General features: G+C 37.6%; 1 protein-coding gene across 2 annotated transcripts; it reads left to right on the top strand.

The window, feature by feature from the left end:
• The first annotated feature begins 26,512 nt into the window (after positions 1-26,512).
• LOC128867802 (uncharacterized) lies at positions 26,513-52,477 on the top strand. Of its 2 annotated transcripts, none has more exons than XM_054109310.1 (5): positions 26,513-26,532; positions 49,143-49,350; positions 50,750-50,936; positions 51,039-51,155; positions 51,244-52,477. In XM_054109310.1, exons 2-5 carry the CDS (start codon positions 49,182-49,184, stop codon positions 52,184-52,186), a joined length of 1,416 nt encoding a protein of 471 aa, XP_053965285.1. In that variant the 5' UTR covers positions 26,513-26,532; positions 49,143-49,181; the 3' UTR covers positions 52,187-52,477. The 2 variants fall into 2 exon arrangements, with proteins under 2 accessions (XP_053965285.1, XP_053965284.1); XM_054109309.1 differs by lacking the exon at positions 26,513-26,532 and adding an exon at positions 47,712-47,911.
• Positions 52,478-72,089: the final 19,612 nt, after the last annotated feature.

A 72,089-nucleotide genomic window follows, 5' to 3' on the forward strand; every position in this document is an offset into this window, starting at 1 on the left:
AAAGCCACGATGTCGGACTGTAGTTTTATATTGAAGTCTGAAAGCTTTGCATTTACGAGCTCATATACTTTTTCAGCGGGACATGATTCCTGAATGCGAACCAGGCCAAGGTTGTCAGATTATCCATCGTCATAATATATATGGATGTTCATGTAACGTCGGTTTCGCACGCTTGGCCACTCGTCGATGCTCAAGCTGAACTTACGCTGTGCAGATTTAAAATTTTCAATTTTGATCTTCAAATCGCTTTTTATTTTCGTGCAGTACTTCATAACCAAACCCAGAACAGCTTTGGACACTTTGGAAGATGAAATCCTAAGCGGCTGATACTATTACGAATGAACTCACTTTTTGTTATCGCGTTTATTGGAATTCCATCTTTTGCAGCCAATTTTGTAACAATTTGTTCAAGCGATTCAGGCGAGGAAGAAGTATTGAAAAAGTTGTGAAGAGTTCGGGTCTTCTTGGCTGGTGGCTGTTCTTTTGGAGCCTCATGTTCCCTTCGCTTCATGTTGTGTATCCTCTCCATGTGACGGTGAAGTCCAGATGTTGACGATGACTTGCATTTAATGATTTTATTGCATTTCAAACATGTTGCTTCGTCGTCAAATCACTTGAAAAGCTGCCACACTTGGTCGTATTCGTATTCTGAACTCATGATTTTTAATGCTAAAAATTCAAAATTTGTTTTAAATTTTGTTTTTTAAATGAAGTAACTAACCGGTACTCACAGTCAACGATACGTCGATTCAAAACTTAAAAATAAGTAATATTTGGACCACAAAATATTTTATTATACGGTGTATAATTTATACTTAATCAGGTACCACAAAATGAAATGCACCCGCTCACTACAAAAAATAAATTTACAAACGTCGTCTGTGCAGTTGAAATTGCTTGACTATTTTCAAAGCATTCCTAATTGCTTAACTGCTGCTACATATAAGAAACACATAAAACTAAACTTCATTAGCTTGATGTTACAGTGCTTTCCCTCGACATAGCATAGCAACGCATCTAGCATTTACTCTGTAGTCACCCTAAAACAAAAAAAAAACAAACAAATGGAACAGTTATACTGTTGTGGCTTTTCGCATAGCAATTGAAACTATGGTGTGAATTGTATGTGATTCTGCGAAACAGTATGTAGTGTGCGATTCTTTGTAACATAATGGCCGTTACAGTTTGGTGTTTCCAGGTATTAATCATATGTATGTGTATTCTTTTACTTTTGAAAGAATTGTTTTTTCTCTTAATATTTGACCGCAAAAATTAAAAAAAAAAAATGGATTTCTCGAGAAATCTTGAAACATTCTCGAGATTCGGGATTTCCCGAAATGCTAAAAATTTCAAATCTCGAGATTCGGGATGGGAAAATATCGAGAATTTCTCGAGAATTCCCGTCGGGAAATTCCCGAAACCCAACTCTATCAACAACTTGTTCAGTTGCTTCAAATCGTTTCGACGACGGTATATCGCTCACACTCACTCGGCTCTCCATTGGCATAGCCAATGTGCCATGTTTCACCACTAGTAGTGCGCTTCCTCCGGAACCCTGGGTGTCAGTTCCGGTCATTGGGGAATGTGGGGTTCGGGCCTGCACATCCGATGCCCGAGCCGTCGATTCCTCTTACTGATATGTTATGAAGCGACCATCTTGGCTCCTTGGCACCACAAGATCTACTCAGATTTCTTCGAAGATCCAAGTATAGTACAGTGGGCTTAATTAATGTCTGAGTACGTAGAAATATTTCCCACTCAAAAACAGAGAGAAATTTCCGCAAACCCACAAAACGACGAATACTTTTACGCATTACAAATAAATGGAAAATCAGTCTCATAAAAACAAGCCATGTAGATCTGTGTTACTGGGTTTCAACAAAAATCACCTTTTACGTAGTATAGGGTTTTGCCAAATTTGAATTACGATAAGAACTTTTTTTTCTGCTTACTGGATCAACAATATCTAATATACTATAGTCTTCGAATATTTGTGTCTTACTTTTTGCGCTCGTTTTTATTTGTATTACATAGCTAAAATCTTCCCAAATTAGTTATGCCAACAGCATCATACCAATATGAGCAAAAGAACAATGAGCCACAGAGAAATAAAACGAAAAATATGTATCAACGAGTCTGTAAGTAGCTTAGGCCATAACAGTGACGCTTATCCCCTAATGGTAAACATCCATTATCACCAGCAGAAACTATTACTATGTTGCATGCAATGAATGTTAATAAATGCTGAAAATAGCAGGAATTTTGTTTTGGAAGAAAACTGAATGCGCACAAACGTAAAAGATGTGTAAATGAAAGTGTATGTATGTATGTGTAAAATTATTTTCGATTCTAAAGTAAGTTAATATTATATATTTAACGAGATAAACCTAGAAATGATTTCAATATACAGAAAGTCCTGAAGGCGACATGTGACGTAGGAAATAAAATATTTCATTGGAAATTAATTAAAATGCCTACCCTTTCAATTGAAATGTCCATACTCTTTCAAAAGTTACAAGAAGGGATCCCTTATTACGTTTTTTTTTGTTCCAGCAAAAAAATTAAAATGAGAAAATTATTTCCGAGCATGTCAATGCATTTCCACAAGTTTCCTGTCATTCACAGAGGCACACAAATGCAAATTTATTAAAACTAGATTAGTATGTTTGTTAAAACTTAATACGTTTGTATTTGTATGCATATGAAATCCGCCAAAGTCTTTTTGCAGCAAACCACTTGAAATGCAGGTGCTTTATTTACACTTACTTAACTTTGTGTACGCCTCCAATAACCCTACCCTGTTTAGCAAACTCCATGTTCAACTGCTGTCTTGGCCTCCCTTCAATTCCCTCACGTTACACACACATATGCTTATACGTAACTTTGCCCTTTCAACTTTAGTTCAGTTTGCCTTTTTTTTTTGTGTAATGCCACATGAAAATAATAATTCCATTGCCAGTAAATTTAATTGAAACTGCAACTAACTGCTTTCACTCCCCCGCCCATCCCAGCATGCTCCCTGCCAATTTCTAAGTATTTGCGTTGGTGGGCATTTAAAGCTGTATCCTTGATGCATTCGAGCGTGCAGATTATGCGTCTGTCAAGAGCACAACTGGTAGTAAGTAAGCAACAGAGCGGATATAGAAATTTCGTTATATAGTAGTATGCACTTATGTATATGTGTATGTATTTCTCCTGCAATCGGCAAATGAGTGTTTAACTGCACACTCGCACATATACCAGGTGGTTCAAAAACAATTTTCCATGTTAAAAGAACTAAGGTGAACAAAACTGAGTGCAACTCAATCTTCATAGATCTTGTGAGATAAAAAAGCAAAGCGAATAATAGTGGTGGTGAACATTCCCATGGCAGCCGGTTCTACGTTACCGGAATGACTCGGGTTTTTCCCAACCGAAGGCTGCCGCCCCAGTAAACTAGCCCTGTCTAGTGAACCACTTATCATCAACCACCTTTTCACATGCCCCATCAAACCTAACACCTCCCTCCCAACTTGTCGCAACAGCACGTTTCCTGGTCTACCGTTAAATGAGGTAGACGAAAACGACTGGTACTACATCGCACTGACAGGGTTTAGTAAGCTGCTACAAAAAAAAAAATAGTGGTGGTGAACGAGGAAAAAACGAAGCGCCTCCTATCATCAAATAAACAGTCGGCGCACTCGCATATCAGCACCGACGTCACTGTTGACAGTTATGATCTCGAGGTTGTAAGAGATTTCGTTTATCTAGGAACTAGGATTAACACCGATAATAAAGTCAACCTTGAAATCTAACGTAGAATGTCTCTTGCCAACAAGTGCTACTTTGGACTAATTAGGCAGTTTAGTAGTAAAGTGCTCTCTCGACACTTTATAAGGCGCTCATCATGCCCGTCCTAACATATGGTGCAGAAGCTTGCAGATTCTGTTGACGAGTATCGTAAGCGATGGAACAATGAGCTATATAAACGCTACGACGAGATTGGCATAGTGCAACAAATTAAGATACAGCGGTGTCGTTGGCTAGGTCATGTCGTCCACATGGATACAAACGCTCCGGCTCTGAAAGTATTCGATGCGGTACCAGCTGGTGGTAGCAGAGAAAGTGGAAGGCCTTCTCTGCATTGGAAAGATCAGGTGGAGAAGGATTTGGCTTCACTTGGTGTGCCCAACTGGAATTGGTTACCACGAGAAAGAAACGACTGCCACCCTTTGTGCAACACGGCCAAAATCGCTTAAGCGGTTATCACACCAATGAGGAAGAAGAAGGAATGTTAATTTGTGTGAATAACATTATAGTGAATAACATTATAGTTCATTATCTAGCAAACCCATATAATTCCTATTTTAAAATTAGAAAAATTTCAGAAACATTTCAAAAACATTTTAACACAGTTCCACGGTTTTTAATTAAGACTTCTATTACTCAAAATATATAAAATTATTTTGTAAATACGAAGGATTTTGAAATTAAGAAATGAGTAAATGTAATAGCTTTAATGTTGTTGTTGTTGTTGTAGCAGTAATAGAAGCCCCTCAGTGTAGAGTATATCACCGGTCATCTTCGTCAGGCTCATTTAAGGGCAGGCCCAGGAAACAAAGGTTGGGTCCAGAGGGAGAGGGGTGTTAGATGAGTGGGTTTTAAAGGGCATGTGAAAAGGTGGTTATGTCGTGCGGAGTGCCTTCACATGCCGGACATATGTTTTGTATTTCGGGGTCAATTCTGGATTGGTAGGAGTTTAACCTGCTACAGTATCCAGAACATAATTATGCCAGTGTTACGCGGATCTCACGCGGAAGCTGGAGCTCTTCATCTGCAATGGGAGGTGGTTGGACTCTGATTACGCCATTCACTGGACGGGATCTTATGAAGGTGGTAACAGTCTCCTGGTGAATGTCGTTTAATGTCTGTCTAAACACTGTCTAGTCCAGTAGGTGTATGTTTGCTTTGTCCTGGATCTCGTTGGCGTAGTGTAGTAGGTATATCCTGGCGTTCCTTGGAGGCGGCTCTGGCTCAAGCAGGTATCTGCAAGGGTGAAACCTACGGTAGCACCCTAACAGAAAATGATGCTTGCTGAGCAGTTTGTTATGCTCCTTAACAGGTAGCATATTGGCCTCGTTACGAAGGTCATCAGGGACATCGGGAGGCAGCCCGTAGCTATCCGAATGGCAGTGTTTTGGCGTGTCTGGAATTTTATCCACGGCGTGTCACTGGTTCCAGGCGACCAGACAGGTGCAGCATAGTTTAGAACCGGACGGCCAATTGCTTAAATGTCGATAGCAATAATTCTTTGGATTTGCCACAAGAGCTGCCGGCAAGCGATTTGAGGACCTGTGTCGAGCTTCTGCAAATTGACCACTACCCTGGTGCTGAATGTTTAAACCAATAGTTGTCCCCTACGATCATGTGACAGGCTTGAATACGCACCTATGTCAGGGTGATATCGTGCCGGCAGCAGGTGACGCGGGTAAGTAAATATTATATTGTATATTTCGAGCTCGGCATCGCCTGATCGGACAGCTATACCTTGATATTCTAAGGTGCTGTCCCTGCGGTCGATTCCTTCGTCAATAAGACGATACTGCACCGTGTGGTGGACTATGCACGCTAGGCCATCACCAGTGTCTCGCTCGCAATCATGTCTGTACACATAATAGCCATTCCTGGTGTTCAGGGAGGTCCTAACGTGCAGCTTGGTTTCTTGGACCGCAGCTATTCGGATACTGTGTCGGCTCATAAAGTCAACTATCTCGTCGATCTTACACGTGAGTCCGTTGCAGTTGTATTGCACAAGCTTAAAGCTTCTAGGTAAGGCTGTTGTAATACGGGGTGTGAGGGACGCGTGTGGTTGCCTAGGTTGGGCCTGCTGTGCATTCCGCTGTTGTTGTTGCGGCCTGATGGTGGTAGGCCACGGGGGGCGGTTGCGGGTGCAGAGCTCTGCAGCAGGGGGCAACGTAGTCAGTTGTCCACTCACGGGTGGTGCGCAGGCCGGAACATCTCCGAAAGTGACACCAGCCATTGCAAAAATTGCATTTGACTGATGCCAGGTTCCGAGATATTTTGGTCTGATACACGGAGCAGACTGTACGGGGGATCAAGAGCTGCTGGTTTGCCCCCGCACTGGGGTTGGAGCTGGAGAGAAGAGGATCGGGTTTGTTGGGGGAGTTGTGTTGCTCCGATAGGCTCCATTCCGTGGAGGAATGGGTTGTGGTGGCGGTTGAAGGTGCCGGCCCATCAACAGCCGTTGAGGCAACAGACGCCTGCTGACGGGAGGAACACGTGGTCACATACCGTGTGGACCACTCCCTATGAGACTTAATGCCTGAACAGGTGTTAAGGTGGCTCCACCCGTTGCACTTGTTCCACCTAACCGAGATGGAGTCTGCCGTTCGGAGTCGGCTTGAAACTGGAACAACATCAAGACTCGCACCGCAAATAGAAGGAGGAGCTCGGCCAAACACCCAAAAAGGGTGTGCGTGCCAATTATATATACGGGGTTGCCCATATTCGACAGACCCATGTGTTCTTTTTTAAATCAAAGAACAACACAATTTTTTTGATGTTGACGATAATAATCATTTTACTTGGTTCAAGTAGATTTGTTGACATCACTTTTTGAATATGATATCTCTCAAATGGCCGCCTTGAGCATGTACGGTGTATTGACTTTTTGACAGTGACTTTTTCGTCGTAAAGAGGTACCTCTTGAATTGCGTGAGGATTTTCACCGGCGTAAATACGGCAATTTTGCTTGTTTACCGTCCCATTCAATAAGAAATGAACCTCAACGGACATATTGTTTTTGTTCTTCTTCTTCTTCTTTTGTCTTCTTTTGTTGAATGTAAATTTCAACAATTTGGGAGCGCTCGCGTGGCGTGTACTCTTCCATGGTAAAAATCTGCTTGGACTGACGCTTCCAACGCGGTATGTCATTAAGCGATCTGACGTCTCTGTCAAAAGATACAGGGTTGCCAGATGGGTCCGTCGAATATGGGCAACCCTGTATATATATACAATGGTAAGGCAAGTATAGGCATGGTGGAAAAGGAACAATTCATTTCATATTATAATTTCATCCCACATCAGGAAGTTTTGCTCTCAAGAAAAAAGCCTAACTCTCAGAATCTTTCATGTTCTGCAAGTCAGCTTGAGAAATATAATTTGGATATCGGTTGGTAATACTTTGCAACAAAGCCATATTTTTAATTAAAAATTTCGTTTTCATAAAACTTATTTTTTAAGTTAAAAGTCTAATTTTTATTTGTTAGCAGAACTCTTTGTAAAAAGCCAAAATAATTTTTAGTTCATTCCTTTAATTCAAATAGAAAGTTTGATATCCGCAATTTAATCTTCAACACCCTGACATATGGAATAGGAATATATTTTCGACATGTAAGAGCAATCTGGTCGGGAATAACATTCAACATTTTGTCGAGCATCCTGAAAATCTTTAAATAACTCAAATACGCGTTCACATGATAAACATTCATTGTCACACACTTCTTTCACTAAAGAATAGATTTCAAAAATTTGATGTGAAAGTTCTCAACAACTTTACTAAAATGGCGTCAGACTCGTTATTTAATAGCCACACTTCATATACTGACAGTCGAGATTTTGGGTGATTAAAAACTAAAAAAAACACCAGTTTTTGGGCCACCCTGTTCTTATACACATATTAAATATACATGCATAACTCACATACCTACATGTAATTTTTTTTATGTGCTGCAAATATGTGGGTGTGTGAATGCATCGTTGTAATTATGACTTTTTTATTTTATGTACACGAGCGTAACAAAAAGGTATGCAAAGCTCACACTTTACCTCATCTCTCAGCCCACTGTGCCTATGGCACGGAACAAATGTGACACAGGGAATTAATGCAGAATTGTCCTTGTGTCTTTTTAAATAAACATAATAGCAATAGTAACTGCTTGAGCCGGAGTGGGAAAATATTTTAAAAATATTGAGAAGATAATCAGACGCGCTTTTTCTCCGGCTTGTGCTGTTCATCTAGGTTTTCTCTGGGAAATTCATGAAGGAATACCAGCAGTATAGCAATAGCAGCATACATAAATCGAAATCAGAAAACAATTTCGGGTTAATGTTTTAAATCAACTATCCTGATCGGCAAAACTAAACGTTTAATTCATCAAATGCATTTTTTGGTATTTTTTACTTTACTTTGGCACTCTAAGGTGGAAAACACAGCTAGACAAAATTTGGCAAATTACAATATTATTTTTTTTTTGCTTTGTAACTTTTTATTTTATAAAAAAATCTGTAACTTTGCTTTAACTTCACCTTGAAAATATGCTTTTTAAAACTAAAAATTATGATTTTCGTTGCTAACGTTTATGGGATCTCAAATGAAAAATTTTATCTTTGCATTATTTCGTGATAGGAAGTCCGACCAAAATTCCTTTTTTTAATTTAGCAGCACTAACTTTAAGAGACTTTTCTTTAAATTACATAAAACCTGAAATTGGTACGGAATAGAAGTTAATATATTTATATCTGGCATGTTCATGACCGAAGTAATATTATTGCGATACACTAAATTGACTTGTAATGAGAAGTGTTTTTAAGATAAGCCCAATTCCATTCTTACAAATAGTTTCTAATAGTTTATAATGCTTTAAGTCGATTACCAGATTGTTGAGATCAGCTTTTGTTTGAAAATTCGGTATCTTACCACAAAAAAAGGTTGATGTTCCATCATCTGTTTTGGCACTGCAGCTATGGTGAATAACCTCTATGCGGAAGTTGTCGATTTGCAGAATGTACATTTGCATATTTCGCGGCGCATTTTCATCCAATTTTGTCTTTGAACACAATTTGTAATAAATAAAAACAAATAATTCGGAGTGATGAAAATCTTTATTTTGACCTTTACGCGCTCCATTGTTTCTCTGTTTGTATACTGCAGTTATCTAGTTCACAAGTGTTAAGTCAAATATGACTGACGTAAGACGTTATTTACAAGAGTTATAAATTTTCCGATGGGATGATCAATTTTGCCCCACCTTGTATATGCATTCTTTCTATATTAATCATGCAAAAGTAGTAATTTGACACGTGGTCTGCAAGCTCTGTCCAAATCAAAGGTTTTACAAAGGTCATATTTCGCTTTCCTTTTGATCAACCCGTCAGATTCTTTAGCATATATGAGGTACCCAATCCTTATTTTTATGAACCAGAGTGGCACCAAAATAAAGGCGCTAGCACTAATTCCCACGTTTTGTGAAATCTCGGCGCTAACTTTTGAAAGTAAGTTCATCACATACGTAGCAAGAACTGTTAGGAAAACTGACACACTTCCTTTGGATGTGATGGATGTGATTAGAAGCTAGCAACGATTAGATATGTAGGTAGGTGGGGTGGTTGTCATAAAGACACACTTAGACCTTTCGCAGGTCCCTTGTGATACCACTGGAGCTTATCCTTACTCTACGTGTTCCTTTTCAAAACGATTAGGTTATGTTAACACAATTCACAATTTGACACTCTGTTAGAGGAAAACCTAATGCGATTCGATTCGAGTGCAGTAGTATTGAATGTTTTTTTAGCGAAGTTTATAGAGTGAAGTGTTGAAGAAGACGCCGAAATGTCGTTCCGTCGTCGTCCTCAAATTGTTGGCATTTGTACGTCGAATACGTGGAAAATTTTACGACTACTTGTCGAAACGACTTAAAACTCTAGGTCTCTCGATTTGTGGAACAACATCAGCTCAGACGAACACCCGCAAAAAAGTGTAAGCGCCAATTATATTGTATATACATAATATATAATTGGAGGATGGTTCCATATGTAGAAATCCACGCAAGTGGGGAACGTTACTGATCGCCATTCACTTGGGAGTGGACAGGACGATTCAAATATCCTCTGGGTAGCTTCCGAACACGCGATAACGCGGCTAAAGAACAACAAAGCTGCGGGCGCCGACGGACTGCCGGCTGAGCTATTTAAACATGGCGGTGAGGAACTGGTAAGGTGCATGCATCAGCTCCTATGCAAAATATGGTCGGATGAAAACATGCCTGCCGATTGGAATTTAAGTGTGCTGTGCGCAATCCATAACAAGAGAGATCCTGTAATCTGTGGCAATTACCGCGGGATTAGTCTTCTAAATATCGCCTATAAGGTTCTAGTGAGCGTATTGTGTGTAAGGCTGAAGCCCACCGTCAACCAACTGATTGGACCTTATCAGTGTGGCTTTAGACCTGGAAAGTCTACCATCGACCAAATGTTCACAATACGCCAAATCTTGGAAAAGACCCACGAAAGGAGAATCCACACACACCATCTTTTCGTCGATTTCAAAGCTGCATTCGACAGTACGGAAAGGAGTTACCTGTATGCCGCTATGTCTGAATTTGGTATCCCCGCAAAACTAATACGGCTATGTAAGATGACGTTGCTCAACACCAGCAGGCCCGTCAGAATTGGGAAAGGCCTCTCCAAGCCGTTTGATACCAAACGAGGTTTCAGACAGGGTGACTAGCAGTCGTGTGACTTCTTCAACCTGATGTTGGAGAGGATCGTACGAGCCGTAGAACGTAATCGCTCAGGCACAATTTTTTATAAGAGCGCACAATTATTGGCATATGCCGATGATGCTGTGTTAGCACGAGAAAGAAATGATTGGTGCGCTTTGTTAAACTCGGCCGAAATCGCGTAAGCGGTTGTCACGCCAATTAAAAAGAAGAAGACATAATGTATTCAAATTTTAAGTTCTCAAGCTCTATCTAAATGATTTTTCTAATTTCTAATCTATGACGTAAAGTCAATTTAGCATACAGCGTCCGTACGGCATAGTTCAAATAAGTGGCAAGTTTGTTAAAGTTTGATCTTCTTCATTCCAATTATTAGTCATCATTGTTCCTGCTGGGTATAAATGTGTGCTGCATTACATGTATCTTGTGTACATTCATTCCTTCCTGATTTCGTTTGTTATCCATTACCGCTCTTATTACGGCAACCACTTGTGCGTACATTTGAATGCACAGTTGCATATCTCATTAACAAGCTTTTATATTTCACAGTTTGTGCAAGTGTTTATGTACATAAAAAGGTATATACTTTTATGTTTAAAAAAGTTCATGTTAATTTACGCTTTTATGTTACTTATTTAACATCTAAAATTCTATTTGTAGATATTCACCTAGTGGCTTCCGCATTTGACATACTTGCATACATACCTACCTTGTTTGAGTAAAGAAGAAGCACAAAGGATGTACTTAAATCTCAGATAAGTAGTTTATAAGTTACAATGTGGTTTTTATAATATTTTCTATGCTGTTTTTAAATGTTTATAAAAGAAAAGTTAGGAATTGCAACTTATTTTATAATTAGAAAAAAGTAGGCTTTTGTCCTTTAACAAGTAAGCAAAGCTCTTACAAATATTCCAAATAGTTATTCTATTAAGAGCGTTCATACACAATAGTGATCTCAATTATAATGGGGTATGCCTTAATGCATTTATCAAACATTCTACCGAATTGCTACCCTTGTTTTCATCACTGGAATACAAATTGATATACTTATCGAATAATCACTCTTGCCCAAGGCATATCTATACAAGGTAATAGCAGTTGTACAAAAACAAAAAGTTACATGTATTTTGTTCTTGCTTTTTTGGCACAAGTGTCAAAATAAATATTTCCAAGGCGAATTGAATTGTGAATAGTAAATAAACGCAAACAACTTTTTTCATAATAACAAAGTGTTCGATTTTGTTATTAAATGAATAAGCAGAGCAGATAAAAAGAAATTTGCGGAGAGATAAGTGTAAAAGTACATTTTGAATATTATTAATATCTTGCAGACAGAAATTATACATGTGAATCATCATCAACATTTGTGGGTCTGCGTTGGGGTGATGTGCATGTAAATGCAAGTAAGCAAGGAAATACTTCCTATATGCAGCACCTGCTATGAGGATTTCATAACTCCAAATTGAAAAGCTGCCGAAAAGCTAGTGAATAAAGGGATACTATAAAAATTCTCGACAAATGTTATTTGAATAAATTAAAGATGAAAAACTAAATCGATTTTTTTTTCTATATCAGTTATGAAATTCTTTATTACGTTATAAAATATCGTTAAACTAATAATTTATTACAGACTGTGTATATACAAAGGAAAATAAAATGGTATTCTTAAAATACAAAAGGAGCACATAATTTATTTCTGAACAGTTTTTCGAATTAGCTTAAAGGTTTACAAACTACGTTTGTCTTTTTTATTACAATTTCTTTACTTAACTTATAGAATTGATGTTGACTATGATAAACTATACTATGATAACTATGTATATGAATTACATTCGTTCTGTACTACACAAAGCTTGCGTTATAATAATACAACTACATGTACACATAAATATATATATATGTACCAAATAGACACGTGGTCATGAGGAGAACACATATGTATTATATATAAATTGGTTTACATGCAGGGGAAAACTGTTTGCTAATTTACGAATTAAAAGTGGATTTGTTCGCATATAAAAAAATAGTTTATTTCAAACTAACAACTATTTGGATTTTGCATGTAATGATTTGCGCTTCATGCTATCCTTACAATCGGGCACTGAATTGGGCTTCTTTTGCAGAAAATGTGTCCTACTCGGATATATTCTTTAGTGCCATAACATTGCGAAAAGATATTTCAATATTTTTACCACCAAATACATCCGTCATCGTAAGCACCAATCTATTTGAAACAGTGTCCATTTACCGCAAATAAGCAACCAGCCATTATTAGTGTTTTAAATTGACATTTAAATTGTTCATCTTCATTCTGTTGATTCATTTGTAATGTAACCCCCAATTGAAGCCACTACACGCCAAAGGACTTGTGTTTTATTCAAACGTATTGGGACTAATGAAATCCATAACCTTCACTGGACAAGAGGCTCAGCCTGCTGTTCATATTTTAGTATAGGAAAACAAGCACATCGCCTTCTGCAGCATAAGCGTCTACCATACCGAGATCTGAAACATAAATTGAAACACATAAGACAAAAAGAAAGGAAAGGAAAAAAGAACCCATTTTGCTTGCCATCGTTTTGCGCACAATACACATTTCACCATATTTGCATTCAACAATGCAATAATACTATGATATTATGTACGGATAATCTTTATTTTTTGTGTTTCAATATAACTGCTACAAATACTTTGAGTAACAATGTAGAAACAAAGAAATATGTAAACAAAGCAAATTCGCCTTGGCACAAATTTTTGACAGAAATGCCAATTCGCTCAAGGCGAATTAATTAGCTCTTCTAATGATACTACCTTGTATAGATATGCCTTGCTCTTGCCTAATGTGACCCAATTACTGCACTGAACAAAGAAGTAATGAACTTGAGAACCAGATGTAAAAGAAAGTGATAAGAAAATTTCAAAATCCATTCGAGTTTGGTGTGCATTCTTAAAATTATATAATATATTTCCTGCTAACTAATTTTTCGCAAAAAGCAGAATTATTAAATGCAAATGAGTTTTCTCAACTGCCCCTATTTTATTTACTTAAGAAAATGCATGCTCAACTGAAATTCACGAGTCTATAGGCAAAGAGCGTATTCTGTAAATTAAGATAATTCAAGGTATGAAATTTCTTGACTTTTCCACCTATCGATCTTCTGTTGTCTTTCTTCTTTACCTCCATTTACTTATGTTTTGATTGTAAAACAGCTTTAACTTGCCCTTATTTGACCAAAAATGTTTCATATAAGAGTGTATATAAAATCTTCATTCAATCCATTGTTTCAATTTAGTTTTTGAACGAGGTTTTGAGCGAGTTACGATATTTGCAAGTTACTTATGGAGAGTGGTTTCCATTTGTCTAAGAGGAAGCTTCACATTTAAGGCTGCCAACTTAATTCTAAATAACACTTGTTGGCAATGGAGATTATTATGACCGTGAGCAGTGTCGATATCCGACTGTGCTGATTATTTGTTTGATAACGGAAGACACTTCGTTTTATTTTCGATCACCTCCAGAACAAGATTAAAACGGAATTACCCCGTCTGAAACTTTTATTGATATCAAACGGCTCAGAGTGATTCTTCCCAATTCTGCGACAGCTACTGGTACTCCTCAATATTATCTGGCACAGCTATGGATGGCAAATTCAGACATATCGGCATATAGACAATAGTTCGTCCGGTTTAAAGCGTACTGCCTTGTGAATATCTGATCGACCGTTTGAGTACCACTGCAGAGTTTCATCAGTTTATTGACCTATATCCGCGATTATCAGATCGCAATATCACTTTTTTTATGAAGGCAGTAAGCTGATTGGTCTATACGATGACGACAGCATTGCATCTTTTCCCCTTTGACTATCTTAATGATCCCCGATCTTTCCTATACTGATTTTTTCCTATAAGTGATTTTTTTGGAGCTAACAGTTGTTTTACTAAATGAGTAGTTTGATTATTAGTGCTCAGAACTTTATGAGAACAAAATAAAGTAGTTTTATTAAAAGTGTTGAGGAGTTTGTGCTGACAACAACGAATAGTTTGATTATTAGTACTGAGCAATTTGTAATGACAACTATGCGTAGTTTGATTTTTAGTACTGTGCAGTTTGTGATGACAACTATGAGTAGTTTGATTAGCAATTTAGTTATCAGCAGTAATTACATTATAAGCATAAAAATGATAAGCTGCCTGGTCTTTCAGAGTACAGTAGATATATTTTTCACTTATATGAAATTGCTATTCGTAAAAGAGAGATAGAATATCTCGACAAGGCGAAATTGATCAGTTGATTCCCACGGCTATAACAAAAATTAGTAGTTTACGGAGCACTTTTGTAATATGAGTGATAATGATAATAAGACCACTTATATTATAGTTAGCTGCCTTGTGGGGATATATGGTAGTTCATCAGCACAAGCTATTGTAATGTTTGTTTTAATAGGAAGTGAAAAATTTGTTAAAGTCTCGCTAGGTTTTTTTTGCTGTTGCTTTTACGGCAATTGATAAGAGCAAACTATTTAGAATATTAATGTAGGTTAATTCAAAAGATGCTTCTGAATGTTGTTTTAAAATAAAATATGTAAAAAATTAGAATCTTTTAGATCTCACCATTTTTATTCAAGCCACGGCTCTTAACAATTATATGTGAAAAATTGTATAATTTAAATGTTGTCTCATTCAAACGATTGTCTGTCTACTTTTAAAAGACCCTTGTATTTCAACCAATTTGTTTTATTTTATGATAAGGAGGCACATTTATTAATTAATTATGGCTGCGCATTCAATACGATTATGACTGGTGTGTGGTCTAAAGACAAGTTTCCCTGGTAATGAGATCACAAATTATCACTACCCATTAGAAAAATCTCTTCCTATCATTTGGTGTTTTACACGCGAATTTTCGAACCCGGACAACCGCCATTTTTAGTAACCGCAATATCAGTAAAAACTAGCGTTATTTTAAGGTCAGACGACCTGTAGGTTGGCTGCATTGGGGACAGAAGATCAAGGCTGTGTTGTATGTAGATAATGATTATGTCAAGGTGATAATGCCTGGGCCGAGATTTGACTAAGTTATTCAAGTTTTCCAAACATATCTTTCAAACAAAGTCATAAATGTCGTTGATACAATTTTTAAATATTTGTATTCAGGCCTTTTAATCTTAAACTCTTCTACCATCTGAGGTGATTTTTTTTATATTTAAAAAAAATAGTTCTATTTATAAAAATCTCGATTTTTGCATGCATATTCAAATCGATTAAGTTCAAATATTTCCTGAAATATTTTGCAGGAAGTCCTAAAATAGCATGCCTTTTATAATATCGATGGAAAAACAGGTCCGGATTTTTTTGTATGGAGAGTATTGCATTCCAATGCGCATACATACATAAATATAAGGTGAGCGGGTCTCACACATTTCGTTCTGGTGGCACAATTTATTTCTACATACGGTATAAAGCCGAAATGCAATATTTGCACAACTCAACCTAGGTAACATTTCACTACTGCTTTCAATTATTTCTATGCATGACCTTCTAATGTCGAACCAACCACCAACTCTTGAGCACCCTTTTCATTTATTTTCATACATTTACGCAGCCATTCTCATTCATTTGCAATCAGCGTTGCATTATCCAACACCAGCTACTTTTCTTACTCCATCTGTTGGTAATTTTGTTTATTCAACGTTTTATTCGACGTTTGCCATTTTGCGTTTCAACGCTAAGTGTTTGTGTATTTCTGCAGGCATATCTGTGCGTATAAACATATGTACATGTTAATTGTATGTACAGGTTAATTGTGCATATGTATCAGTATGTAGGAATTCTAACTTAGAAAGGACGTACGGTAGGGTTCCTTGCTTTGTATTGCATATTTCCTACTTGAGTGTGCGTGTGTGCACCTTCGTATTTGTTTTTTACACTACTTTTATGACACAAACTTTACCTACATACTTCATACACTCACGCGCACACATAAGTATTTACGCTGATTATTGTATTTTCTCACTGCTTTCTCTTAAACCCATTTGAAATGTAAACTTCAGCACAGCTTCCAGCAGGCATAGGCCCACCGCTGTTAGCTGCCAACTCGCAACTGACAGCAATGCCATTGTCAATGCTTGCCACCTGAGCAGCCACTGCCTTCCCGCTCCGCATCCGACTGAATGTCAGCAAGTTGATGTAGCAGACTGTCAGGCCATTTCAACGATCGTCTTTACTTTTTATTTGCTTGTGTGTTAATTTAATGAAGCGTACTCGACATTCTCAACTCTAAGTTGAGATTGCTTAAACGCATACACACACACACAGACACATTTATATGTGTGCCTCAAGCAATTTGCATGTGTATGCATATATAGGGCATATACATATACAATATGTGGCGTTTCGTTTGTTATGTTCGTAGCTGAAGTGAGTGGCATTGTGTCAGGTACTCCACAGCCTGTTAATCGTTTACGGATCCATTAAAAGATGCGTAACTTTATCGTCTAAGCGTCAACAGAATGCAAGGAGTTGTCATTTAAAAAATGTTATAGGTGCTCTAAACTTAAAATTATATTTGCAGCTCTACGCCATGTCACAGTTTATTTGCGAGGTGTACATTTTATAGTCGCACAGAACAGGCGTTCTGTTTTAAATGCTGAAATTGCACTTAATTTAGCGATTGCTTTAAGTATTTTGGATAACAAACAAAAACGGTTTAGTGAGATTAAAAAATTTCACAGCCGGGACACGCCAACATAACCGGAAATGAAATCGCTGACTACACCGCCAAACAAGCACATCAAACACCAACAGTAATGACAGATAACTTCAACTTAACCGACATTAAAAAACATATAAAGAAACATTTTGATAACAAACAGCACCAGACATGGACCTCAACCAATGACTGGTGCCAACAGGTAAACCATCCAAAAACCCACATAACGGACTTTATAAAAAATAATAAAAATAGGGTGACCCGATTAGATGTCATAAAGTTCGGGCGTCTTCGGCTAGGGCATACAAAGACTACACATGGACACTTCATGACTAACACCAACTCAACTACGTGCACGTGCAACACGGACTTAATATGTACCATACCCCATATCCTCCTTCATTGCCCACTATACACCGCCCGCAGAAGACTAATCTTCAGCAACTCAAACCCAATGACGCATATATCTTCCCCAACCTCCGATTCAATATCTTTATTAACCAAATTCTTTAAAATAACTAACCTATGCCATAGAATTTAAGACACAATACAAAAGATCTCCATATACACAGTTTAAGCGTAAGGCCTCGACGCTATCACTTTATTTAAAATTAGCTTATAAGATTTACTCTTTAAGTCAATTTTTAAAATAAATAAATAAATAAATAAAAAATGTCTTAAATTTGTGGCAGTTAAACCTCTAGTAAATTCTTTATTTTAAATAAATTCAAGATATATAAATATATAAATGTATTTTCCCAACTGTAGTTATTTTTCTAAATTGGTGCCATTCAGTGAAGTGGTACATAATAATAAACTCTGGTGTGCAAATACTCAGTTTATATAAATTAAACATATTTTTGTATACTTTGCAGGCGCAAATACTATAAAATTGCCATTTTGCAAACTCTCCAATCTCTGCTGACGATTGCAAGCGGACAGCCTAGGAGCGCTAATTGTTTGTTTGCTGCAAATTCCATACACATATTTGCATTGATTGTTGGTCACAAGCGTTGACAAGTGTAAAATTCATACAAATGCAATCGTTATGCGTGTATTGCTATTGTATACTCCTACGCGAAATTTCGTATCGGGTGCTATTTAGCTGCATGAAAGCTATCGATATCTATAACTATGGTTTGGCAGCTGAGAATGGCAAACTGTATTGACTTTTCTGTTTAGTAAAGTTTTGTAAGTCATCACGAATCCTTTAACGACAGAACAACGCTTCCAAATTGCGGAAATTTACTTTCAAAAAAATAAATCTGTTCGTGTTGTGTTGAAGAAGAAGCCGGAGTGTCGTTACTTCGGCTTTCTCAACTTGTTGGTCTTTGTCCTTCGACTACGTGGAAAATTTTTTGTAAGGCATACGCCTATAAAATACTGTTCATGCAAGAGTTGAAGCCAAATGACCATCGTTTGCGTCGCATTTTTGCTGATTGGGCTCATTAGATTTATTATTGCGATTTATTGGGAAAAGTAGCCGAAAATTGGAATGATCAAATGGAACATGTAGCTCGTAGATGCGGCGGACTTATGACGGATTATAATAAAAAATATTCCTTCCAACAATATTTCTGTTTTGTGTTATCATTTTAAGTTCTCAAGCTCTTAAAAAAACACCTTTTATAGCTCGCATGATGTTTCATGCTGTTGACAGAAAAATAACATGGAGGAATTTAGAATATATTGCAATGCTGTTTTAACGTGTTTCCGCCAAAAAACAAATTAAATAAATCATAGAAGTAATTTTTTTATCAAGTAGATTTGTTGACATTACTTTTTGAATATGATATCTCTCAAATGGCCGCCTTGAGCCTGTACGGCGTATTGTGCCAGCATTTTCCATAGTTTTAGCTAACATTTCGGATGGAATAGCGGCTTTGTCCTCACGGATGTTGTTCTTGAGCTCTTCTATGGTCTTTGGCTTATTAATATAAACCTTTGATTTTAAATATCCCCACAAGAAGAAGTCAGGTGGCGTTAAATCGGGCGAACGCGGTGGCCAGTCAAAATCGCCATTTTTCTACATCAAACGACGTGGAAACAATTTCTTCAAAAAATCGATTATGGTGCGAGCTGTATGTGGTGGAGCGCCGTCTTGTTGAAACCTGAACTGCCTCATACGCTTTCGACTAATAATTGGCATCACAAAAGTGGTTATCATATCGCGATAACGCTCCTGATTGACGGTAACAGTTTGACCATCTTCATTTTCGAAGAAAAACGGCCCAATAATCGTTTTCGCACTAACACCGCACCAAACAGTGACTTTTTCGTCGTAAAGAGGTACCTCTTGAATTTCGTGAGGATTTTCAGTGGCGTAAATATGGCAATTTTGCTTGTTTACCGTCCCATTCAATAAGAAATGAGCTCATCGGACATGATGATTTTGTTCTTCTTCTTCTTTTGTCTTCTTTTGTTCAATGTAAAATTCAACAATTTGGGGGCGCTCGCGTGGCGTGTACTCTTCCATTGTAAAAATCTGCTTGGACTGCCGCTTCCAACGCGGTATGTCATTAAGCGATCTGACGTCTCTGTCAAAAGATACAGGGTTGCCAGATGGATCCGTCGATATGGGCAACCCTGTACCTTAAATACCGAAATGAATTAATTTTCTGTAAATTATATAAAATAGCACAATGTGCATCAAATAAAAGATATTTAATCTAGAATTTTGAATTAAAATTAATTAAATTAGAATGGCACTTAAAATTAAAATTAATTAATCATATTTAATTGATATATTACAAGAACTATGTTGAAGAAACCTTAAGTAGAGAAACCTTTTTGAATAAAGTTCCCACCTATTTAAAGCTATATAATTAGAAAAAACTTTTTCCTCATTTTGGTATTTTCCCATTCGGCTACGGCCGCCGAATTACTTCTATAAATTAAATGCAAGGATATTCTTTCTTCTATTTATTCAATTTTTTTTGAATGGGGTTCATTGTTCTTTTTTTGTTTAGAAAATCTGTTTTTATAAAGACATTTTTGGCTTTTAGTTATTTTTTTTATCTGTGGTTATATGTAAATTAAAAAAATGTTCATATGTATATATTTTTAACTGATAAAAATTTCATAAAAGTCGGTCCAATAAATTACGAAATTTAGTTTTTTATTTGGCATAAGATACAGATATTTAGATACCTTTAAAATCTCGAAGAAGGGGTGGCCTACTTTATACTTTTCCATGTTGAGGAGCCGCTATTCTGCACTTATTCAAATATGCACAAACATTTTTTAGTTAAAAAAACTATGCGTTATAAAACCTTATAAAGCTAAAACTTGCATTAGGCAATTCATTTTAACTATATTTCAGTACAATGAGCAAATATAGTCGTGAAAAAATGTAATTTTTTAAGCATTATCTGTATTTTATAAGAGTTCCATAGAAACCCTAGTGGGTTAAATTCATTGTTTGATTTCGTTCACATAAATAAAAACCATTACTGATTTTAAAGTCTGCTAGACCAACATTACTACCGTTCTTAATCGGTCACTACCATAACATATTTGTGTCCAAAGAGTTTTGAACTATCATGAAGTAATATATCTGAAAGTTGTAAAACGAAAAATACCATTGTTTTTAACATTCTGCAAAATTGGCACATTTGATTGGGTTTATAAGCCAAAAGCAATGAACAATGAAAAAATGGGATGAGAAATTCGGTTATTACTTCCTCGCCACGAAATTTTGCCCTCTTAAACCAGATTCAGGGAAAATATCCATACTGTTAAGAAATCGCCGAAAATTTCTTACTAAATAATTTGATACATTTTTTTTTTTTTTTTTTCGAACTCCATTTATTCCATACAATCTGTCATAACAATAACAATAAGTACTATTTTTACCTACAATTTAAATAAGAATAGCTTAGAGTAATTCGTTACTTAATAATGAGCAACATATACATATATTATACAATTTTACAACTTTTGCATTTACGTATATTACGGTTTAAATCTTTGCATTAAATCGTTAGGCTGACATTTTTTTAATCTTGAGGAGTAGCTTATCTTGGAAAGGTTATTTGCTCGATTATTCGGATGAGTGGCAAGTCGGTTGTTGTATCTCTGGCTGAGGTTGTTTATTTCTTCGAAAACTGTCGTAACTTTTAGGTTACGGTGCAATATCTCGTTTCGTACAAACCATGGCGCATTGGCACACATGCGGAGCACCTTTGACTTAAATCTTTGCATGATTTCTAGATTTGATTTTGCTGCTGAGCCCCATAATTGAACGCCATACGTCCATATCGGTTTCAGAATAGCTTTGTAGATAAGCACCTTATTGTCTAGTGTAAGTGCTGAATTGTAGCCGATTAAGTTGCTTTCGCTTTAAAAATATATGCGATCGCCAAGTAAGACGCCGGTCTAATAGAATACCTAAATATTTGGCATTATCTGTTTGTGGTATTGGAACGCTGTTAAGAGATACGGCAGGACATGAGCCATTTCGAAGAGTAAATGTTATCTGCGTCGATTTGCTTTCGTTAGCTTTTATGCGCCATTTTTTCATCCAGCCGCTAACACTGTTAAGGTTTTCTTGTAGGTAATCAGAAGCAATTGAGGGAAGGGTACTCCTGGCCATGACGACTGTATCATCTGCATACGTGGCTGTATATGTGTTCTTTGATAGTGGAAGATCTGCCGTGAACAAAGTGTACAAGACGGGGCCTAGAACACTTGTGGTACACCTGCTCTGATTGTGTGAAGGTTAGTGGTTTCGTTGTTTACTTTAACAAGAAAATGTCTATTTTGCAAATACGATTTTATGAGCATATAACAGTTGTGCGGTAAGCCCTGCTTAAGCTTGTATAGCAGGCCTTCATGCCAGACTTTATCGAAGGCTTGCGTTATATCTAAAAATGCCGCTGTACAGAATTGCCGCCTCTCAAGTGCTTGTCTAGCGAAATCATACACACAATTAACTTGATACATAATATTAAATTAATTAATATTAACCGTTCAATATATAAAATAGATGTTTATACCAGTGAACTATGCTTACAGTAAAAATTTATTTGAAAGTCTTTCGTTTTTATTCACGAATTGATAACCCTACCATTTTCTACTGTTTCTGGAGTAAAATATTCGTTTGCTCTCCGCATTAACAATATCACATAACTTATTTATATATATATAATATATGTAATAGCGATCACCCAGCGGCAGGCAATGGCAAATCTGCCAAAAAAAGCTCTTCATAAAAGACAATTTGCCGTTCGGAGACGGCTTAAAGCTGTAAGTCCCTTTGTGAAACAACACCAAGGCGCACGCCCCAAATAGGTGGAGGAGCTCGGTGTTTGCGCGAAAAATATACTATATACATATATAGAAGAATTGCCACAGCACATACATAATGGGATAATGTCGCTGTCGACCAAAGGTCTGCAACCTCCTGCTCATCACCGTGCTCAGGATCATAACATAATGGAACACAATTCTTTCTCTTATCTACAATACTATGTACTGATTTTCCCTTTTTCGTTCACTGGGTATTTTCTTGTTCCATTTGATTCTTTTCCTTGACAATTCCTCCCTCTTATTTATTTTGTATGACTGTTTAGAAGAACAATTATAATGAATAGAATTTAGTAAAATACATATAAAGCTTTTAGTCAAATACTCAATCAATATTCACTATATTGTTTCATTTCGATGTTATACATACATGAATATACATAATGTGCTAAAGTAATGGGCTTTTTTCGTAATAAACATTTTCAGCGTTAAATTTTTTTATTACTTGTGATATATTCTTTATCTTTTTTGTAATAATTTTTAGATTTCATCCATGCAACTGAACTTTACTGTAGCCCCTTGGCAGGTAATGGCAAACCTCCGAGTGTATTTCTGCCATGAAAAAGCTCCTCATAAAAATATCTGCACTTCGGAGTCGGCTTGAAACCGTGGGTCCCTCCATTCGCGGAACACCATCAAGACGCACGCCACAAATAGGAAGAGGAGCTTGGCTAAACACTCAAAAAGGGTGTACTTGCCAACTATATAAGTATACGACGTGTGTTCAAAAAGTATCGCAAATTTTGTGTTTTTTCAAAAATTATTTATTTATTCATTAATATCTATTTTGTCCCCTTCAAAGTAATCCCCATCAGATATTATGCACTTGTGCCTACGTTTTTTCCAATCTTCGAGGCACTTCAAAAATCATTTTTTTATCTTGTTCAGCTCCTCCTTCGATGCCATCTTTATCTCGTCAATCGTACCGTAGCGTCGTCCTTTTATGGGTTTCTTCAGTTTCGGGAACAGGAAAAAGTCATAGGGGGCTGTATCTGGGGAATACGATGTCTGTGGCATTATTAGTGTATTATTTTTGCTCAAAAAGTCGCGCACAAGCAACGATGTGTGAGCAGGGGTATTATCGCGATGCAAGAGCCAATTTTTGTTGTTCCACAAATCCGGGAGTTTTTGGCGGATTGCTTCGCGCAAATTGCGCATAACTTGCAGCTAATATTCCTTATTGACTGTTTTACCCTGTGGCAAGAACTCATGATGCACAACCCCCCCGCAATCGAAGAAAACGGTAAGCAAAACTTTTACATTCGACCGAACTTGGCACGCTTTTTTCGGTCTTGCTTCGTGCGGTAACTTCCATTGAAATGATTGAGCTTTGGTTTCCACGTCATAACCAGAAACCCACGATTCGTCACCAGTTATGACCCTCTGGAGCAAATTTGGGTTGTCGTGAACAGAGTCCAACATCTCATTTGCAATGTTCATGCGATGCTGCTTTTGGTCGAAATTGAGCAGTTTTGGTACGAATTTTGCGGCGACCCGTCCCATGCCCAAATCATTGAAAAAAATCGAATAGCACGAACCAATCGATATGTCTAGGTCCTCAGCAACTTCTCTACCGGTGATTCGACGATTGGCCAATACCATTTTCTTCACTGCATCAATTTTTTCGTCTGTTGTTGAAGTGCACGGGCATCCGGCACGCTTTTCGTCGTTCAAATCTTCTCGGCCTTCTGAGAGCATTTTGTACCACCGATAAATGTTGCTTTGATCCAAAGTAGCTTCTCCGTATGGCACATTCAACATTCGGAATGCATCCGCGCACTTAATTTCGTTTTCCACACAAAATTTGATACAGGTTCTTTGATCCATCTTTTTGAATAGGTAAAAATTGAAGACGAGCCGAAACTCGTGAAAGCAAAGCAGCTGTCAACAACAATAACTGAACATTCAAAATGCCCGAACTCGTCGGCATGAGTGAGAGACGTGAGTACCAACATATCGCCACAAAAAAATCGAAATTCGAATATACTTAACTTGCGAAAATTCAAAATTCGCGATACTTTTTGAACACACCTCGTATATATAAGATTTACATATCTAAAAAGCAAAACAACGCAAAAGTTCTTTCTCAACGAAGCATAAATATTTTCCAATTAATAAATACATATAAATATATATATTAGGGCGGGTCGATTTAAAAATCGCTCATTGCTCTGTGAACATCGTATTCTAGGGATCAAAATAAGAAACTTTGGCGAATCAACCATACCTCTAAAACGAATTCTGATGTCCCCCAATTTGGGTCGAACGAAAAATCCCTCTTTGACCCATTTAGAGTGCTCCAATCGAGTCCAAATGTATGACCGACCCCCACTAACTTTGGACGGCCGATCCACCCATGCCAGTGGCACACCCCCTGGAACTCCCCTGGGGTTCCCCATACAATCATTTCAAAATATCACCATTTTTGGCCTTTACATGAGAAAAGAAACTAAAAAGTTCGACCCAGATTGGGGGACATCAGAATTCGTGTTAGAGGTATGGTTCCTTCGGCAAAGTTTCTTATTTTGATCCCTAGAATATGATTTTCACAGATCAATGGGCGATTTTTTGCCTCCCCACAAATCGACCCGGGCTAAAATATATGGTAGGTATATATATATTATATATATATATTATATATTTCAATAAATAAACAAATAGGTTGTTGTTTAATTTATCACACCGAAAGAGACCAATTTTCAAAACTTTTAGCATAAATAACAAGTATTACAAAAGTGACGCCTAGATATTTGTAGAGAATAATTCTTAGGTGGTAAATTTTGTATATCATCTTTGGCATTTGTCAAGTACTCGTAAACAGATGAACAATTTTACGCGATAGACAAGGCGTTAAAACTATTGAAACTTGTTATTAAAACGGCCGATATTTAAGAACAACATATCGTAAAATTCATAATTTTATTGGTGGAAATAATATCCGAATGAGTCGGCAATTCAAAGGTTGGTGAAAACTGGTTCTATCAAATATAAAGAAAAGACTGTCTGACCAAAAACTGGACGTCATTTTGAAAATATTGCTGCTGTAGCCCAAAGTGGAGAACAATCTTCGACGTTCTCAACTTAGATATTCATGAATCGACTGTAGATGTGCTCATGTTGGGCATTTAAATTACAACATTTTTCACATACAGCAGAAAGAATCTAAATTTGCACATGTTTTATTTTAAAATAATATCTAGGCGCTTCTTTTAAAGACCCTATAAAAAAGGGAGCATGGAAAAGCACAACAGAATCAGTAAAGAAAAATAATTAAATGTTTGTTTTTAATTACCGCTCAATATTCAGCTAATTCATACAATTAAACTAATTAAAAGCACAGCATAAGCTCATTAGGGCCAATGTAAAGCGCTGCCCGCCAGCAAATGCAAGGAGTTAGAATAATGAAATCAACAAAATAAATACACAAATAACGAAAAACAAAAAATTAGTACATGCTTTCAATGGCGAAACTGTGGGTAAGGGTTACTAACGCTGAACATGACACCAATATCGGAAATATGAGGTTCAGCTGCGCGTGGCGTATGAATACAGCGCTACACTTTGATCGTCGTAGCTTCAAATTTGGTGCAGTTTTGCTATCCGAAAATATCACGCTTTGCAAAATTGTTAGATGTTCAACCATTCTAACTGAAGTGGATGCTGCAATAAATAACGATTTGGCCAATTCCGCTCTGTGCACTTCCATTTGTTGCTTATTCACAAATGAAACTGTCGGCTGAGTGCCAGACATACATAAATGGCGAAGCTGCATTTATGTGCTTGCTTCTGGCAGCGTGACGAATAAGACCCTGTAATTTGGATTTCAAGCTGCAGTGGCAGAACTTATGTACATTGCAAACCTTTTCCATTCTCGATCAGCCACTTGCTGAATCTTTTGCCTTGAAACCATGTAGATCGCGGTTTTTGCTCGTGCTTCCTATAAGCATTCAAGAGGTTATTTTTATATTAAACAAAATATCAAAAGTTTTACTTTATTTGCTTTGTTAAGTATTCAGGGTCAGAACCCTCCTCGGCATCATTTTCAGAACTCGGTAGTCTGTATAAGTGTGAAACCTCCCCTTGCGGACACCTCCAATAAGCGAACACTCCCCATAACCGGACAAAAACTGAGAAACCAAGCTTTATGTCGTGTTTTTAGAACGAAATCCACTCTAATAACCAGACGCGGACACTTTTTCTCATTTTTTTTTTTGTTCTAATCACCTCTCGAAAGCGGACGCGGACCTCTCGGTAGCGGACAAGCAAAATATATCACTGAACAAATGTGTAAAGAAAACAATAAAAACCTCTCATAAGCGGACGCGATACTCTAATCCACGGACAACAAAGATAGTAGATAGACAATAGTTGAAATAAAAGATATTAAAAGGATATGGATGGGCGGTGATAACGTCAACAAAAAGAAAAAGTTCTTAAACGCGGATGGCTCAAAAATTGACCATTTGAGTTTCGAATGGTTCGTTAAGGCCAGAAGCCAAAATATACCAATATCGGGTATTATTATAAAGGAAAAAGCAAAAGAAATCGCTGGCCGATTAGGTATTTTCTGCGTCAAATGGATGGTTGGAGAAATGGCGTAGGCGTCATAATGTGACTTTCAAAAGAATATGTGGGGAATCTTCCGAGGTTAGTTTCGAGGATGTGCAGCAATTTAAACAAATACTACCAAATATTTCATTAGGCTACAGCCCAAAAGATATTTACAACGCGGATGAAACTGGACTATTTTTCAGTGCTTTTCCCAATAAAACTCTTGCTCTTAAGAATGAAAAATGCGTGGGCGGTAAGTTATCAAAAGAAAGATTAGCTGTGCTATTGTGTGCCAATATGGTTGGAGATAAAGAAAAGCCATTGGTTATCGGAAAAGCAGCATGCCCAGGCGCCTTTAAAAGAGCCAATATAGGAAGTTTGCCAGTGGAATGGATGTCAACCCGGAAAGCTTGGATTTCTCGTGAAATTATGTGTGAGTGGCTAGAAATGCGTGATAAAAAAATGGGCTGCCAGAAGAAAAAAATTGTATTATTTTTGGACAATGCTACAACTCACCCTCGAGATATTAAACTAGATAACATAAAGTTGATCTTTTTACCTGCTAATACAACATTCGTTTGTCAGCCCCTCGGTCAGAGTATAATAACAAAATTTTAAGTGTCATTACAGATGCCATATAATCAAACATATTTTGACAAAATTAGAAGACATTCCAATGAACAGACTTTCAAAAACTTTTGACGTTTTGGAGGCTGTTTTATTTATTAAATCTTCATGGGACAACGTAACGGCAGAATCAATTAAGAATTGTTTTATGAAAGCCGGGTTTCAAAAAGCTCCGCTTGAATGTTCTGACTTCGAGGCAGAGGTTGATATTCCCATATCGACACTAGCGGCTTTGATAAAGATTTAAATGAAAATCAGCAAGGTCAGTATACAGAAGAGTTTTTGTTAATCGACGAAGTTGTTAATACAGAAGACAATAATATTGACGTTGTCATTGACGAAATTAATACTGAGGAATTATCTGACGGAGAAAGCGAATACTCAAATAATGTAAGTGTCCAGGATGAATGTCAGATCAATTCGTATCCTGAAGCATTAGAACAACTGCGTCGAATTAAACAATTTCTAAGAGATGATATTACTGGATTCCAATATGCCAAGACTTTAGAATGTCATCTTGAAAACCTTTTTCTGAAACATAAACAGGAAAATCTACGACAGACAGACTACGGTATATGAATTTTCGAAGCCTAAAATATAAATATGTTCAATCAAATATGTATATTCAAATGTGTAAATATATTCATTGTTCCCAATATAAAAATGTACATGCATACATCTATATTTTTCAATAAATGTGAAAAAAACTGAACGTACCATAAAAAAACATAAAAAATTGTTTAAAGAGGTGGGATAGTAATTTTAACTAAGAGTTTTTTTTCAACCCCCATAAGCGGACACTCCCCATAAGCGGACGAAAATTGTGGATTCGTGAGTGTCCGCTTGTGGGAGGTTTCACGTACATAAAAAATTCCTTACAATAATTTTAATTCGTTAATCCGTTTTGCATCCGGATTTGCGGCAGTCGGCAATCTTTTTCTTAGAAATCTACATAAATAAAAAGTGCTCCTAAAGTATTTTTAATAAGAAAAATAAAAACGGCTTACCTCTCCATTGTGCGTTTTTGAAATGAAAATGCGCCAATAAAATTAGGTATGAAACTTTTGAAACTAATCGGTTATAGAACATAGAAATCGTTCATGGCTACAGGAGTTACCACATGACAACAAAAAAAAAGTTCGAAACACGTCGAATTAATTGAAGTACAAAGAGTAGTAAATTAATTTGCTTGAATATTTAAAATATTTGTACATAAATATTTATAGCTAAAAAGAACTTCTTCTTGAAAAGAGCTACATATATAACAAACCATACTATGTAGTTTGAAAGTGACTAGAGTTGTACCAGTAAAAAATGCAAATACAAAACTTTTTTACTATTGTACTATGAATAAGAATGGATCAAGCGTTAGGGATCCACGCAATGAAGACTAGGAAATTATACATACATATATATAATATATGTTGATGAGGTCTACCAGCTGCTCTTTTCCTCTGTTATGGACTACAAGCTGAGTTGTTCTTTAACTGGTGTCATACTGATGTATCGATTGACAATTGGCACCTCGTAGGGCGCCGCCCTGTTAAAAATAACCAATACTAGCATTAAAAAATTCAGAAGATGAACTCCTTCACTGCAAAGATTCAAGGCAGTTCAAAACTAGTAGGTTTGACTGGGATGCAACTTAGCCAAGCTGCTTTATGTACCAATTGCCAATTGAACTGTTATTATTTTGTTATGTATTTGAGTTATTTTCGCTTTGCCCGCTTGTTGTTCAATCGCCTCACAACATTTTGATTAAATTGAAAAACAATAACTGTAACAATAGGAGTAACAACAGATAACAACAACATATGCTCCTGCTGTGATATGTAATTTGTGCACATTTTGCAGTAAACAAACAAAAGCGCGTAACTGACAGCAAAAACAAACAAGAAGCAAATAAAAAACTTCGAGCACGAAATGTAAAATAATATAATCCATTTGTTTTGCAAGCCAGAAAGGGCAGGAGGAGCAGCGTCAGCAGCACAAAGTGATTACACACATGGATGAGTTATTTCCAAGCAGATGCGCTTGCAGTTGTTGCATACAAATTGTGTGAATATTCATACATACACACATACACATATACATACATTATATTTAGTAACCCTGAGCTACTCAGTAGACATTCTGGTTGGTAAACAGGTATCGGATGGAAAAAGTCACTCTAGTTCGAGAGCGACTAGTACTTGTACTGTACCCATTGTAAAATCAGAAAATATTTTTATTTATTTATTTTTTTATTTTTTAAAAGCTTAAATAACAATAGAATTGCTAAATAAACAAAAAGATAACGCAGCGCTAGCAATGGAGGATTTCAGCTGGCTGGTGAAAAATTGCTGGTTTATATATGTTCATACGTCGTAGAAGATCAGAGTCCTTCAGAAATTTATAGATTTTGGAAATGTTTTAATCAAAAGGGTTAATTAGTGCATCATGACCGTCAAAATTCTGCTGTCTTTGTCTGTATAGTCCAGGGCAAAAGGCTAACAAGTGCAGGATACTGACTGGAGTATTACAAAATGGGCACAGGTTTGGTTGCCTCCCTTGCAGTAGATATGCATTAGTGCATTAGTGATTACACTGTGACCAATGCGTAGGTGAGTATATGTTAGATGGGAGCGATGATAGATAAGTCAGTTTAGTACGATTAGGATTAATCCTGGAGTAATGATGGCTATAGTGAAACCAGTCAGCTACTAGTTTGGTTCGCCTATGCTGCTTTATAAGTCGATAAACATCATTTTTACATATAAGGTTTGATGTGATAGTAGAAGTAATGCTCATATCCTTGGCAGTATTATCAGCGATTGTATTGCCGTTGATGCAAGAATGCCCTGGTACCCACATGGTTCTGATTTTATGAGGAGGAGAAATCAGGATATTTCCAATAATGTGATTGGAGTTATTATAGTTCTTTATGGCCTGAAAACAGGACATGCTGTCTGTGCATATGATGTATTTCCCCTTGGATTTTGACGAATACTGCATGGCGTAGAGAACTGCTGTTGCTTCAGCGGTGAAAATTGAGCAAAACGGAAGTTTTGAGAAGTAGTCCATACGATATAGCCTCTCCATTTTCTTTCACGACAGCAAAGGAAGTGTAATTCGCTTTGAAGCCATCGGTGAAGATTAGCTGCCAACTAGTGCTTTTAAATCGAGATGAAATTTGTAAAAAATGTGCGCAATACTCTGCCGATGTCGTATTAGATGTTTGCATATAACTTACAGGGTTTGATTGAAAGGTAATGAGCCTCCCCGCGCGGAGCGTCTGCCAAGCAATCAACCGAATCGGCTCGTGGGGGAAAATGATCGCTGGACCTTCTCCTTCCACTAGAAATCGGTCCCAGTTCGCTGGCAACAGCGGTGCAGTCAACATCGCTCCGCGCGTGAAAGCTGTTTTAAAAGTGTGTTACGGGGACGGGGAGGAGGCTTACGGGGACCAATCTCTGTCCATTGCACAGGTAAAACGGTGGCACAAGTCGTTCAAGGAAGGCCGGGAGGACGTGGAAGACGAACAGCGATCTGGAAGGCCTTCGACGACGCAAATAGACGAAGATGTGAACTGGGTTCGTGAATTTTTGAACATTGATCGTGGTGCTAGTCTACGTGAGATCAGTGAAGAGTTAAATTTAACTTATTACAATGTGCGGGAAATCGTGACCGGAAAACTTGAAATGCGCCGACAATGCGCCGGCGCACACCGCCTTCCTCTGCCAAGATGGGGGTTCGGGTGCTTTCCCACCCTACAGCCCAGACCTGTCCCCTCCGGACTTCTTCTTGTTCCCGCGCCTGAAAAGAAAGCTCAACTCCATCAAGGCGCTCCAAAAAACAGTGACAGCCGAATTGAACGCGATTCCGGCGGATGAGTTTAAAAAATGTTTCCTGCAGTGGAAGGACCGCTACCAGCGGTGTATTGACGCTCAAGGGTCCTATTTTGAAGAATATTATTAATATAAGCCAAAAGGTTTAATAAAACTGCTAAAAAAAATAAGGCTCATTACTTTTCAATCAAACCCTGTAAGTCGTTTATAAAAGATGATTTTTTTCAGCATCCATGGCGGGTGATGGCCATGTCTCGTCGATAATAATCTTAAGGGCAGTCCATTGCCTTCTGCAAAAGAGGCGCATTTGTAAATTGATGAAGCTATCTTAGGAGTCCGTGAGCGCACAGTTGCCGAGTGAAAGAATTTTTGTTGCAAAGCATTAGAAGTGAGAGAAAGCTTAGGATAAAGTTGTCTTATATTGTCCTCCACATTGTCGGGTAGTGATGGTAGACCTGATTCTGCCAAGATATTTTTTATTGGCGAAGTAGGAAATGCACGTAAAGATCGTTGGACAGCAGTATGGTAAGGAGACACTAGGAGCTTGAGGTTATTTTTAGTATGTTGGCCATATATTTCTACCCCATAGTTGATAGAGGATAAGAGGAGCGCCTTAGTAACGTTGACCAGCAATTTGGAGTTGATAAGTGAGCGTTTGCAAGATAAATATTTCACAATGTTTAACTTAAGAAATAGTTTATCTCTAACGTATTTACAGTGATGTTTAAAGGGATACTTAGAATCTAATACTATACCTAGAAACTTATGACTATCTGCACAAGTAATATTTGTATTGTTAAATGTAAACGTAGGTATATTACAGTTTTGTTTCTTACAAATATGTAGTAGTTTAGTTTTATTGGGAGAGATTGGAACGCCTGAAGTAAGGGACCATGAGGAAATGCTGGATATGATGTCTGTGAAGGTAGCCATTACGACATTTAGGTTGGGAGTTTTAGAAAATAGAAGCACATCATCTGCATACATTTGGTGGGAAATGTTAGGGAAATGGGAAAAAATTGTACTAAGCTCATCAAAAGCTATAGTGAACAGGATAACGGATAAGGGTGAACCTTGCGGGGTACCATTGTCTAGGGGAAACATAGGGGATCGCACGTTGGAAATAAGAACACTAAGCTTACGAGAGGATAGGAAAGATTTAATAAAGTTGTAGATTCTTGGCCCAACCTTCCACTTTTCGAGCTGCCTTAAAACGACCTGTATACATATCCGATCAAAAGCTTTGGCAAAATCCAATAAGAGGAACGAAATATGATTTCTCCTTGATAGAGCTTCGGAAACGAAGTGATCAAGATATAAGAGAGCATCAACAGTACCATGTCCCTTTTTGAAGGCAACTTGATTGTGGTGGATGAGCTTATTTGCGTGAACATACCATGATAGTCTAGTAGCCATGTTTTTTTCCAGGGAAAGAGATATAGGACGGTAGCTATTTACTTCGCATTGTGCTTTGCAAGGCTTTAGGATAGGTACGACGGAACTAGTCTTCCAAAGGATGGGATAATTACCGGTTGAGAAGATGTAGTTGTAATAGTTGAGGAGGCGAAATAAAAGAGACAAAGGGAGATGTTTTATAATGGAATAGGATATTTTATCAAATCCAGGGGTTCTACCTTTAACAGCTAAAAGAGCGAAATAGAGTTCCTGTAGAGATAAATCAGCACGCAATTGCTTAGAAGAAGAAGGAATGGAACGTTTAGATTGGAGTTGGGAAAGTTTGCAAGCGGAAAAGTCTAAGAGAAAGTTGGAATCAGAAGAGGCATTAGAGAAGTGGACGGCTAACTCTAAGGCTATATCATGGGGGTATAGTAGATTACCTTGGGATGACTTAAGGGAAGTAATAGAAGAGTGGGAGGAAGAACCAGTAAGTTTTTTTTATGTCAGCCCATATCCTTTTTGATTCGAATGAAGAAGAAATACTGCTGGTAAATTTTTGGAACCATCGGATCTTAGACTTTTTAGCACTGCGCCGAAAAAGTGCATTGCATTTTTTGTATAAGATAAGATTTGATTGGGTCCGACTGCGCTTGAAATTATGCCAGGCGTTCTGCTTCTTAGTTCTTAATGTTGAAAGATCACTGTTCCACCACAAAGGAGCAGGCTTGATCGGCTTTGTTGTAGAAAGTGGGATGGATTGATTTGCTGAGGAACGGACTATTTTTTGGATGTTAGAAGTTTCTTGGTTGATGTTTGATGAAAAAGGGACAGAACAAGAGAGAAGTTCGCAAGCAGACTAAAATTTGGGCCAGTCCGCTCGGTTAGTTTTGAAATAGATTCTGGGTTTGAAAAGGGTTTGGGGGCGGGATAATTGGATTTTGGAGAGGATAGGGAAATGATCACTACCGTGAAGATCGTCAATGCAGACCCATGACACTCATGACACTTTGGAAGAGAGGGATGCAGAACAAAGGGTAACGTCAATGTGTGTAAAGGATGAATGAGTGAAAATGAGGGGATCCGTCGTTTTGTATAACGACGTTCAATTGTTCGACCTTTTGAGTTGGAGGAAACGAACCCTGCAAGCGTTAAAATAATCGGCTACAATAAAGGGGTGAGTAGAGGAACAAATTATGTTGCTGAAATCTGTTGCGCAAAACAATTGATTAGGAAGGGAATAACCGTTCACTATTGCAATTTTGTTGGAAGTTTGTAGTTCAATAAATAGAGAAGCAATATTGGATTGGGGAAAGAAAGAAAGGTTATGATTTTGGATTAAAATTTCAAAATCAATATATTTATTAAAGTAGCCGTTCATATTCCATTGCAGAATAGATAGCATATTGAAACTATAAAAGAAAAGAAAAAATTTTTTAGGTACATATGTACATATATTTAGTAGTTTCTAGAAATAAAGTCATACTAAACCGATCAATAAATTTTAAGCTAAAAATATTGTAATTCAAAATAAAATATAATATTTGTGAAACGTTCATTAGTGAAACTTTTCTTATTTTTCCAACTTGGTTCAAACTCGTCCACAAATTGGAGTAGTGTTCCTTTGCCTATTGGAAACTAGTTCGATAACTCACATGAGAATAATGTGCAAGCCAACAATGGGCATCGCCATGTTAAATTCGTCATTTGCTAGCACGTTATGTGACCATAGATGAGTTCTGGTAGGCTTGCTTGTGATGATGCTCTGCCGCTGCGCCGTGTGCACTCGCTTGTGTCCCGGAGCTTCAGTACGTGGGTTCGAAAACGCAGCAGCAGAACCAAGCTACCATCATAACTATCGCCTCACAAGATAAACTAAATAAATTGCACACAAAGAAAATTAAAAACTGCCAACAAACATAACTTCCACCTACAGTCCTAAAAGACCTAGGAATCCTTAAGCCTGCCAGCGCATGCATATGACGTGTGGCTGCTCTATACCCACCCTACCTTGGTTTTGTAGATGTAAATAAAGCCCCATTGGATCATCTACACTTGCTCCGAAATCAAACCAGAATTATGAAAAATCTGGTAAATCATTTTCGCTACAATATTTATTAACACTATCAGATATATCAAAAATAAGTAATATATATTTAAAACAATGGTGTACTCACATTATTTTGTGGGTGTACGTTAACTAACTAAAACTGCCCTACCTCAACATTTTCTATAATATACATATACATATATGTTAAATAATATTCAATGCATGTACATAAGGAAACAAAAGGAAAGAAATAGAATAACCGAAAAGATCAAAATATATATACCTATACGTACGTATGGATGTACATTATTCTGCATAAATAGGTTCTCTTAAACAAAAAAAAACTGTCATTGCAAATTGCTACTTACTATACTTCCATACATACGTCTACATGAGTTTAAATGAGAGGGAGAGTGAATATTAACATAAAATAAAGAATTAGCAATTGCACTTACATATTGGTGTCGATATAGCAGTCCAATGACGCGTAGAAGGCCTACTCGCTATATGGTTGTTGCTGGATTCTTGTGCTTTCAATTACTATACATTAGGTTATTCCTTTATTGTGATAAATTCACTTTAGCTTTCTTATTATTTCAAAAAATGTATTATAGAAAAATCTTTTTTTTTCTATCTATTTAACTATCGTCAGTAAACCGACTTTGCAGACAACCTCTTTGTTCTTTAACTGTGGCTGTTAACTGTTAACAAGTGTTAAGGCCGGCGGGCCAATTAAAAGGTCAAAACAATCGATTTTTTTTTTTTTTGCTGAAATCAATAGCTTAGATATTCAAGAACATGAGACACAAATTTTCAGAGTTAAATTCCAAGTATTTGCAGAGCTACAGAGCCGAGCGTAGTGCGGCGTCGAGCAACCGTGCGCTTATTGTTGTAGTGTATTGTTTCTGTGTACGTCTCTGTAAGTGTTTGTTTCTCGGCTTTTCATTTTCACGATTTTACCTAATTTATGTACACGATTGCAAAAAAACTAAACGAGCTATCCATTTCATTCAAAATGCGTTATTTTCTCTTCTATGTGAACTAAAAAAAACATCCAAAAACTTTTTTTAAGCGACTTTTTTACCCAGTTGAAGAGTTTTTTCCCTTGAAAAACCACTTTTTTTTTCTACCTTCCCCAAAAATTCGAATTTTACGTGTTTCTCCCAATTTTCTTAGTTCACATCGAAGATAATTACATCAAAATTAATAATCTTTTTTTTTTGTTTTCAGATGAAAATTGCAATTTGTATCTTGTACAGAAGTTGGTACTTCAGTGGCAAGGCGCTCTGGGAATCTATTGATAACTCGGCTTACAATATATTGTTGGAGATTGTACAAATTTTTTTTTTTAGTTCAAATATATATTAAACTATCCCCAAAACTTCATTTGGCTAATTGTGTTTTTTCTCATCCTACAACGCTTCGCGAAAACTACTGAATTTAGGACATATAATTGGCCCGCCGGCCTTAAGTATTATATATATATATATACACTAGGCCGGGTCGATTTGTGGGGAGGCCAAAAATCGCCCATTGCTCTGTGAAAATCATATTCTAGGGATCAAAATAAAAAACTATGCCGAAGGAACCATACCTCTAAAACGAACTCTGATGTCCCCCAATTTGGGTCGAACTTTTTAGTTTCTTTTCTATAACTCACTTCAATTAATTTTTTCATTTACATATGTTCTGACTAAATAAATTTCTTAAGAGAAAAAATAGATATTTTTATAAATAAATAAAAATAAAGAAAAAACATAGCGATTTAGCTGATTTTTTCATGTAAAGGCCAAAAATGGTGATATTTTTAAATTGGAAAGGATTTTACCCAAAATTATGATCCCTTATATACTGTATGATGAACTCCAATCTGCTTATTGTTTTAGCGTATACTAATTTTATTTTTTTTTATTTTTATACGTCGGCTGAGCTTAAACTGGATAACCAAAAAGGGAAACTTTCACTACTTTCGTTATTGTAATCATGATCGGGTGGGACATTTTCTTGCTGTGTTTAAGGTAGTCTGGTAACTTATTTTGAAAATTTCGAATTTCGGGTTTTTACATATTTTGAAAGTGCGATATATTGGTAATATACTGTACAAATTTTAGACCGAAATTCGAAATATTGACGAAATTATAGCACATACACGAGAGCGGCTCGTACTTGCTCGGCTCAATTGCTAAAACTTTAAACGCGTTTTTCTCAATACAACGTTTTTCCGGATGGCCGTCGTGAAAACAAATTTTCTATCTAACGGATTGAGCTGAAATTTAGATATGTTTTTCTACACATCAATAGTTCTGGCGGGTAGTAGATTTAATTTATTTCGTCCCTAACTTTCCATTTTTAGTCCGATTTCCACTTAAAAAAAAGGCAGTTTTCTTACGAAGTCCGCCATTTTGTTATTTTTTGTCAAAATCATTTGATCTTACTACCCGCCAGAACGACAAGCACACTGATTAATAAGCAATTTGTTTTTTCTATTTCATATGACCACAAGTGACGAAATCACGCCGGCCAGCCACTGTACCTTTTTTTTTTTGCCGCTTGCTGCAGTGTACAAAAATAGTATCAAAACATTAAAAAAAAACTTTTTTGTACACCTTCTGATACCTTTAATAACATATCAGAAAATCAAACCGATTGAATTTTATTTTCCCTTCCAAAAAATGTCCCAAACATGGCCTCAAAAAACGTGTAAGTTACCAGACTACTACCTCAATTTGTCTATAAAAGACATACCAGTGTTTCGTTTGTGTGTATGAAAATAAGGAGGATGGAAAATATTGTAGAAGAAACTAAAAATGTGCAAATGTACCACGGTACAAGCATCGAAAACTTCTCACTTTGAACTACCTCCTCTACAAAATAAACTGATGGTAAGGTACGTACATATGTAGTTCGGAACTAGTGCAACTAGGTCTGAATACAAGGATGTATTTTTTGTACATATATTACCTTATGACACACGCTAGTGATGCCAGTAAATATGCAATTGTACTCAGTCGATATAGAATGCGTTTTTCTTTTGTTTTTTATTATCTGTGTCAGCTTTTGTATTTATTGCAAAATGTGTACTAACTTATACTTATTGTACTTACTTATGTATGTATACTTACTTGCTTGCTTATGCATGTGTATGTATAGATGCTATGGTAAATGAGCACACAATGGAAACTCATTACATTAAGCGCTAGCGCTTTGTCTTCCCTTTTACATACAATTTTTCAGTTGATATACTTATGTATGTATGTATGTGGGTACTCGTATAAGGAGTGCAGCTAAAAATTCATGCAATTTTTTTATTACTTAATGAAAAGCTCTTTTGTTTGAGCAGTACAACGTACAAAATGCATGCCTTAAAATATGTTTCTTCTTCTTTTCTTTATTGGTGCAATAACCGTCAAAAAAATGTTGACCGAGTTTAATGCAGCACCCCAGTCGTGTTTTCCACGTCTTTCAAACTCAGAGTAAGCCTCCCTCCTCTACCGCAACCAGCAGGAGCCTCATCAAATACTTACCGGGCATTCCGGGCAGAAGGCCATGCGGTTTCTGCAGGATGATGCTATGTGCCACACAACAAATGCCATGATGGACATTTGAAGGAATGGTTGTCTCTAGCGGAGGGGACGTAAATTTACCAGAAGGATGGTGGGACTACAAATTTTTCAGATGAGATTATCTAAAACCGCAGGTCTATGCCTGTAAAGAATATGTAACTGATGCCCTCAAAGTTTACTCAACCCAAACTGTTCCTCAGATACCACTGGATCTTTATAGTAGATGCAGTAAAACTTACACCTCTTGGATGTCTGCCACTGTGGGAAGTCACGGAATTTCGTCAACATAAGCTGTGGCGTGTTTTATTGCATTTCTACATCGACTTACTTTTTTAGGAAGTTGAACGGCTGAATATCTACTGTTACGTGGATCAAATTAAAAACAAATATATTCTACGTCATTCGTTGACGCATTCGTTTTTTCTTCAAAACTAATTGAGTACCGCCTCCCGGAAATGAGTGTAATCGTACAAATTGCCATACCTTATTAAATGAAATGCTATGTCGTTCTCGATTCAGTACTAAGTTTTAAATTAATACCGTTTATATTTATGCACTTAGCTCCAGTTTACTACGCAAAAGCTGTCCAAATTCAAGCATAATCTGTCAATTTATTTTATGTCCAATTAACAGTCTGCATTTGGAATTATAACCAGGCCAGAATTAAATGCATATGTATATGTACACATAAACTATGAAATCGCCAGAGAATTTAAAATATAATTAATTAATTTAACTATTTCTGGTTGTGTCATAATATTTTTCATTCTCCACTCATTGCATTTTTCCAACACATTTATTCTCGTCGATTTCGATTGTAGGTTGTCGGTTGCCGACGACTGCAACAGTTCATATTTCACAGAATCAGCGGATAACGCTTAAATACTGAACTCAAAGAGAATTCAAACAGTAGTATTTCAAGATATATAAATATAATGAAATACAATTCGAAAAAATGTCGACCAACAATCTCCTTCCCTCAGAAGGTGAGGGGCGTGGATAGTGTGTGTGTGCACGCAAAGGTAAAACCCAGTGAATTGAACACAACATAATGACTACAGAAATGAACAATTCAATTATAAATTTACCATTTTGATACGAGTAAATGAGTAAGTAGTGGTGCTTCGACGATAGCTCGTTCCCGCATACCACACGGTGTCTCCTATTGGAGTAAGCAATAATCGGTCTGTTGTTTGGTTGGTTGGTTTCTCAGTTGTCAGCAGCGAGTGCTGTTTTAATGCCATGATTGGCGATATTATTGGCAGAAATTAATGAAAAAATTTATAAGCAGAATATACTCACTGACGTGGCAAAAACCAAAACTTAAGGCAGGACATCATTGCAGCAGTATGAATACATATACGCCATAGCAGGCGAAAACAGAGAATTCATATAGAAGGCGATTACAATGAAATTTTTAATTTATTCATACTCATAATTGGAGAACATATGTATGTAGCTGAGTGAAGCGAAAATTTCTTAAAAGTCAATTCGTAACATAATTAATTAATTCGATTGCCATCAGCGCTGAGATTAAATGGAGACGTGTCACAGCGTTACAGTGGGTGAATTTTGGTAATGAAGACGAAAGCAATGTAAAGAAGATGACAGTCATATCAAGTAAACATCAACTTCTCATGTATCTGGGGGCTTTAGGGCAAACAAAATTAAGCGAAATTTACAAGTTTCATATCCTACCGTTATAAGTAGATAAGTTGAACAAAATTTGCGAGGAAGATTTGCGAGGGTCGTTATCTGAGAGCGAAATGAAACCAATTTAGAATGGAAGTACTAGGGACATATACTAAAAGTGCCAAAGCTCTTTGTGTTCTTAGGTCAAAGTTTTTTTCCTTATTAATTTTTATATTTTTTGCCGGAGCACTTTTTGAAAAAGGTGGGTAACGGTTAGGTTAGGTTAGGTTGATATGGTTGCCCACGGAATGGGCACACTTGGACGAAGAAAGATTCGTCTTTTGTGATGCCATTATGGAGGGGTGAGGCGGGAGAGAAAGACCGATGGGATACAGGGAGAGGCGGGGAGAGGTGTTGCTGAGATAGTTAGGAGCGTGCGGATTACGAACGATGACTATGTTTGCGTCGACCGCTTTATGCTGCTGATGAAATTCAACAGATTTTAATGTCAGCGCCAGCTATATCAGCAGGCGTGGCAAAGTAGTAGGAGCCAAGATGCCTAGATCTTAGTCCCGCCAAAGCAGGGCAGCTAAGGAGAAGGTGCTGAGATTATTCCACCTCATCCTCCATACATCCAGCGCAAAAAGGACTCGAGGTGATTCCAAGTCTCACAGCATGCATTCCTCGCGCATTGTGTCCTGTGAGAGAGCCCACGAGATTAGAGAGCTGATATTTTGTCAGCCTCAGAAGCTCGCCCGAGCGCCTCGGGTCAACACGTGGCCAGAAGGATTTCGCGACCTTACACGTTTGTGTACTTGCCCAGCGCTCGCTGAGTTGGTGCGATGCCCGTCTTTCCAGAAGCAGACCGCAGGTAGTCAGGGAGATCCCAATTCTCTCCCTTCGCTGGGAAATCACCTCACATGTCCCTTGTCTGGCCAGCTCATAGGCCTCACAGTTTCCAGCAATGTCGCTGTGACCAGGAACCCAGATGAGGCTGATGTTAAAGAATTCGGACGCAGTCGAAAGCGAGGTCAAGCATTCCTTGACCAATTCCGAATGCACCGTCATAGACCCGAGGGTCCTTATTGCCGCTTGGCTGTCGGAGTAAATATTTACTTTCTTGACCGTTAATAAGCATTTGAGCAGCCAATCAGCTGCCTCCTTGATTGCAGCTACCTCTGCCTGGAACACACTGCAGTGGTCCGGTAGCCTGAATTTGAGTCTGATGGGGAGCTCCTCGCAAAAGACTCCTCCGCCAACCTTTCCTTCCAACTTCGATCCATCCATGAGCAAGTTCACCAGGCCCTGCAAGTGTAGCCCTCCGTGCACTCTTCCCTTGACGGAATATAAGTGGAGAAGGTTCCGGTTGGACTAAACGAGGGTATACACTGATCCGTTGACAGAGGGATGAACTCGAAGTTTCTGAGGATGCTTGAGTGCCCATAAGTGAGATTAAGCTTATAGCTCCAGTCCCTCAGTCTGATTGCGGTACGCGAAGCGGCAATTCTGCCTGCGATGTCTACGGGTACCCCACTGATTCCAATGAATGCCGACCTCTGAACTCTCTCCAGCTTCTTCACCAATATCGTCTTCTCTAGTGAGTTCCACCAGAGGGTTAAAATACTTATTAGATTGAAGTACCTAGTTTGGACGTATACTATATATTAGAATTATACGAACAATTTTTTTAGAATATTTTAACCCATAATATATCTAAATATTCGCTTACACCTTTGTTGGGTTACTGACAGGGTTCCGCCTTCTACTTGTGGTGCGCGTCTTCATACTTTCCATATATGGAGGGACGTATGCAACGCCTCCGAACCGAAAATAGTTTTTTTATGGCAGAAATACACTCGGAGATTTGCCGTGGTCTGCCACAAATTACTCTATCAAGAAGTGACCACTTAGAATTCTCAGAGAGTAAAAAAGTGCTTTGGCCATTTCGAAAAGCGTTTTTCTGAAAGTCAGGGAAATTCTCCCTATGTAACTGTTACAAGTGGTTGTGTCCATTTCTCAGAACAGCGGATCTTGAACGTACTTTGTATTAAAAGCTCATTTAACGTGTAGTTTCCTTCCATGCCCCAGCGATTTGGGATCTAAGTGAAGTAAAGTAGCTTCTGTTGGGGCATCTCCAGTAGACTTAAAAAAATCCAGCCAGATTTAAAATTCCGGAGGAAGCTCGACTAGTCTTTAATTGCAACCTGGCTATTATACAAAATAAAGGCATTCTTTTTGAGATACTTCCCTATTCAGCGGGAAAACTGCTGTTAGCGAGTAATTACAAACTATTCAAACAATTTTTTTTAATTAATTTCAACAAGTAGTTCGTTGACAAAGAGATACGGAGAAGAAGTATCAGTAATTCTTTTTATACTTATATATAATCCAAAAATTTAAGAGGATGACATGGACGACATTTGGTTTCAACAGGACCGCGCAACTTGTCACACTGCCAAAGTTACACTCGAACTTTTGGCTACCGTTTTTGAAAACCGAATAATCAGCCGAAATTCCTATATCAATTGGCCGCCTCGGAGCTGTGATTTAAGCCCGTTGGACTATTTTTTGTGGGGAGCCGTTAAGGGCAAATGTTATTCGAACCATCCAGAGACGATTGATGCTTTAAAACACGAAATCGAAGTTGCCATTCATGAAATTGGAGCCCAAACAATCGAAAATGTGCTTAAAAATTGGGTTGATCGAATGGCCTACTGTAAAGCCAGTCGTGGCAGTCATTTGAACGATATTATTTTTCATTCATAAATGACAATGTTCAATCTTAAAAATAAAAAAAAAAGTTTGAAAAAATATTGATTAGTTTTTATAGCCGATTCAAAAAGCAAATTTTACATGGCCCACCCTATACTAAATAATTTAAAAAGTACAATGTATTGTTGAATACTAACACTTGCTGTAAATGAATGGCTTACAAAGTTAATGAAGTAAATTTTTTATGTGGATATTTTGAAATAATTTTGATAGTACACTTAATATCAATACAATTTAGTTAATGAGATACTTAAAATTACACATTCATGCATGCAAACTTAAATACTTAGAACTAATTTATTCATCTCACAAGAAATAATCCATTTGCGCATGCAAAATGCCGACGGTAAATAAGCATGAAAGAAAAATGAACAAGCTCTGTTGCTATTTTATTTTGCCTAACACCAAATCATGGCATTTTACATGTCAATGCAAACTCTATATTTAGTTCTGTTGATTACGCTCAGCCATATTAACTCTCGTATGTTAACTATTCCCCAGTCGTTTTGAGATAATAAACATTTCTTAGCCGCGTTTTGTTAGCATTTGACATTTAACCTGCCCATGCGATCCTGAGCCTTCTCTATAAATTTACGTTCTCTGCCCAAAGTAGAGGTGCCATAACCATAGCGCTATAAATTTGCTACTGGAAACAACATGTTCACAACACTGTAATCGATTTTTCGTAGTCCTAGCCATAACCTCTTGGTCTCTACAATTGAATTTTGGTTGTTCGGTAACCATAACCAGTTGCATGGTGTTGCGTTGTGTTGCATTGTGGTATACTTGTTGTTATCTTTCCTTTAGTTTCTGCACTTCGTACTGCACAAATGTGATAGTACATGTAAAGAAAGACGTCGAACTTAAAGGACTAAAGAGAGTATCATTTAAGCTTGGTGTGTCTGAAAAAAATTATAACAAGATTTTCGACGCTTCTCTCTGGCAAGAGAATATAAAAGTGCGTCCGTTTAAAAATTTTCAAAGAGAAGAGACGAAACCGCCGCACACCTAACGTGTACCGACGTTAAGTTATCAAATACGGCAGACTTTCTACTGTATTATCAGAATGCTGGCGGCATAAGAACTAAAATGCTACCATTGTTGTTTTTCTCCTCTTCATCTGTCTATGATATCATAGTTTTAACAGAGACTTGGCTTTCTGAATGCCATTATACAGCAGAAATATTTGACTGTCAACTGTATAATGTATTTCGTAAAGACAGATGCTCCCGCACTACTGGTCTCTCTAAAGGTGGTGGCGTACTTGTTGCTGTAAGTTCGAGGCTACCCAGTACACAAATCACTTTGTCACCAAGTATGAGTTCCGACAACGGATATTTTGATGTTGATCAAATAATAATTAAAATTAATTTAGGAAAATCGAATGAATTATACATTAGTGTAAGTTATATACCGCCTTCAAGCCCTATTGAATTATATAAAAAGCATGTAATTAATTGTTGTACAATACTGGATAGTCTAACTGGCGGTCAACACATAATTATTTTGGGTGACTTCAACTTACCCAATGTTAATTGGTGTTTCGACGATGATGCTAAGAAATTAGTACCATATGGGGTATCAAGCGAGAGTGAATGTGAGGTGCTCGACACTTTTGCGGAATATAACCTCTGCCAGATTAACAGAGTACACAATGATATGAATCGCTTACTTGATTTAGTATTCATAAGCAATGATCTAAAGTCCGATGTCGAGTCCCTCTCTTCACCCCCTCTTCCTAACTCCATACACCATAAAGCGTTATGTGTACGTTTTAAACATATAAACTATATCAAATCAGTTATTAATAATTGCATAAATTATAACTTCTATAAAGCCAATTTCAACCAGATATCGCGGTCATTGGATTTGGTAGATTGGGAAACTGTCTTAAACAAACCCGTACTATCACAGATGTATGATGATTTCGTAGGAAGACTAGAAAGTGCAATTCATATGTTTGTTCCAATAGTGTCTGCAAAAAATCAGTCCAAACCGGCCTGGTACAATTCTAGGCTCATTAATCTTAACAATAAAAAAACCAAAGCATACAAATTATACCGCAAATCTAAAAATAACGCAAAACTTTATGAAGCGTACAATCGTTTGCAAAAAGAATTCGATGTTCTGAACAAATTTTTATATCAGAACTACATTTCTAAAGTAGAGAGTGGTATCAAAGAAAATTGTAAATCTTTTTGGCAGTTCATTAACGGTAAGAAGAAAACCACTGGAATTCCAGAAAAAATGCATTATTTGGGGGAAACGTCGTCGGACATTCAAAAAATTAGTAATCTTTTTGCAGATTTTTTTCGATCTGTTTATGTTCGTCAATCCGACACCGGAATAGAAGATACCTCTTTTAACAGCTCACGAACAAATAAAGGTTTCCAGCTCTCATCTAATGATGTACTCAGGAGCCTATCGGCCTTGGCAAATGACCCAACTCCTGGAGAAGACGGTTTCCCTCCTATATTACTAAAAAACTGTGCTACATCGCTAGCAAAACCATTAACAATTATATTCAATAAATCACTAGCTTCTGGTGAGTTTTTCCATAATTGGAAAAAATCGTTTATCATACCGATACATAAGTCTGGAAGTAAGTCGGAAGTCCAAAATTATCGCCCTATCTGCAAAATCTCTTGCATACCTAAACTCTTTGAAAAGCTAGTTTATGATTTGATTTTCTTCCAAATTTCAAATCTCATATCGCCTAATCAGCACGGCTTTGTTAAGAGTAGATCTACTGTTACGAATTTAGGGTTATTTACAAATTATGTCTTAAACCAATTTGAAACAGGCCAACAATGCGATGTCATATTCACTGATTTTTCGAAAGCGTTTGATCGAGTCAGCCATAGTATCCTACTTAAAAAGCTGGGTTCATTTGGTCTTCATCCTAGCTTACTCAAGTGGCTTGCATCTTATCTAACAGATAGAACTCAATTCGTTCGTATAAATAACATAAAATCTGATGCCATCAAAGTTACCTCAGGCGTACCTCAAGGTAGCCATCTTGGGCCACTATTGTTCTTAATGTTTGTTAATGACATTCCAGACGTTTTCGAGACATCACGTTGTCTGATGTATGCAGATGACCTGAAAATTTACAGTCGGGTAGAGAAAGTAACTGACTGCATAAGACTTCAGGAAGACTTAGCCAGATTGGAAGCTTGGTGTGATAATAACTCCTTACCTCTTAATGCTGGTAAATGCCAGCACATGTCATTCAGTAGACGAAAAGTTACGATTGATTTCGATTACAAGTTGGGCACTACCACCCTCACAAAAATTTACGAAAAGAAAGACTTGGGGGTCATATTTACATCAAAAATGTCATTTTCCAAACATATAGACTTTATGATTGCCAAGTCTAGATCTATGCTTGGATTTGTAATAAGGAATTCGAGGGAGTTCCAGGATATCTCTACGCTGAAAAATTTGTATTTTTCTCTTGTGAGATCAAACCTCGAATATTGCAGCATCATTTGGGATCCATTCTATATGGGTTCATCTTTAAGAATTGAGAAGGTTCAAAAACGTTTCACTCGATTTGCTATTTATTCACTTCGTTGGCCTTGCAGTTTGCCTGCATATAAAAGTAGATGTCTTTTGTTAGCACTGCCAACTTTAGAAATGCGGAGAAAAACTTCATCGGTAATGTTTATAAGAGACATAGTTACGAATCATATCAAATGTCACTTCTTGCTGGAGCTAATACTCTTTAATTGTCCCACTCGTAACCTAAGACTCAGCAATATGTTCCATTTACCTTATCACAAGACCAATTTTAGTCGAAATGAACCGCTCACACGTTGTATAAGACAGTCTAACCAATTATGCAAACATTTGGATATATTCTCTAACTCACGAGAGACTTTCAAATCAAGACTTAATCTGGAGATACACTTTTTGAATTGTGACTAATGTATCTCACAGTATTGTTTACCATAAATTATATTTAAGCTTTAATATTAGTAATCTATTTAAGTTATACTTTAATTGATGAATAAATAAATAAATAAATAAATAAATATCCGCTGATTATGGCTATGGCATCAATGAAACACTCAATACAGTATGGTACAGCAGACAAGACGGTAGTGAGTTAAGATAATACTACTGCAAGTTTTCCGATGTCTCTTTTACTTTGGAACCACCTATAAACACAGTGGGAGTAATTGGGACTATCGACGGTGTATAACCTTCATATGCCTACAGGAGAGGAACCTGGACACAGGTACCTGTTGTGTCTTCAGACGTAAACGCTGCTCTACCCAGAAGTTATACTTTTGTGGTCCCAGGGTAGAATTAGTCGAGGTGGAGGATTGTTGTAGTATTAGTGGAAGCGTGCCCTACATACCATTTGGTGTGACGGCACTTTTGAGATGTTTCTGACATTTTGATTTCAACCTCCTTTAAAAAAAAAAAAAACGAAATGGCACCAATAATTGATGGCATAAATATCGTTATGGTAAATATTATGGTTAAGCATATGGCGTTATGGTATGGCACCTCTACTTTGAGCTTAATGAAAATATGGCTTTGACATGTAATTGAAAAAATCGCATGTAAAAAATCGCATTTGAATAAAACATAAAAAGGCATTGAACGCTATAATGAATTCGAAACTGTGTGAATGCACTCTATTTTTTCAATGTCATTGCAGTAGGAAAGTGTGTGTGTATATACAAATTATTATTGCAATTTTTTGTTTCTTCGCGTGGTATTTAAAGACCTGAGAATTTCGCTAATTGTTAGATCTGCTAAAATTGTCAATCAAAAGGCAGTAACGGAGCAATAAATCGGCCGGAAGCTAAAGAAAAAAGTAAATCATGGATTTCTTAAAGTGTAACTATGATAAACACGAGCGCGTGTGGAGTGCAGCAAAGCGACAATTGGTTTACGATTTCAATTGTTCTATGGGAAAAATTTTATACAGTACTCTGAAAAATTATCCGACGAAAATTTGCCAGGTGAAGATTTGAATTAAAATTAACGAGTCTCACTAAAAGTAAGTGCGCTCAAGTAAATAGTGCTGAAACCAACACTTTTCGGACAATAGGCACATTTGACACTTAATAATATTTGTAATAACAGTAAACTAATTATTTATCCTCCTTCTGACAACCGCCACTAGAGGGGAAACTTTTTATAGGCGCTCTTGTGCCCAAGGCTATTATAATTTTGTTCACATAACTTTTGTATGTAACAGCATGAAGGAATTTGTATACCAAAACGCTTCGAATGATGAGCGGAGTCGATTTAGCAGTGTCGGCCTTGTGTACGATAACTGGAGCAAACATTAATATATTTAGATGAAACTTGACACACGTTTTACTATTTGACTAGGTAATTTCCAATATTATATAGAAGGGGTCTAGGAAAAAAATGTCTTACACCACCCCGGGATATATTAATTGTACAGAAGTGGGAGCTGAATTATTGGCATACACGTCTAATAATTGGATTTGCTTGGTTGTAAAAAAGTCAATCTGAACTGCTTTCCTACTCGATAGAGAACATTAAGGTAAACTTCAGCCAAAGCAATAAAAATTTTTGAAAAGTTAAAGCTGTCAAGTTTGGCGTAAATGATTGTTTAGTCGAATATATCTATAAATGTTATCAAATCAAGTGCGGAAATATGTATGTATGTACACTAATAACTAAACATAGAATGCTCCGATTTGCACAGGATTTTTTGCATTTTGAAGCTAATCTCTTTTAAATGATTTATTTTGAAAACTTACAATAAGCCAATTAAGCTAAAAGGTCATAAAATTAATTTGCATAAACTTACAATAAGCCAATTAAGCTAAAAGGTCATAAAATTAATTTTCAAAGTGCAGCAATTCAAAAATGACTTGGCCGTTTATAGACTGTTTTACGCTGTAGAGCTTTTCAATAATTACTATCAGTATGCATTGGTTAAATTTATCAACTATTTTATTAATTCACTGCTTTTTAAATCTTGAAAACATAAAAACTTCCACCGAGCGGGATAACCGGGAATAACCAGACAAAGCACCGAAAAAATTATTTCCACATAATTTGTTTTGTTATTGTGTTGCGCACTACTCTTTCGTACATGCGCGTGCCTGATATTTTCTAGTGTGCAAAAAATTTTAGCAATATTAATTAAACTTCCTCTTTTTCATTTTTTTAATTAATCTTGTATATATCTATGTTCTTTCTGCCAAACTTCAGGTGTTCGATGTCGACGGACGTGAGGTTACCAATAGCGAAATGCTTACCTGGTCTGTGCGCTTGGCTCAACATTTCAAGAAAATGGGCTTGAACCACAATGATGTCGTCGGTATTGTGGCAAAGAACAGTACCTACTTGATCTCCATTCCCTTCGGCTGTTTAATGAATTGTACACCTTTTCACGCAGTGAGCCCGGCACTGGATACAGGTATGTGACCGAATGTATAACTACTTTTATTTTTGTTATAACAGGTGGCGCAAAAGTAACCTTGCGATGTTTTTGGCTGTAATTAAAAAAAAAAATGAAAAACTTTGATTCTTTTTGTGCATTATTTTTATTTGGTATTTTAATTTTTTTTACATCAAGTCGAGAATATGAATTGAGCCCTTTTATGGCATTTTCCATCACTTTGGCCAAAACTTCCGGCGATAGGTCGTCACATTCTTGACGGATATTGTCTTTAAGAGCTGCAAGAGTCCGCGACTTCAAAAAGCCCCACAAAAAGAAGTCTGGAGTGGTCAAATCAGGCGATCTTGCTGGCCAGTGCAAATCACCAAAACGGGAGATTAGGCGCCCGGGAAATGCATCCTTCAGCATATCGGTTGTGGCACGTGCAGTGTGTGCCGTTGCACCGTCCTGTTGGAACCACATGTTTTCCAATCCCAATTCATCAAGTTGCGGCAAAAAGAACTCGTTGATCATTGCTCTGTAGCGCTCACCATTCACAGTAACCGTTTGGCTCGCGACGCCTTCGAAGAAAAAAGGTCCGATGACTCCTCCAGCGAAAACGGCACACCATACAGTGACTTTGAGCGGGTGTAATGGCTCTTCGTGGGTTACACGCGGATTTTCAGTGCCCCAGAAGCGTAAATTTTGCTTATTTACGTACCCGCTAAGATGGAAATGGGCCTCACCCCTCAAGATTATTTTTGATGAAAAATCATCTTCCTCTTGGTGGTGATTAAGGATGGCTTCAGCGTATGTTAGACACGATTGGCGGTCAGCAGCTAACAGCTGATGCACCGTCTGGACTTTATACGGAAACATCTTCAAATCTTGTACCAAAATTCACTGTAAAGACCGTCGACTGATACCCATTTGCGTGGCACGTCGCCTGGTCGATGTCGACGGCGCTTCCATGACATCCTCGGCTACAGCAGCAATATTCTCTGCAGAACGGCTACTCCGGGGTCTGCCACGCCTGGCAGCATCTCGTGTTGTGCCAGTCTCCTCGAGGCGAGCGGATAAACGTCGCAGTGTTTCACCAGTAGGCGTTGGACGGCGAGGAAATCTGCGACGAAATTCACGTTGTGCCAAAGTCACCGACCGATTATTGGTCAAATGAATAGTCAGTAATATTCCGCGTTCTGGAGCAGTGTAGCGTAACATTGTTTATTAACGTGTATTTCGCATGTGCTTACTACACAAATGTCAAAACAGAACTGACATTAGGGGCCAATCGCAAAATTTATAGCATTTTCTGATAGGAGGATTACTTTAGCGCCACCTGTTATTTCACAACTAAAGTCATTGGACGCAATACAAAACCGATCTACATGTATTCATATTGATTTTATTAAATTTACGTCATTATTTTCCATTTCAGATACCATCCAATATCTCTTTGAAACCACAGCACCAAAAATAATATTTTGTGATGGTGAGTTTTATGAAAAAGTCAACTCTGCCACTCATCTTTTGAAGCCATTAATCTGCACGCTTACAAATCATATTGATGGCGTGGCCATGATTGAGGATTTTTTGCTGCCAACTCCAACAGAACGTTTCTACCAGTAAGTAGAGTAGCTCGATATATAAAATAGATATAATATTAGAAGCATTGAAATGAGAAATATAAACACTTGCCTGGACTTTCGACATGTACTTGCCTGCAGACCTGAGCCACTAGTGTTGGGCGGTGAACAGACCGCAGCGATAATATGCTCATCGGGTACCACGGGTTCTCCCAAATGTGTATGCATATCGAATTATACACTCCAGCTGGATAATATGTAAGTATAGCAACAAAACAATTAGCAATTCATGATCTAAGTGTACGATTTTTTTCAATTCATTTTAATTTGGAAATCATGCTTTTAGATATCAGGTGACCTGCGACTCTGTTTCATTCACCAACAGCAGCCTAGACTGGTACACCGGTGTAATATTCATCGTTATCACTACAACGTGCAGCAGTAAGCGTGTAATCACCAATCGGCCCTATACACCCGAGTATATGGTTGAATTGGTGAAGAAATATAAAATCAATTGCGTTGCAGTCGCACCACGCCATGCCGCTTCTCTAGTTACCTGCTCCACAGCCACCATACAAAGTATGAGCTCGATTCATACATTTCTCATTGGCGGTGGTAGTGTCAGTCTTCCGACACTGCAGTGCTTACAGAGCATACTGAAAAACTGTATAATTATATTTGGTTATGGTCTAACCGAGACTAGTAGTATATCTATGAATTTTGGGGCCCAGTATGCGACCTCAGTTGGTAAGCTGATACCAGGACTGAAGGCACGCATTGTTGATGAGCAAGGCATGAATTTGCCACCAAATAAAGTTGGAGAGATTCATGTCAAGACTGGACATGCGTGGAATGGTTATTATGGTAATCCAATCGAGTCGCAGCGCTTCCAAGACTCACTAGGTTGGTTTCATACCGGTGATCTGGGCTATTTTGATGATAAAGATTTGCTGTATATTGTTGATCGTAAAAAGGATGTAGTTAAATATCAGGGCATGCAATACTGGCCAGGTGAGATAGAGCAGGTGATAAATGAGCTGCCTGAAGTGGAGGATGTTTGTGTGGTAAGCATCTATGATGAACGTAATGGTGATGCGGCCGGTGCAGTGGTGGTGAGACGCAATGGAGCTCAGTTAACGGAGCAACAGATCAAAGAGCAAGTCCGAAAACGCCTACCAGTGGCCTATAAACAACTACATGCGGGTGTAGTTTTTGTAGATCAGCTGCCTGAGGATTCAAATGGTAAGACTTCGAGACGGAAAGCCAAGGCATTATTTAAATCCAAGTGAAATGCAAAATTATCTGAATATGTTGTGCAAGTTAAGAGAACTTCTGGCATTATTGGTAAATACATGTGAATAGTAAAAACAAAAGCATTGTGAAGAGAAAAATGAAAGTAAATAACACATAAATTAAATTGCTTGACTTGATCGGTACCGATCAGATTTGTCAAGCGCTGCCAAAACAAACTGGGCAATAAAAAGGCTTGGGAAGGGTTTGCTAAAAACTTTAATCGTGAAAAACCTATAACAACAGAAGCATAGATACTCTTACCGATAGCCAGGTAGCAATCAAGGCTCTCAAGACTTTCCAGGAATTCTATGGATTCCTGGCCTTACTGGGAACGAAGTAGCAAATTAAGTAACCACTTTCAGTTAACTCGACTGAAAAGAATATGTTATGTTAACATTTAAAGTTTTAGTAAAACCTAAAAATTGCTTACAAGATGCTTTCAAGCACAGCCAGACTCTTTACTATTCAGTAGAAAACCACGTATAATTTTATTTTTTGCATAAATACATCACGGGCGTGCACTCAAGCTTAAGTCTACTTAATATAAAAAAAATGTATTGCCTTAATAGCTCTTTCAATACTGAATCGTCGCATAATTCTCCATTTTTTATTTATTGATTATCGTTATCCCTTATTTAAGTTCAAAGAAAAAATTAGCTGCAAAATGACCTATGAGAGATGTATGCAAAACAAATATTCTTCTATTAAATAAGAATCCTTCAAACGTAAAGAATGATCGGAATGAGATATAGGGCCCGCCATCTCTCGTTACGGATTTGAACTAGGTATTATTTGAAGAATGGTAACACTTAGCTGTCATCTGATTTGACAGAAAATTAGTTTTATTCTTCCGCTGAACGAAAATGGTTGTGTATGCGCTCAAAGAACGCTGGGAAATATTGCGACATAACTTTGAAAATCATGGTAATGTTGCAGAATGTGTACGAAAATTACGTACGGCAATGGGCAGAAGAAAAGCACCGAATGAAGCGTATGTGCGTTACTTTGCGAAAAAAGTAAGAGAAACTGGGTTGCTTATTGACAAACCAACGCGTGACCGACCAAAAACCGTGCGTACACCCGAAAATATTGCTGATGTGGCCGAGAGTGTTCGTGAATCACCAGGAACATCAGTTCACCGTCGTTCTCAACAATTGGACATTTCGGAGACATCATTGAGACGAATTTTGCGTAAAGACCTTGGTATGACGCCGTACAAAGTCCAAGCCAAGAGCCATATGAATGAAGTTGTGTTCCATCATTAACCGGAAGGATTGTACTTCAAAATAAAAAAAACAGTTTGAAAAAATACTGAGTAGTTTCTTTTTTATAGCATTTTTAATTCCGTAAAGTTATATGGCAGACCCTGTATATATGTGAATATATTGTAAATATTGTTAGAGTCAATCATGTGATTGTTTTGTTCACTATGAACTAGTTGATTTACAAATACAACATAGAGAGAACGTTGGTTCGAGTCTCGGTGAAACACCAAAATTAAGAAAAACATTTTGTCTAATAGCGGTCGCCCCTCGGCAGGCAATGGCAAAGCTTCGCGAGTGTATTTCTGCCATGAAAAAGCTCCTCATAAAAATATCTGCCGTTCGAAGCTGTAGGCCCCTCCCTTTTTGTGGAACAACATCAAGGCGCACACCACAAATAGGAGGAGGAGCTCGGCCAAACACCCAAAAAGGGTGTACGCGCCAATTATATATATATATATTATAATCAGTATAACTGTGATTGACATTTTGGTATTGTGCAAGGTAGCAGAATTGAGAAATATAAAACACTTATTAAAAAAAGTAATGCTTTTTTGGATGATATTTCTTGTACCCAGTTTTTTGCGTCACGGTGAAGCTTTCAATTAAATTGGGCTATTTACATAAAAATAAAATGTCAAATTAGTTTTACTCTAGTAAAAGCAACATTCAACTTTGCTAACTTGATCCACTAAGGCAGAAATTAATCTCACGATTGAGTTTTTTGGTTTTTATACCTTGGAAGTAACAGACGTATATTGGGAATAAAAGAATCGTCTCGGTGAAACCTCCATATATTTTGCAATAAAATATTTTTTTATAATTAATCTTAAATAATGTGTAGTACTAATAATCTAGTGAATATAAATGGCCACAACATGAAAAAAATTGAAAATCGCCGACAATTTGTTTAAAAAATCAGTATTACATGTGCGTCACGGTGAAGCCTCTGCGTATGCGTAATTGTTTAAAAAAACACAAAAATTATAAACATTTTGTCCGGCCCATTATGCATATTTCATTCTTCAGCCGTAACCTTGAAGATTACGTTTTAATTTTTATTTAATTGTAAAAACAAAAACCAATAATAATATGAACCGAATTCTGCGCTACGCGGAGAATCACTCATATACATATAGGTATATCATATTACCAAAGGAGGAAATATGTATGTATTTATGTACATATTTACACTTATATCCACAAAGTAGGGTGTGCTGAAAGCAATATAACCGCAAAATTACCACTATTTACATAGTGGTCAACCGCAAGAGTAAACCAAATTAATTGGGTCAGCATACCTACGTTTTTTAGTCATTTTTACCCTCAGCCCAAAAAACCAAGCAGGCCGCAGATGTTATTCACCTCAAAAAAATGCGTAGCTAGGCATTTAATTTTTATACCGTCGCAAACATACTATACCTATACACAGAGAACTCTCTCTGCTATACATCCATTTATCAATGTGGTTGATGGCCATGCAAAGAGCCTAAAAGTATGTTGGAAAACTTATATTATGTACATATGACCTTTCTCCTATAAATTGACTACCATGTCGGATATTTTGTTATTTCAGCAGCACCACGGGATGTCTGAAATTAATTTAAAGCACAACTACATAACGTAAATATTTTTCAAGCACAATGCATAAACAGACTTCATATTTTTGGTCATGTACAGCAATGCCAGTTGATGTAAGGAACACATTTTTATAAATAATATAATACGACAATTTTTATTTGACATATACCATACATTCAAAGAAATTCAATTAGTCAACAAAAGTTTTGTATATTTATTAAATTACATGTTCAGTACAACGAGTCAGGAAATCACTTTAGTGTAAAGATTTTTTTGTTTTCCAAGTCACCTTCAAACGAAAATTGGAAATTGAAATTTGAATAACACGGAACGGAGGATTTAGGATTTATGATTAGTACCCACATAAATTGAGACTTTCCCTGGCCTGGGGCTGTGGGAAGGGAGTTCTATCATAAAAACATGCCTATAACCTTCATTGGGTGAAAATATGAATGTATAAAAATGTTTACATCATTTGGTGTTGTCGTTTCGTAGTGATGAGCGGACAACGTACAGGCATTCACCTTTATAGTATAGATTGGCGCATAAATCTTTTGCTGGTTGTCTGGTCGAATACCTCCTGGCTGGGTGTTATACCCGGGCCCTGCCGAAGTTTGATCTGACATCCCTTCGGCTATGGTGACCCATTAGTTTTGATCGCGAAACAAATACAATCTGCGTCTAGCATTGCGAAAGCTCCTTCGCACGAATGTCTAATAATACAAATACAGTATTTTTTAGACTAATAGTTATACCTATAATATGAATTGCCGACCTTTATGTTGCCAGCTGATGCAAATCGCTTCGTCGACCTGGAACTCGATGGGGGTGTGCAGCTTTCGGATCGGGACTTTTTAGGGGTTGTCTGTGCGTCGCCAGACGCCTTTTTTGTTCGCGGGATATGGGTCCAACTGCCTCCTCAGCCAGTGATGGTTGTTTGCCTATATTGACAAAAGTATGCACATTTAAGGGTGGGCGGTCCGTTTTGTTGTTTGGTTTTTGTGAAAGAATGCCCCCATGAGAAGGCTAATTGAAACCGTAGGTTCGCCAGACCTTGTACGGAGTTCGCTAATAGGCTTGACTCTACCGGATCAAGCAAGCTCACCGGCATAGCTATTCCACCGTGAGTTTGGGGGATTTTCTCGAGATAATAATTTGTACCCCGACCTTCATTTTTTTAGGAAGCAGCATTAACACCGATAGCAAAGTCAACCTTGAAATCCAACGTAAGATCCCTCTTGCCAACAAATTCTTCTCTTGACGGGCAAAACTAACACTTTATAAGGTGCCCATCATGCCCGTTCTATCGTATGGCGCAGAAGCTTGCAGATTCTGTTGAATATTTTTACACGTTAACGTCGACGTGTATCGTAAGCAATGGAACAATGAGCTATATGAACGTTACGACGAGATTGGAATAGTGCAGCGAATAAAGATCCAGCGGCTACGTTGGCTGGGTCATGTCGTCCAAATGGATACAAACACTCCGGCTCTGAAAGAATTCGAAGCGGCACCAGGTGGTGGTAGCAGAGAAAGCGGGAGGCCTTCACTGCGTTGGAAAGATCAGGTGGAGAAGGACTTGGTTTCACTTGGCTTCACCAACTGGCGCCGGTTAGCACGAGAAAGAAACGACTGGAGCGTTTTTTCAAAATCGTCCAAAGTCGCGTAAGCGGTTATCGCGCCAATCAAGAAGAAGAAGAATGGTTTTAACCCCACCCTACATTTCCAAGACCAGGACCTCCTCATAATAGTGTCAATGATCACCTACGTCTCTTTGGTATGGTGGCCAAAAGTGGTCCAAATTAAGACTCAGATGACACTTAACAAGCTATACAAAATAGCCTGTCTGAGCTTAACGACAGCAATGCGAATTTGCCCCACAACGCCTTGAGGAATGTTCACTGGACTCATTCCACTTCTCCTCGTAGCTAAACGGTCGGCAGCCAGTGCAATCCTAAGGCTTCTTAATCTATTTCATCTTAAAAATGAACTGAGCTCCCAGTGCCAGAAAAGACATTACACTCTACAGTGAACTACTAACAGAACATTTTAAACTTAACTACCAAAAAAATTGGTGTGGCAGAAACTGATTCCTGTAGACTCTGTAAAGAGGCCCAAGAAACAACAGAACAGGTTCCATGTAAATTACCTGGGAAGGGGGTTGTAGATCCACGACTCCTGGTAGAAATGATTTTATTTTTTTTATTAAAACTGGCTACATGGCTGCACAATACATCTTTTTAAGACACAGTACACAAATAGCCATTTTATAATAACATATATACATATAATATGAATAAAGTAAAATTTTACCTTTCGGTAATATGAAAGAACCTGTTTCTTGCAGTAGACTTTGCTTTTATACATTTTCTATTTTAAAAAGTTAATTTCAAGGGAAAGAAAACATTAAAACCTTTTCACGCAAATGCAGTCTGTCACAATTTGTAAATTCTGTGACAAATTTAGAAAATCTACGTCGTTTTTACAAAATGAGTTCCGCGTATGAAAAATTATTTGAAGCAGTGTTCTATTAGACAAACTGTGCATACGATTGTAAATCTGTTTTTTAAATGTGTTTTTTGTTTGTTTAAAGAAGCTAAAAAATACGTAGTTTATCAAGCCGCAAATAAAGGGTGACGGCGACTGCGCTTCAAATGGTCCATCCGCTTACCCGACTGGACATTTTCCCGAAAGTCCCGAAAGGTATTGCCACACATCTGCCTCATTAGGCGCAGGTTCGAAAAACCGAACTTCGGTAATACTCCGGATGCCCTTCTAGAAATCAGTTAGGGATTCCAATTTATGCCTAAGTAAGACACTGCCACAGATTTTCGTGACCACAACCAAATTTGGTATTGTTCTGGAATGCCAATATTTGCCTTGCCTAAGGTGGGCCTGGTAGGGTAATAGTGAGGCGTGCCTCAGTAAGGCCTACCTAATTCGGGCCTAACTGATTCTTCGGCATGCCTCACTGTAATTCTAGTCGGGTAGTCCAATTTTGGCATACTCTTTCGAATGCTTCGGCCGGTGTCTCACATGTAAATGATTTAATGTTCTCTGTCAATATCTTAATTGAAGCAGGCTTGTCTGAATAGACATGAGCTTTAACATAGCCCCACAAAATATAATCTAAAGGCGTTATATCGCACGATCTGAGTAGCCAATTGATAGGTCCCGAAGTGAAATAAAATGTTCACCGAACTCGCCTCTCAACATATTCATTGTTACGCGCGCTGTGTGACATGTGGCACCGTCTTGCTGATTCTTCTGGCTGATCTTCACTCCAAAATCGACAATTCTGCTTATTTACGTACCCATTGATCCAAAAATGAGCGACGTCGCTGAACACAATTTTTCGATGAAAAGTTGGATCTTCGGCCAACTTTCCAAGAGCCCATTCACCAAAAATTCTGCGTTGCGGTAGGTCGTTCGGCTTCAATTCTTGCACCAGCTGTATTTTGAAAGGCTTCACACCTAAATCCTTTTGCAAAATTTTTCACGCTGTTGAGTAACAGAGGCCCAATTGTTGCGGACGGTGACGAATCGATAATTGATGGTCATCATTAACACTGGCCGATACAGCAGCGATATTTTCTTCAGTTCGCACTCTACGTAAGCGTGTTGGTGGTTTGATGTCCAATAATGTAAATGTGGTTCTAAATTTAGTCACAATTGCTCGAATAGCCGCTTCAATGGGTCAATTAAACTGACCATAAAATGGAAGAAGCGCGCGATAAACTTTCTTATAATAAAATTCAATGATTTGCAAGCGTTGTTCGTTTGTAAGACGATTCATGGTTAAATTATAGACGTGGGTTGGTGCGCGACTACCATTCGGAATTCACAGAGAGAACGTAGGTTCTGATCTCGGTAAAACACCAAAATTAAGAAAAACATTTTTCTAATAGTGGTCGCCCCTCGGCAGGCAATGGCAAACCTCCGAGTGTATTTCTGCCATGAAAAAGCTCCTCATAAAAATATCTGCCGTTCGGAGTCGGCTTCAAACTGTAGGTCTCTCCATTTGTGGAACAACATCAAGACGCACACCACAAACAGGAGGAGGAGCTCGGCCAAACACCCAAAAAGGGTGTACGCGCTAATTATATATACATATATAGTATTAATGTTAACAAAGAAGATATCTAATAGAAAAATTAATGGAAAGAGAAAAATTTTTGCACACAAAAGAATGTCAGACCAACGCCTGGTTCTAGTTCAAAAAAATCGTGATTATAGATATTTTTACCGCTCGATGTATGTAGGTCCTATAAAAAGTGGACCACATAAATAAATGTTTTTTTCGGGCGATTTTGCTCTTCGAAAAGGGAAAACTAAGCAAAGAAATTGAAAATTCTGGCACGACAATAAAGCGAGAATACAATAAAATTATAGCATCATAAACGTAGTTTAAATATCATTATTTCATGGATCCGACCACAATTAATCACTGTACTAGTCTTTTATACCAAAGCAATACTTTTTGCTTATTACAATCCCTTATTCGAAGCATTGGCTGGCAGCTTGGCACTCAAGCAATTTCCGCATTTCATGATTTACCTTACACTTACGTTTTTCTGCATCAGTAGGTAAATATGTATGTATTTGTGTATGTGCATGTAAAGATTATCATTAATGTGCAAAGTGAAAATTTAATTAATTTCCATACACACATACATTCGCAAATATCCACTTATGAAATCATATTTTAATCATTTAGTTTGACTAATTTTCAGCTTTTTTAATGCTATTGGCATAAGTGATTTCGACAAATTTCAGCGTCAGCTACTTCACCAGCTTCATTTTGAAGAGCAGCACATAATGCCGTAGGTGTGAATGGGTGTGTTGAAGGTGGCATGCAAAATGCAGATGCACAACAGTTATGACAGGGTACAGAACAGGAAGAAATGTGGGAATATAATATGGAAATAACATAAGCTGAAGTAGTTTTAATGTAATGTACACAAAACTACTTGCTGCACATCACAAATTCAACATATTCCAAATTAGCCACAGTCACAACCAAGGTTGAAGTTTGACTGCGCATCGTGCAGCTGTGAAGGATTGTTAACCCTTATCCTGTCCTCATAAATAGAAACGTATGCGGCGTTAATGGGCTAATATTGTCCAATATATGAAAGAATATATTTTTATTATAATTCAAGTATTATCGCTTTTTTTACTGAATAAATAAAATAAATAAATATAAAATTCATTCATAAAAGTAAAAAATTTTGTTTGTTAGGTTAGTTTTAAAAACTTAATGCATTTGATCGATGTCTCAGAACGAACTTTACACATGTATTTTTAACACATTTTATGCTATATTTCATGCTGTTGGATCGATTTGGACAAATGAGGCTACGTCCACATTGAAAACCATAGCCACAACCTATCATTATTTCAATAGTTTCTGCGGCATTTTCGTAGTTTCTTACAACAGTTTGACAGACTGCTACGACTACCGCACCTCTGCCCGATATTCCTGGGAATGAAATATCCTGAGAAAGAAATACATTTCCAGGCACTTCCATGAGTATACGATATTTCAATTTTTTATTTTCATTCAATTCAGGATATATTTCGCTAAAATTATAAAAGCATTCTATGCGCTTATAGTCAGCATATTGTAAAACAAGGACTATGGCGGCCGACTTGTTCTCCGAATGCAAAGGTATGGCCTGATTACTACATCTAATGCATAATGTAAAGTCAATTATTCCGGGCTTTTTTGTATTGGCATAGATTTGAATATTAATTTGAAGCGGACTGAGTAAATATACCTTCTCGCTGTGGTTTTGTTGTTGTTTTCTAGAGCTCTTGGGGCTGGTGTAGTCATCTCTTCCAACCGACCTTTGGGATGAAGACGACCCTCACCATCCTCCAAGAGCGTGGTAAATAGGTCAGTGCCAGGTATGCAGTGAAGATTTTCTTCAAGGCTGCTGTCACGGACTCTGCGCCCTCCTTCAACACAACAGGATATACTATATGCCATTTGCTCCGGGTGGCTTGTAGCCGCCAAAAGATTTGTTGGCAACGTACCAGTCATGCCGAGAAGGTGTAGCAGGTCTGACAATCGTCTCTATCAATAAGGGTTGCTGCCGACTGACGCTTATCTGATTACCTGGAAAGTGAGATTCCATCAGCAAGCTGAGTATCTCACTTTGCCTCAGATTTTCTAAGTGGCCCCAGCTTTGCAGTTGGGTCCCTTTTCAAGATCCTAATCAATTTAGCCTTGTCACTCAGAGACTCATTGCCGCTGCAGAATTCCCTATAGGAGTCTCCTTTCGATTCCCGAACAAGCCTCTTGTAGTTCTTCTGAACATCACGGTATCGCTCCCAGTCCTCAGCAAGGTTAGTCGTGAGGGACCGGTTTAGAAGTTTTCTCGACTCAACATCTGGAGCTCTCGATTCAACCAAGGACTGGAAGACCGGGCAGGGCGTTTCCACAACAGTCGGTTCTACGTTACCGAAACGACTCGGATTTATATCCGGCCAAGGACTGTCACTCCAGCAACATTCCCCGTATGTGAATATGGGGAATGTTTATGCTGCTACAACAACAACAGTCCAGTCAGGGAGAGGTCGAATTGGACAGGCTCACTCAAAACATTCGAATCGAGTTCCACAACAACCGCCTCAATGGCCTGTTCTTTCCGAAGTCTTGGTGGCGTCACGTCAAGGTCCCGCAACGCCCCCCTAAACGTCTGCCAGTCTGTTTTTCTGGGGTGTCTAGAGGGCAATAGCATTTGTGCCTCCTCGCCACACTGAAACTCAATGTACCTGTGGTCTGCGCACGAATCTTCGGCAAGGACTCTCCAGTTTATGATTGACCAACCAAGTTTTGAGTTTGATAGGGTGAGATCAATCACCTCCTGCCTTCTAGCAGTTGCAAACGTAGTGTATGTCTAGGCAAGAGGACGCGATAAATTCGAATAGTCGAGAGCCCCGTCCATTGCACTTGCTTCTGCTCCAGATTGTATCCTGGGCATTAGCATCGCAACATAGGATAAGGCCCGTTTTGCGTCGCTCACAGAACCTCATGAGACTAGTGCCCTTCTCAGGTGATGGCCCTTCCAAAGCATCGTAGAGAAAATAAATAGATGCAATCACAAACTTCGACCATCCACGTCTACCCCTATAACACACTTCAGCCGCTACCAGGACTTGACAACAGAACTGCTCAAGACCAGTCACAGTGAGATGGAATGATACTATACGACCGATCCTAAGTCTACTCGAACTCCTTCTACTTACATAGTAATGCGGTAGCAGCTTTGGAATGCTGCAAGTTAATCTGTGTCACCGTCAAGGGACGGTAGCTACAGGAACCCTCCAAGCCAATTATTTGGGAAAGACGTGGAAAGTGACCGTCCCAAACGAGAGACTCAGACAGTTCCCGTACCGTGAGCCCATGACATCAGCACTGGCCTCATTCACTCGCACCACAAGAGCAGCCCCTCGCTTCCTCCGACCGAGGTCTTTTGGAAGACATAGACTCACAAGGACCGGCAGAGACACATGAAGATTTCTCCCACATGAGCCTTGCCCGCCGCTTTCTTCTTTCCCTTCTTGCCACGCTCTTCGATTTCCCGGCTTCTTTGGGAGGTCGTGAAGCCGCCGAAGAGACCTCACAACTCAGGCCCTCCGAAACTGGGAAACGTTTTTCAGTCTCTGAGGAGCCAGTTTGGTTCGCGGATGGCACCCTGATTCTATGCCAACTTTGAGTCATCACACGAGTGTTGAATCTACCCCATCAGAGAAAGCCACTCGTGTGATACCAGGGCTTCCCTAGCCACCACCTGGAACGGGCCCGATGGGAGATCAGGCAACTCCTCACCGGAAAAACGGTAAAAACGTAAAACAGCATACGTAATTATTTCTGCCAAGCGTATACAACGGAAGGCAAAACAAAAACCAACATTTTTCGAATTTAGTTTTAAAAAATGTAAAAGAATCTCATCCGATAATGTGAAAGCTACAAAGAAAGATTGACAGCAAAAATTTGTTGGGCAATTTCGACGAATACATGACGAATACCGGATGACAAAGTTCTTGTAATGTGCACTGCTGCAGTTTTGTTTTAATTACTTTGCTCAATGTTACACAAATAACTATGATGACTACCGTTACCACCATTACAAATGTGGAAAATTGGTATCAGGCAACGTTAGGATCTAATGGGTTAAATAATATATTTATATGCGCGCAAGTTGCAGTCTGACCTTTAAGTAAAACACATGTTAGACTGTTTTCAGTGCATAGTAGATCAAATTACCGTTATTTCTTTGCAAAATTAATAACAGTTACAGAGAAACATCATTTAAACCAGAATTGTGCAAATGAAACCTCTAAACCTATTTTGGTTTCGAAAAAAATAAATGAACCCAGTCGCAACAAAACAAAAACTGACACGCCAGTAACTACATTTACACATTCAAGTCGTCATAAATTACTTGTGTGGTCCTAAAGTCACTTTCGCGTTTTCCACTTTATGAAATCGCCATGTAAGCGCTGTATGACGTGCATATGTCTACATGACCATTTTTGTGTCAGCTTGACATTTTATCGTGGACGGGCAGCCATGTGGTTGAGATTCATATCTGCGTTTGCGCTTCTTTGAGGATATGCTTATGCGTTCAGCTGCTCATCATGTTAATCTGCAGATGTAATTCGTAAATCCATGTGTTTTGCATAGCCAAGCAAAGTTAACGGCAATGCAACGAAAAAAACGCGAACACACAGACATATTAAATGGAGTTTTCAAGCAAAATAATCATTTGTGTGAGTGCACTTTCGTATGGTAAATGTGTGTATTATTTATACATGAATGTCTGTATTATTTATAGTATATCAACTCAGTTTTAACATTCACCCCTTGCCTTCCGATAACTTAGTTTGCGGTGTTTTAACAGCAAATTATGCTTAAGTCAACGTCACAATAAGCCTTTGGGAAAAAGGTTAATGTACCTTAAAGACTACATCTATAAACTAGTATTTATTATTTTGTATTTTTACATTCTAAATTTTCTGTTGGCACCTATAAATTGTAAATCCAATTATGCCTTGAAGTATATACAATATGTGGTTAGTCGGGTAAAAGGTAGGTAGGTAGGTAGGGTGGTTGTCATAAGACACACTTAGACCTTCCGCAGGTCCATTGTGATACCACTGGAGCTTATCCTTACTCTACGTGTTCCTTTTCAAACCATCCGGTTGCTTTAATAAACGAGCAAAGCTTCGTTAGTTTTAGATGGGCTATATCCGCTACATCGGTTAGAAATGCTGTATCAAGAGTGCGCAGCCTTCTCATAGCTAGGCTTTCACACTCACATAAAAGGTGTCTGACTGTTTCCTCTTCTTCTGTATTAAGACAGCTTCTACAGAAATCGAAGTACGGGAGTCCTAACCTTCTAGCGTGGCTGCCTATTAAACAATGACCAGTTAATACACCTATCATTTTTCTTATAGATTCTCTGTTGAATTTTAGCAAGATCTTCGATCGACCCTGTTCCAGTTCGGCCATGTCTGTCTGCTTAGTTCGAATGTTGTGAGGTTTTGCCAGTTTGTATTTACCTTTTTGATGGTTTCCCTGTCTAGAAGAAATTTACAAGTGGCTATGGCCATGGGTATCAGCGCCTTATCCGGTTCGAGATCGAGCGTTGTACCGGTTCTTGCAAGTTCATCCGCCTTACAGTTTCCTGCAATGTTATTGTGGTCTGGTACCCAGATAAGGTGCACCTTGTAGCACTTAGATACGTCATCTAGTAGTTTAAAACATTCTAGAACTGTTTCTGACGAGTGCGTTTTTGATTCCAGCGCTTTTATTGCTGCTTGACTGTCCGAGTAAATGAAGACTTCATTTGCGGATAATACTCTCGTTTTTATTTCTTTAAGTCCCTCTTTTATGGCAGTGACTTCCGCCTGAAATACACTGCAAAGATCAGGTAAGCGAAATGATTGGCATACTCCGAGTTTGTCGGAGTAGACCCCTCCACCTACTTTGTTGTCCAGTTTTGAGCCATCTGTGTAGATGTTTAAGTCATTTATCTTAACAATGAGCCCGTTATCCCATTCCTCGCTGGAAGGAAATACTGTGACAAGGGATTTATTAAAATTGATGTCCTTGGTCCTACAGAAATCCGTTGTGCTGGGAATGCAGGGGAATTGTCCTAAAATTGAGGTGTGTCCTCTTTGGTTCGTTCTGAGTAAGCCGATTTCTCTTAGTCTGAGAGTTGCTTTGGCAGCTGTTTGCTTACCGTATTGCTCTATTGGTAAAATGTTAAGCATAATATAGTCGAGTAAAAAGGAGAAAAAAGTCAAATCAAACCGACAAGCTATAGAGGTGAGCAGCGACGTCTTTGCAGCGCTTTGTCGATATGAGTGCGGCCAAGCACTGAGAAGGCGTGCTGTCAACGCAATACACATGTACACATATTCATTCACGCAAGTATGTAATACATATGTAAGCATAAGTTTGTCCTGCATTACAGGTGTATTATATTCGATGCTGTGGCAATTCTTTGATTTGCCAATTTGTTTTTCTTTTAGGTATTTCTTTTCTTCTTACTATGCATACTCGTGTGTACATATATGAATATATACATGGAGCGCCATCTTTATGTCGGTATGAAAACATTGAATAACTTTGAAAAAAAAACAACTGATTTGTATAAGTGAGCTATTTTTATTTAGTTTGGTTATTTATAATTTATTAAAACTATTTTTTGAATACAATATCAATCAAGCGGCCACCAAATCTTTTTTCTGCGTTTGTCATCACCTTGACAAGCATTTCGGGTCTTATAGCGTCGATTTCGGTTGTTTCGGTATAAAGCGATCCATGGTTGAAATTGTACTGAATTGACGTATCGAAAACATGTATGATATGTTGAAGTCGATCGGTTGGTAAATTACAAAGTTATTCAGCGTTTACATACCGACATAAAAGATGGCGTATAAGAAGATGCATATATATAACTTATATATAGTTTATTTACGTTCTTATTTGCATTTACCCATAAATGTTGAAACAAATATATTTTGGATTTTCTTAAAAAAAATAATCACCATATATAAAGGCACAGATCACTTTGTTGTACGTCACTGTTTACATATTTGATTGTCAATCCACTTCCATGATGGAAAGAATAATGAGATGGTGCCTATCGTGGTACCGTTACTTTGCTCTCAGCTACTTTGACAATGAGTGACGTCGTATTAGCACCAATATGGCAAGATTACCATTTTCGTAACTTGATTTAGCATTTTTTTGTTATTTAGTCTCGGAGTTTTAGTTCTTTCTTCATGACATTTTTCTAGCTTTTTTTAAACTTAAAGTTTCGGTAGCTTTCAATGAAAAAATTAAACAAACACCAAACTTAAAAATTGTTCGCATTTTGGGTATAAAAAAGCAATAAATTTATTGCGAAGAGCAAATGGTTGGCAGCACTGCACAACTCAGCTAATACGACGTTAGGCACTCTCTGATGGGTGCAATCTTATTTCTATCATTCTTGGGTCCACTTCCTGATCGTCTGCGAGTTGTTCGTGGTTGATTGGTATGGTGTCAAATCTAGCTATACGGGAGAGCAGATCCGCTGCTAAACTACTTAGTCCTTTCACGTGACGAATATCAGTGGTCATTTGAGAAATAAAATCGAAATTCATAGATGAGCGAATTGCGGTCCGTGTATATATGTATGTATTACAACGCCTATCCTCAAGCATTCATAAATCAAAAAAGACGAGTCGCAAGGTACAGCAGCTTGAGCTCTCTGTCGTAAATACTTTATTCGTGAAAAGAATATAGAATTATAACCTAGTTCATTCGTGAACCATGTAATTATTAATTAAACATAAATTGAAGCTCCCTTGAGGGAATGGTTGTTCCTTCTCTAACCCTCTCACCTTCTTTTTAACATTTTAATAAATTTTTATTTTTTATTGTGTGATAAAATATGTATTTCTTTTGTCATTTATGAAAACCAGGCCTCCTCAGGTGTTTCGCTTAATTTTTTCATTTAGCTGAAACTATACCCATTAGTAGCTGAAACTATGATGATTTCTGTCCTAGCGAAGCGCCGAATTACCAGGGGACTATCAAAACGCAATTCACAATTGTTTGAGGAATTCCCTTTTTTATTGCCTTGATTTCATAGATGATTTCAGACTTTCGATTTTTTTGGGTAGACGGCCCAGACTAACGCCGTCATACAGGTGTGAACGGACATTGTAGTGAACCGACGTGGAAAGTGACACTTTTGAGAACAAAAAAGCCGACGGATAACCGGCCGAGGTAGTGGCGGTAACAACGGTGATAGCTGCTACTGCTATCATCGCGAAATTTTCTGAAATAAATCAACTTTAAAAAATATTCGTATGTACTTATTGTTAATAAATAACTAAATACTTGCTAAATTAAATGGCCCAACTAATTCAAAACATTATGAAACATTGATTAACCAACAAGCTAAAAAACTGGAAGATATGGAAAAATTGTATACCGAATTAAAAAATGAAAAGTCCCACCCAAAGCAGAAAACTAAAATCTGAAATCAAATAAAACAATATAAATGTAGCTTAGGCAACAGATGAAGATGAACTTGCTCGCGAAATGGATTGGACATTAAAACAGAGGCCCAGTAAGAAAAGTAAGACTGAATCATCACCTGAAGTTCTAGGGCGTACCATCTCGAGGAATATACGCAATGCGCTCGGCGATCAGCCAGAAAACAGAGCTCCACGGCCCTAAGCAATAATGATATCGGAAGAATGAGAATTCCAAAAAATTAAACAAAAAAACCATTCTCTATTAAACTTCTAAATAATAACGTATACAAAATCAATGCATCAGACTCCGATGATTATAGAAGAATAACAGAAACGTTAGCAGGCATGAACCTTCATGGCATTCATATCAAAATAAGCAACCTCGACTTATTCAAGTAATGGTAAAAAATTTACATCACTCAAGCGATGCAAAAGAAATAATCGCAGATCTGCGAGCACAAGGAAAAGTGAAAGCATTAAAAAAATATACGAAATAAAATCTTTTCTGCATTCCGCAGGCACAATTGAGGAAGTGAAACAATCGAAACTAATCCCTTAATGTAAATCATGGCAATCATATGGTCATACAGAAAACTATTGCGGCAAACAGCCAAGTTGGGTCAAATGCGCTGGAAAACACAAATCATTTGATTGCAATAAGCCTGAAGAACTGCCAAAGAAATGCTGCAATTGTGGTGCAGCTCATCCAGCTAGCTATAGAGGTTATGTTGTTGCTAAAGAGTTGTAAAAGATACGTGACAAAAGATCCGGTAACAAAAACAGCGATATTAAAAACCGAGATATTAATACAAAAAATACAGCTATCAAACTCACACTAAACGATCCAAAAATATCTGCTCCTAAACCTACTCTTCAAAAAACTGCATCAGTAGACCAACATACTGCCAAATAGTAAAAGGGAATAATCATTCGGAAGATACAAATATTCTACACCAAATCTTAGAAAAACTCACAAAAAAAAGGAGTCCACGCTAGGCTTGGAAAGAGGCTACTAAATCTTAAAAAATAAATAAATAATTGGCGCGTACACTTCTGTTAGGTGTTTGGCCGAGCTCCTCCTCCTATTTGTGGTGTGCGTCTTGATGTTGTTCCACAAATGGAGGGACCTACAGTTTCAAGCCGACTCCGAACGGCAGATGTTTTTATGAGGAGCTTTTTCATGGCAGAAATACACTCGGAGGTTTGCCATTGCCTGCCGAGGGGCGACCGCTATTAGAAAAATGTTTTTATTAATTTTGCCTTCACCGAGATTCGAACTAACGACCTCTCGGTGAATTCCGAATGGTAATCACGCACCAACCCATTCGGCTACGGCGGCCGCATCAAGCTAAATGACCCATATATTTTTAAAATTATGCTATGGAATGCATACATCATACTAAAGCATCAAAATGATCTTGAAATAATCCTCAATGCTGAAAAATGGACATCTTACAGATTTCGAAACAAATTTTACCAAGAAATCATGTTTTAGATAAAAAAATTTTGTGTCGGAGATTTCAACGCTAAACATACCCATATGGGGTCGAGAATTATCATAACAAAAAGAAGAGAATTATACAAATCTCTCCAAAAAAACTGAATGCAACACGCATTCTACAGGGACACCAACACAAAGCGTGGAGTAGTACGTCAATTTTAAGAACTATCTCAGTGGGACATAAATATAATAGAGACTTAAAAGAAATGGTTATAGAAAAGCGCGAATCACGTCGACGATGGGATCAATCCAGGTCTCCACTTGATAAAAATCTTTTAATAAAATAAGAAAAGAACTCTCTAAAAGGATAAAAAAATTTAAAAATAGCTCTCTTAGTGATTACGTGAAAGGGCTAACAAATTAACGCAACACCGATTACTCACTTTGGAAGTGCAAGAAAATTTTTCCACAACCAGCTACACAATATCCACCTATAAGAAAATCAGATACCACATGGGCAAAAACCAATATAGAGAAAGCTAGTGCCTTCTCTGAATAACTTGAAAATATCTTCAAGCCCTAAGACGTATCTAGAGCGACTGAAATGAAATGAAATGAAATGAAACCATGTTATAAGAAGGATCATGGCGAAATTCCTCTAGTAACGGATTCTGTATTATGTAATGAAATAAAAAACTAAAATCCAAAAAGTCACCTGCCTTTGACTTTATCACTAGGGAAGCCCTAAAACAGCTCCCACCAACTACTCTAACTAAATTTTGAATGCTACATTCAAATTGAAGCCGATTCCTATATACTGGAAAACTGCCGAGGTGATGAAGTTCAACAAGCCAGGAAAGCCAGCACGCGATGTGTCGCCATATCGACCTATATCACTCCTCCCCATCTTATCAAAACAACTAGAAGAATTACTTTCTAAACGTCTTAACAAAGTTATTTATTTATCAACAAGCAAGAAGCTTATTACACAGGTAGATACAAATTAAGACCTTATGACAAGATTCTTATTAGTAACTTCTTAAAAGTAAACTTAGAGTAAGAGAAATCAAAGACTAAAGAAGAAGAATAAGCATTAAATTGAGCTAGCGTCCTTCTGAAAGGAGCATTCATTCCATAAACAGTTTTAGCAATGCCCACAAAAAACAGTTCATTACAGCGGAAAATGCGTTAGGGAACATTAAAAGTAATTTTATTGAGAAGATCCGGACAATCCATTCAGCTCGCACAAATATCGAAGACAAAACATCTCGACTAAAGAACACGCCTAGACTCTAAAGGTATTCGATTTATTAATAAGCAACGAGCGCGATAAGACGGGATGGAATAAACGAATTTCATCGAGCGCAAAGCAAAACGCACAATAATCTATTGATATGGTATTTCGACAAATAAAGGCTAACATTGCGAACGATTTAGAAAGAATAAAGTTTAATTGGGTGGTGAAATTGAGCTTGGAGTCAAAATAATCACCCTGGTCCTTTATTTCACTAGTTGACTTTAGCGGCGAGTTCGAGATGTAGTAAACTGTTGGAACAACATTAAAAACTTTCGCTTACGCAGTATAGTGACATTTACTAATGTTTAAGAACAAATAGTTCGTTAGTTTATTGATTGTTAAATAGTTACAATACAAATGCAATTAAAAAAAACAACGTGAATGATATTTGAATAAAAGGGCTCGAAACGGTGAACGATGCCCTAAACGATGAATCCGAATCAGCTGTGGAAATCTCTGACATTCAACTCGTACTTACGTTGTGTTAACAGAAATAAGTCACAAAAATCGCTTAAAATAAAGCAGCTGCCAATTGAGTAACGGAATTGGTGTGATACCCCTATTAGATCTTGTACAACGCTGACACATGGTTAAGAAATGTGTTCATGAGCGGTTCAGCAATTTTGCTACCGAGGAAATCTATCAGACCCGTTGCCCTGGTTTCTGAATTCCATTAATAGTTTATGATAGGAAATTTAAAATAAGAAGAAATTAAATACTCTTTTTTTCCAAATGTGCGAAATATTTCAAGAGAAAATTGGTTTTTCATTTTACTCGTTTGGATGTAAACAAATAGTTAATCCGCTATTCAAGAAACTTGCTAGTTTTTGCCAATTTTGTGTTAAAATATCTTTTTTCTAAAGCAATTTTTAATAGATAATTAATACTGAAAAAATAATCGGACGACAATAATTTATTAATCAGTAAACAGGTAGCCAGGATAGTATAACAAAACCGAAATAAGAAAAACTTATCCGTGTTTTTTACGCACATACGAGTATGCGTCTGCGCTTGAAATTTTTATGAAGTAATAAGCACAGTTTTCTACAGTTACGATAAAATCAGCTTTTTCGTTGTTTTTCATTAAAGCACAGATATGCGGGTAAAAATCACGGCTATTATTGAACAAAAAAATAACTTTTTTTTTAAATACCATATATGGTTTTATGTACAGAATTTCTTATGAATAAAAGTAAGCGTAACAGTACGTCTTTAATCTTAATCGAATCTCACTGCGTGTTAGACCGTTAAATGGGCTCTTTTCGATCTATGTATATATGAGTATATCTCCGTCTAATCCTTTCGTATAAAAAATGGAAAAATTTTAAATTCCGTGTTGAGGTTTCTGTAAGGTGAAAGAGAAGGGCCTTGATTTCAAAATCACAGGCATACTCTTTTATTTTCCTTTCCACCTGTGTGTATAGATTTAAAAGCATATTCGTTTTTTTCATATTTATTTATTTGCAAGATTTGTTAAGTAACATAAACACTAGAAATACATATCTAAAACTAACGCCTGAACTATGTGTATAATACGCCTTTTAACCGTCACCGTTTTCAGCGTTCTATTCAGCTATAAGACTTGTTGGCTGAATAAAGCGCTGAGAGCGCCAAGGCATAGAACGCCTAGTAAGAAGTTGCAACTTAACATACTTTTACACTCAAATTAAACGAAATGTTAACTAATTTTTTTTTTTTTATTGGAAATTATTAGTAAACTTCTACCCTTAAATATAAGATTGGACGTTTATTTTAAAGTTGGACATTTT

The sequence above is a fragment of the Anastrepha ludens genome, chromosome 6 (genome assembly GCF_028408465.1).
Source record: "Anastrepha ludens isolate Willacy chromosome 6, idAnaLude1.1, whole genome shotgun sequence".
NCBI lineage: Eukaryota > Metazoa > Arthropoda > Insecta > Diptera > Tephritidae > Anastrepha > Anastrepha ludens.

Bases quoted from the DNA above. Each gene is read 5' to 3' on its own strand.
- LOC128867802 (XM_054109309.1), top strand. From the start codon at position 47,771: ATGGATTTCTTAAAGTGTAACTATGATAAACACGAGCGCGTGTGGAGT. The intron at 47,912-49,142 runs GTGAAGATTTGA...GCCAAACTTCAG, and splicing joins ATCCGACGAAAATTTGCCAG to GTGTTCGATGTCGACGGACG. The intron at 50,937-51,038 runs GTAAGTAGAGTA...ACTTGCCTGCAG, and splicing joins CCAACAGAACGTTTCTACCA to ACCTGAGCCACTAGTGTTGG.